General features: G+C 38.6%; 3 protein-coding genes across 3 annotated transcripts; 1 reads left to right on the top strand and 2 right to left on the bottom strand.

The window, feature by feature from the left end:
• Window positions 1–17,703: 17,703 nt before the first annotated feature.
• On the bottom strand, window positions 17,704–29,550 carry LOC146322887 (uncharacterized). The gene is made up of 8 exons (XM_084725541.1): window positions 29,502–29,550; window positions 26,016–26,366; window positions 23,975–24,235; window positions 23,735–23,848; window positions 23,485–23,535; window positions 22,454–22,525; window positions 19,954–20,232; window positions 17,704–18,403 (listed from the first exon to the last, which is right to left on the bottom strand). The coding sequence occupies exons 1-8, from the start codon at window positions 29,548–29,550 to the stop codon at window positions 17,868–17,870; spliced, it is 1,713 nt and encodes a 570-aa protein (XP_084581667.1). The 3' UTR covers window positions 17,704–17,867.
• Window positions 29,551–31,576: 2,026 nt separating this feature from the next.
• klhl6 (kelch-like family member 6) lies at window positions 31,577–44,566 on the bottom strand. Its single transcript, XM_084725004.1, has 7 exons — window positions 44,180–44,566; window positions 43,935–44,100; window positions 39,022–39,471; window positions 36,112–36,349; window positions 35,413–35,615; window positions 33,445–33,658; window positions 31,577–32,150 (listed from the first exon to the last, which is right to left on the bottom strand). The coding sequence occupies exons 1-7, from the start codon at window positions 44,434–44,436 to the stop codon at window positions 31,858–31,860; spliced, it is 1,821 nt and encodes a 606-aa protein (XP_084581130.1). The 5' UTR covers window positions 44,437–44,566; the 3' UTR covers window positions 31,577–31,857.
• A 3,493-nt stretch (window positions 44,567–48,059) lies between these two features.
• On the top strand, window positions 48,060–61,081 carry cd101 (CD101 molecule). The gene is made up of 12 exons (XM_084725003.1): window positions 48,060–48,198; window positions 48,928–49,302; window positions 49,419–49,835; window positions 49,976–50,380; window positions 51,834–52,205; window positions 53,526–53,897; window positions 54,032–54,424; window positions 56,130–56,540; window positions 56,678–57,070; window positions 57,215–57,616; window positions 59,136–59,528; window positions 59,644–61,081. The coding sequence occupies exons 1-12, from the start codon at window positions 48,132–48,134 to the stop codon at window positions 59,841–59,843; spliced, it is 4,200 nt and encodes a 1,399-aa protein (XP_084581129.1). The 5' UTR covers window positions 48,060–48,131; the 3' UTR covers window positions 59,844–61,081.
• Window positions 61,082–62,781: the final 1,700 nt, after the last annotated feature.

Below are 62,781 nucleotides of genomic sequence, written 5' to 3'. Positions count from 1 at the left end.
AATGTTCTTGGTAGAACCCATAGAGAAGGTTCTGGGTGGAGCCATTATACCATAGAACCTTTTATAGAGGATTCTGGGTGAAACCTTTCATAGATGGTTCCAGGTATAACCATTCATGTTGGGTTATAGGTAGAACTCTGTAAGGATTTCAGGTGGAACTTGTCTCCTATGGTTCTAGTTAGCACCTTTATTTCTAAGAGTGTAATGGAATCCAGATCGTGACCTATTTTTGTTTAGATTCACCTTCGTTTGCCTGTCATGTCTGCAGCAGTTTCTGCGCTGACAGTTACAAGCCTGTGATGAAAGAGAGTAGCTGTTGCAGGCTTCATCTTCTCACATGAAGCATGCTGGGAGGGCATAATGTCAGCCTGTCCAGCGTCTGCCCCGAGAACAGAGCGTCCTGACAGGTCCATGTTGTAAACGCGGTGACGTGATGTCCGGACCTCGAGCTCCAGCCGCCTTGCAGCACCACAGGGCCACTTCCTCTAATTAGTTTCTTCATTTATCAGTCAAACCCTTCGCCGCATGCCGTTGAAGTACAGTGATCCTCAGACAAAGAGATCTCCTTTGATATGGAAACAAAACGATTCGTCACCTTCTCCGCTTCCCATCACATCAGGCAGCTCGACTCGGACAAGTGACGTTGATTGTAATGGTTTGCCATGTGAAGGTGTTCACTCCAGTTACTTCTGATTTGACTTTAATCTGAATCTAAAGGTGTGATCACCCGCAGGCCAAGAATCACTAGAGCGTTTCACATGAATATCTCTGGAACTCATTTCTCTCTGTGTCTGGACCTCACTGCGAGGTGTGGATGGGAAACGAGAGACAACATTGTGGTGCTATAGCTGAGAGAAGATCTATCGCCCTGCCAACTGTCCTCGCTACATCCCTCCGCAGGCTCAGATGAGAGCTTTAACCTGCAGGGCAAGGCAGCGCCGCACATATGCAAGTAATTTGTATAGAATAAATAACAGGATGATCTTATGACAGTCAGTGCAGCTGCTCTGGGCTTTATTATTGGCTCAGAAGAGGCAGCTCTTTGGAGGAAACAGTGCCAGGCTTCTAGCTGTCACTGTGGAAATGTGGAGCCTGTTGCACCAGCTCCTTCATATAACTCAAATTTACTACATAGAAATGAATGCATCACTAAATTTAAACAGCTAACTTTAAGCTGTTACTGTTAGCTAGTAGGGATGTTCCTGCTGACTAATTTCCCTGCCTATTAAACAGAAATTTTGATTTAGACCAATTGATTAGTCTAGAGGTAAAAGAAGAAAACAGAAAACTATCAAATAATTTTTAATATTTTTTAATATAGTTATTAATTGATAAGGCTAGACACTGTCCACAACATGTTGCATGTATTATGAGTAAATTAAAGCCTTTAATCACATTCTTCAAGAACCAAATCATATTTTAAATGCTGCTGAAATGTGAGGTATTTTGCACCGAACATAAATTATGTAAAGAGTTACGTAAAGAAACACGATAAATATTCACTAAATAGGTTTTGTTTTCAGACCAAACAGGAGTCTGCAAAAACATTAGCCACACTGTTGCAGCTAACGTTAGCAGTGCTAGCAGCCTGTTCTCCATACAGGTTAACGTCCACACGTCTGTGTTGAATATGGTTATGGCTCAGCAGCCACTGAGGTAAACAGTGTTTGGCTGCTAACGTAAAAGTTCTGTTATCTGCTGCTATTAGTTTGTTCGGTTAGTGGATCTCTTGGATGACTGGGAATACTGTACTGGACTCTGACACAGCAGGCAGACGTACATCATCCAACGTGTTGACAAGTCTGCAGGTATTTGTCTTTGTTAAGTTTGAAGTTATTTATTTTGAACAAAAGATTATACTGTGTTGAAATAAATGAACAAAATGCTCAATCTCAGTTCCACCGCTGCCGTTAGCAAAATAAAGTAAAACTTGTCTTACTAAGGATAAACAGAGCTGTTTTGGAAGTCTTCCTGTTCACATAGTTGATTGCTTTTGATTATACAGCACTAAAGATGTTTCCCAACCTCTGATTTACAGATCTTTACTACCTAAGACAGTCCAATGGGGTAACCTGATTCAGATATTTAAAAAATAGCTAGTTGTTGCTAAGATCCAAAGATGTTACACACCATGTGAGAATCAGGACTTAGAGGAGGAGAGACATGAATCTCAAAGACAAGAAAGAAGAAGAACAAAAATCTACATATCAAACAGTTTTTCTATTCCTACCTCTTACATTGTTTATAATTTCACTTCTTTGGATTAGATTGGTATTCACAAAAGCACAAAAGGATGTCTAGGAAGGAGGAGAACAATATAATCCAGAGGTCCTTTATTGTACAAATGGTAAAATGTGGGCGTAAAAATACTCACACAGTTAAACATGACTTCAAATTCACACACCATCACACGTGAAGGGTGGAGAGCTCTTTGGGAAATGTCTAACAGCGTGCGAGTAACGGATCATAAACTTTTGCGTCTGCCGCAACATTTTTTTTTCTTTTAAAAAAAATGTTTGATGATTCACGATATTGGAGAGCACAGACAGCTCAGAAGCATAAACATCTTTATGAATATTTTTTTTTCCACCCAGTGATTCCACCGAGATATCTAAGCCAAACAAAAAAAATCTCCTGGAAAGATACACCCTAACACCAGATCGATCATTCTCGTCAGCTTGCCAGTGCAGGTAAAGATTATAGATCTTCTCATTTCCGCCACATGAGCCAAAGAGCAGATGGATTGCACATTAAAGGACTTCAGACGCGCCAGTGACCATTTTTAAAGGCCAGAAAAGTGGGATAGAGGCGACATCCTCTCAGGAAGGAGAAAGATTTAAAATGGCATGAAATTCCCAAGGCCTCAGTAACTAGAAGGCAGTTGGAGAGAAAACTTGGAGTGAAATATAACCATCTTGAGTTTGTGTGTGCATTCATAACTGTCAGATGAATTAATGCAGCTCAAGGTTAAGGTGCTCATTAGACAGCATGGCTAAGGAGGATCGACAAATTACACATCTGGGAAATTCAATTAGGTGCAAAAAGATGGATGCAGCTGTGTTTATTGATAAATGATCGGCCCACATGTTAAATATTGCTATAGATGTACTCTTAGTGGCACTTTATTTTACAGTACACTAATAAGACATAAAAAACTATAGTTTGTATCAAATAGACAAAACTAGAAATAATGTGTTCTTTATTAGACATTGTTAGACATTTTATTGGACCCTTATTAGACTTTATTTGAAGGTAATTAGGGACTCATTAAGCTAAAAAAGAACTGTGCTGTAAACTAAAGTCAATTGTTTCCCATTATTAGACTTTATTAGACAGTAATTTGGGAGACAAAACAGAACTGTACTGTAAACTAAAGTGAATTCATACATCTTCTACTTCGCCTAAAAACAACAGACAAAGGTGTGTCTCAAGTAGCAGACATGCAATTTCAATTTATTTTACAGTACACTTCTGTTTTAATGTTTCCGTTTACCCCTTAAAGAAAGTCTAATAAAGGTCTAATAAAGGATCTAATACTGTCTAATAAAGTAAATAGTGTGTCTAGTTTCAAGTACGTCTGGTTACAACTTATTTGTGTACTGTTAGGTGTTTGGTGTCTAATTAGGGTACAGCTGTGTTTGTTTACTAACTTATGAAGAACATATTATTTCTATTTTTGTCTATTTTGATACAAAGTAGCTTGTTACATCTTATTAGTGTAATGTAAAATAAAGTGCGACTGCAGGACCTTATTCTGGCTCAGCTATTGGAAGGAAAAGATTGCCTGCTGCTTTACAGAGATTAATAACAACCTTGGTCGCACAGTACATTTACATTAGATGGATGAGAGCAGAGCATTTTATCGGACATCTGTTCAACCCGACTAATCTCAGACAGTTGGAACTGAAGCTCACTCGCAGAACCAAATAAAGCCGTGAACTGTTGCTAACACTGCACAGTGACTCGTGGTGGACCGTCATCCAAGAATACCACATAAAACCAAATCATTCTTATAAAGCCCTGCTGTCCCCACGGCTTTGAGTTGGGGCTTCAGAGCTTATAAAGGGGATACTAAATCCCTTTAAGAGACTTTGTGGCCTCGGGGTTAAGGTAACAGTTAATTGTTTCGCTTGTGTCCTGAAGATATTCGCAGTGAGCTCATGAATCAAGCATGTGACTTATGCATCAAGCCACATCCCCTCATTCTCTTCATGCAGCACGCAGCCTGTGATTTATGGCTGGACAGTTCCCTAGCAGAGGTGTTGGATTCAATGAAATACAAGGGAAAACATCTGGAAAGCCTATTAGCTCCGAATCACAGCTTAGGCCAGTTTGATAGCGATGGCTGGAATTGACATGCCGAGGGACACTGCGTCTTTCTCATCGAAGAGACATGTGTGAACCGAGGTTGTTCATATTTTAAGTAGATCAATATTAATGGTCCTACTTAAAGCGCCAGGTGAGCTAACATGAGCCTTAAATGAGCCTCTTCCATGTGTCTCTAATGTCTCCCAGATGTACTCCAGTCCAGTTGGCGTCCTTGGTTGGAAGCAAGAGAGACTCTTAATCTGAAAAATGAAAAGGCCTTGATCGGATAAAACATCCATTCCAAAGCTGCGTGACACAGCCAGCGTTACACAAGTCATCCTAGTCAAGGATAATTGGGTAAGAAAGAGCATTGGCGGGGAGTGTCTGAACAAGGTACCCCTGCCTCCACTCATCTCAGCCTCGTAATAAGAGCGTGGGGAGGTGTGTTGAAATACAACCCCGTCACTATTCATCCTCACCCCCTTGATGCAACAATGACTAGCATGCAGTCTGCTTTTCATTTAAGGGAATTACCTTCGGGAGGCCGGCAGACATCTCCTGAGTTGCTCTGTGTGTGTTCTTCTCATCCCTGCAGAGCTGTCTCATTAACACACAGCCCAGCAGGCTCGCTTTAGCATAGCCCCGTCTCTGTCCTGCCGAAAACCCGCGGCGTGCTGCATGGAAGCTGAAAATAATGACTCACACACACACACATTTACAGCGTCCCCGTACACAGTCCCCAGTTCCAGCACCGCTCCCCAGGTCGCCGCAGCTCAGACCTCCAGCCTCTCTAACGAGTTTACTGTAACGCCGAGGCAGAGAGCGGGAGAGCCAGGAGGGAGAGCCTGGTGTTATGAGAAGTAAAAGAGGTAGCTTAATCTAATTTATGACTTTCATGAGAGCTTTTGTGACAGCTTGTGCTTACCTAATGAGGTTTTTGACATGGTACATGAGTTCTTATAGCTTTTCAGTATGAAACATGACCTGTTGTCTCATTTCAGTTTGGAGTGGAACGGCTATTAATCTTGGTGGTCTCACTTTATTTTACAGTACACTAACAAGACGTAATAAGACATACTTTGTATCAAACTATACAAAAAACTAGATAGTATTAGCCCCTTTATTAGACTTCATCAGAAGGTAATCAGGGACCCATTACAACAGAACTGTACCGTAAACTTAAGTGTATTATTTCCCACTGTTAGACCCCTATTAGACTTTATTAGGGGGTAATTAGAGACATAGTACAACAGAACAGTACTGCAAACTAAAGTAAAATCACATTTCTGCTCCTCAGAACTCACCATCTTTGGTTGGTCCCTTACAGATGACAGAGTAGCCGAGACCTACTTTTTTGATCAAATTGCATTTTCTGCCTACAGTATTACCATACGTCTGTGCAGTCATAGACAAAATATTTTTTACTTGGTAGATCTGGTTCACGTAGTAACTGATATGTGATTTTGTGCTAGTTTACGGTAGTTCTGTTGTAATATGTCCAAATTACCCTCTAATGGTGTAATAAAGTCTACTACTGTCTAATAAAGAGCATATCGTTTTCCGTTTCTGTCTAATTTGATGCCAACTACAGCTTGTTATGTCTTATTAGTGTACTACAAAATAACGTGTGACCCTCTTCTCCTCTGTAAAACATGTTTTACAGCCATTGAAAAGGCCTAATTATTCAATCATCAGGAGGGTGGCTACTTCCTTTAGAGCACTTATGAGTTCAGGCGTCATCTCACCGGGGTGTGGCTCATATCATTTACATTTCATTAAAGCATGCTGTGAGACATCATTGATTCCTCAGTAAACCAGGAGTTTCCATGATGCAAGCTAATGGGTGGGGGCAGCGTTGGACGTGTCACCCATCAGGAGCTGTCAGGAGCTGTCAGAGGACAGGATCCAGACCCTCAGCCAGGAGAGGCCAGGCCAGCCAGCTGTCACCTCTCTGACACTGGCTGAGACCATCCATCTGGCTGAGAGAGGCCCACCATGGGTGGAGAGGAACTCGCCAGATCCCAGGCTACGTGCACATGACGGCAGGAATGCACACACACTAGCAGACGTGTTTCATGCGCACGCCGACACACGAACAAACATTTATGCACGTACAAAGACATGCATGCACCCCCTCTCCACGCATGCACAATGCTGCATGCCAGGGCTATTTTGGGTAATCACAAGCACAATCTGCGGTGCTGTCCACATGAATCATTCCCTCACAGACAAATCCGGGAAACAGAAGTGACATGCTGCCATCAAGCTGAACAGACACAAATAAACAATTATAAAATCTGGCTGCAACACTCACTCACTCATACAGTAACTCTCTGTCTCACAGCCTGAGCTCAAACAGCAGGAGTTTTTTTTCCATACACCTATGCATCATTATGGAGTACATAAAACGTCCTCTGCTGGCAGTAATATATGAATCAGTGGCAAACTTCCTCTACTCCAAATTTAGACATGCCATAATCGTAGATCTATCTCTCCTTGTTAGGTTTCACTGGTGTTTTTACTGCAGCAATACTCATGTAAAGTAAAACAACATCATCATCGTCGCACATTGGCCGAGCGTGGAACACATCCACCATGGCAATGTTTAAGTAAGAGGGGTCAGTGGAGCTGCCAGACATATGGAGAGCATTTGGACATGTTCAGACTCCACATCAACCACAACAGAGCCAGTCAGAGTGTTGTACATCTTGTTTTGCTAACATCCCATTTTCATAAAAATCTTAAATAGCCACAATTCTCCGCAAAACTCTGGATCTATTTTACTAAAATAAACATATTTAGAGTGATTATTCACTTTGCTATTTTCACATTTTTTTCCACTGAAGACTGAAATTCATTAGGACTCCATTTATTGTCATTTGGACATGTGCTTTGACTGAAAAGCACATCACTCTCATAATTGCTGCTTGCACAATAGCAATTCAAAGAGGAATTTCTGTCTTTTGGATCGGATCTTAGTTTTTCAATTGGAATTAATTCAGTTGGCGAGGACTCTGATAAACCAATTAACTAAAGCACAGTTTAAATGTGGGTGATCTTCATGTCAAACCTTTAGTCTCTGCCTGCTGTGCTGTAAACAACATTGCCTTTTTCTGATTGTAATTTTTAGAACAGACAAGACACAACAAACATACAAACAATACCAACAGTGAAGCACACACAACTTTTAAACTGGAATTAAAAAGAAAAAAAGAAAAAAAAGGAGTAAGCAGTAATAAAAAAAAGCATAAGGCAGATATTCTCAAGACAGATAAAAACAGTAGACTGAAAAGAAAACGGAACAAAACAGAAATTTATCTATCACTTATCTATAGCTTGCAACTACCCATTTCCACTAAATTTTAAAGTTGGGCTGGTATTGCTGAGTGTAGGAGGTGACCCCTAATGGACACAGCAATGTACAGTGGACAGCTTGGCCTCCTTGAATAATGTAGGGATGCTACACATTGGTAAGACGCCATCCAGCGTTCAATCAAGAAAGGGCTGAATGAAATAACACCGAAATATAATATTTATATTGTATTTTGGTTATATTACATTATATTAATGTATTTGTCAATATGCATGCCTTCTCATATAGTAAACCATAATGATTGCACATATTCACAGCAGTATTTTTCCAAGGATAATAACCATGAGTAATCCAATCCAAATTTTAGATTCATCTAGAATTACTCAGAGTTAAATGTATTTTAAAGATTATAAACATGTTATTTTAACATTAATAATAAAAAAAATCCACCTGGAATCATCACAAAGACAACGAGTAATAAAATAAAACCAAGTTGGAGAAAAAAAGTTGGAAACATTTCTATTTTTAATGATTAAGGATCCTTTGTTTCAAAATTTGAGCACTTTAACACAAATATTCAGTGCGTTATAGGTGCTGGGAAAAAACGTGTTACAACTGTCCCTAATCTGCCGTATTTTTTTTTTTTTAATTGAGTCTAATTAATTAATTATTTGTATTTTATTGTTCAGGAAATTGGAAATCAAAACTTATTAAGTTTTATTGATAGAAACAATGATAGTTAAGCAACCAAGACGCATCTCCAACAGTGCAAAATGTGTATTGTTGCGTCTGCTCCTGGCAGTGAGTACACTAAGAACTGGTATCTAGTCTCATTTCAAAACATGAATAGGTGAAGCACATTCCCTGTGAATCATCTTGTGTAAGGGTTTTTAGAGGCACTGCTGAATTTGGACCATATTATTTTCTAATCTCGTACCAGACCGTCGCTGCAGAGTTCCTTGTTCCATATCTTTTTAACTGCCAGTGTTGTAAAAATTATGTTTAATGTCTTTTGAATTGATCTCAGAATTGATTTAATAATTGCTGTAAACAATGCTCCTTGCTGTCAACATGAATACAGCCATGCCATGTTTTTGGTGTGGAGACACAACAGCCATAAATACACCACCAAACTGACAACAGTAACAGAAGACTGTATGTCCTCCCATTACAGTCAAGTAAAGGTAATTAAATTAAAAACGATTAAAAAATACATCACTCAATGTTATTCTAGTGAAGGCATCATGATTTCTTATTACACTCGAGAGATGAGACGCAACAGTGAGCCATGAGAAGTGTAGTCGAAAGCGCTGGGCAGTCTGAGGAAGGCAAAGACAGACAGAGGAGAGCAGGAGACTGAGATCAATGATAATGTGATCTGATGACATAGTTGAGCGAGCTGTTCCCCTCTGGTGGTCTCACCATCGACCAACTCAGAGCTGAAGAGAGTGAATTTTGTTTGGATTGGCTTTAATCTTCCCATCAGACAATACGAGGCAGGCGGTATGCTGCAAGTGTTTTCCATTTTGCCATGAGAGAATTGTGTCAGGTTCTGCAAGTGCACAAGCACAGATACGTCAGTGTGGCACACTGACAGGCAGCTTGTTCAAATAAAGAACTGACAAAGCTCCGAACAGAGCGGCTCGACTGTTGAGAAAAGTATTTACAGAAACACATGCACATGACAACAGAAAACAAAAACAAAGTGATTCCCTTTGCTGGTTCTCAGAAACTGTCGGTCCATGGTGCTGAAAGGATATATTTCAAATTGTTGAAAAGGGGCTATGCATACTTTTTCCACCCCAGAGTTCATTACAAATGGTTACAGGGTGGTTTAAAAATGTGAACAAATGGAAAACATAAGTTTTTGTGACAGCTTTGCCTATGCAAAGTCAAGAATGTTCAATGACTTGTGGATTTTTATCTTTGACAAATAGCGTCATATGGTGCTGGTTGTTTTAGACACCAGAGTGTGAAACCAGATGATGAGTGGTGCTCATTGCAAGAGAGAACTGCTTGTACATCAAAGATACAAATGTGCCCTCCATCAAATGTATTTGTCTCCAAAGACTCCATGCCCTGCAGGATTTTCATCAATTTTAAATGACTTGACTTTCTCGACAAATAGCAGAAGAATTTTATTGCCAATAAATGCTTCACTGTAATAGACCTTTTTAATGGCAGCCATATTGATCTGAAATAGTGGGGTATACAAAGGTGTTACTAGTAATAAAGGTCCCATTCTATTTATGGTAGCAGTGCCTTACCACAGAGCCAGTATGCACAACACCCTGACTCTGACCTGAATGGAACAGAACCTTAATTGACCCTTTGCTAAGCCCTGCAATCATAGGTTAGCAGCTGTAAGTTTGGACAATGGCCTTTTTTTGTAGTCATTAAAATCATACAACACAAGAGCACGTGTGTGTGAAATGGATTAAATTTTGTCTTTATCTGCTCTAACGTAAGGTGAAAACCTTGGCATGTCCCTAGCTGACGAGCTGCAGTAACATAACCTCCAGCCAAACTTGTCGTACAACAGATTTCAAAGACAAATTTCCACCTCGATGGACAATAAACATTTGTTCTATTCTATTTGTATCTTTTCTATTCTGTTCTGCTGCATTTGCCAAAAGCGTGGCTCATTCTGAGGGGTCAAATTTGGATTTGTTATGAGGGGGGTTTCAGGTGTATAACCAGAGTGGGCCGGCAGCACATCTCTCTCTGGCTCACTAAGACGGGTTAGCTTAGCTCTTATCTCACCTCACTTCCTGGGGTGATCCCGATCTGGCTGGTCTGGTCGGTCAAAGTCTATCGCACTTCCCCAGCACTTTTCTTCCCCAATGTTAGTTGTTTTCGTGGAATCAAAGTGTTTCAAACATTACTGACAATTTCAATGTTAAATCCGCCACCGTTCTCACTGTAAACTTACAGAGGAGGACAAAGGGTAAATTAGTATCATTTGTTTCGCATATTTACCAACTTTTCTGTTCAAAATTAGCATTTTAGCATGCTAGCATTTGCTAATTGGCATTAAAGACAAAGTACGGGTGAGACTTGTGGGAATGTGAATAGTTTTAAAAGTTACATGCTCCTCAGATGGTGGGAAATTGTTATTCCAACTTCAGTGTGTTCATGACCTTTTAAGTCATATGTACAAAAAAAACATAGCTGCTACAAAGGGTAGGGTGTAGTTGTTGTTGTACTTATAGCGTCCGGATTATGAGTTGACTGAGACTAGCGATACAGCATAGATTCATGTTGCTATTCAAGTGACCACTGAATGTTTGTAGAGGTAGTGCTTTTTTTTGCATCAAGTATTATTTGTCTCTGTTTCTTGCTTTGCTATGTGCCCATGCATACTATTTAGATAAAATATAGCATTTAGACCAAGTTCCCAACCTCAAAGATGAAAGCTGTCTTCAAAGCAAATGCCCAAGAAAAACCATAATGACAACATATAAATACTCAACATTTTTTCCAGATGAAAATATTTACTTATTGACATAATTGATGTTTCAGAGAGAAGTTATTTCCAATACGTTGTGTGACAGAGAGAGTATGCTGTGACCGAATCCAGAACTCCAGCTAGGCCACATGGAGATGCCTGAAGAATCTGTAATTTGCTTTAAGCTATCCTGGTGTGAAGCAATCCACCATCAGAGTCACGCAAACATGGCTGACACTGTGTACACCTCCATGCAGCCTGGAGGTCTCATAACCTGTGTTTATATTGTGGTCACCAAATATGAAAATGGCAACAGTGGTGCATGTTAGACCCTGTGTTGTTCAAACACAACACAAACAGTGGATACCATCCTCTAATTAAGAAGTGTTATGACAGCACGATATCGAATAAATCTCAACAACGATCTGTTTAGGTTGCTTGCATTATTTCTGACTACTGAGATCATTTTTGGTTCAGGTTAAAGAAATGTTCAATATACCCTTCACCTATTTTATCTGCCCCATTTGTAGCATTTATAGGTATATAAGTAGTCTATTAATAAGTGTTTCCACTGTGTTGGTTGCCGACATGGGTGTAATAATCTTTCTGCCCGGGGCGTACTTGAATTTTACATGATGACCGAATGTTAGCAGAAAAATAAGAGCACAGAGGTTGAGTTGGAAACTGAATGAAGAGTCATAAACATCATCACCCAGGAGGGAAACTTTGTTTAATATAATATAATAATAACAATGACAAACAATGCTCTACTATCACTTCTCATAAAAGCAGGGTCCAAAGACAAATCAGGCCTTAATAGAGGTCTTTTTATAGAGATAGGAAAGGGATATTATTTCATTATAATGTCTCAGCCACACTTAACAATTTATCCACATAATTACGTTGGGCGCCCAGGTTGCACTGTCACAGTAAAGTATGGCCCAGAAGGAGCCAGGAACTTTTATTGAGCCGATATTAATTGATTTGTCCTGACCTACCCAGACCTGGCCTCCCTGGGGCTCGGCTTCCTCAGTGGAGTAGTGCCAAGGTCTGTCCTAACTCTGCATAAAAATAAATGAGAAGCTATGGGGCTAGTCTCTAAAGCCAGAGGATATTGTTCGATTTCACGTCAGCCCTCCAGGAGGCAATTTAAACAACCCAGCATGCTAATCAACCTGGTATAAAAGGCAGTTCTGGAGGGTGGCCCATTTTTCTTTTTTTTTTCAGTCTCTCCTTTTGCAACAAGGCCAGAAAGGAACTTAACAATCTTAGAGGGAAGTGTAATTGGGCCTGTATCTGAAGGAACATTACACTCCAGTGTAATGTAACGATAGGATGGAAAAGGAAACAAGTATTTTTTTAAAAAAGCACGCACTGGCTACTCAGGCTGGCGTGCTGTCGTCATGGGGTTTTTTTGCTTTTTTGAAATCCAGGAAAAACTCAGTAAAAGCCTCTTTGTTGTAACAATCATCCCAAAGGAAATATATTTACATACAAAGATGTTGGCATGGAGAAACCATCGCTCCAATGGAAGAATGTGAGTGTCCCTGCTGCCATCAACACATCAGCAATACAGGGTTCCTAATTCTTTTCCACAGTCTAATCCAAGCACTTTTTAAGTATTTTCTAGCAGAATTTTCAAGCTTTTCCAGCACCTTATGCCCGTGGTGAAATAAAAATGGTTAACAAAGGGGGTGAGTTTTGACTACCTAATGATCCTTTAGTGTAACATTGACCTAATCAAAACTTCCCTACCAGCACAGCGTACCATGATTTCATGATTTGTATCTTTTTGTTTTCAAGCCAATGCTCACAGACTTTTTTTTTTTTTTTTACAGGAGCCATTTTGAGATGAAATACCAGGATAAAAAGCAGTGTTTCCAATTACACTAATTAAAACTTCATTCAGAACAAATAGAGTCAGGGTGCGCTGCTATTGTGTATATTGGCACCCTGAAAAGGCTCTAATATACTAAAATCCAATGGGACCTTAATTAGTATCATTGGTAACACGTGTTTACGGTTGTGTCAAGAAGTGAACCCTTGATTTGCAAAACTCTCACCAGATTTGTACGCGTTGAATGTGACAATGCTGTGGCTAAAATCGAACTAAGTTTATAAACTTAATAGGGGTTCAAAAAGTGTTCTTCCTGAAGGTCTGAGGTTCCACCCAAAGCCACTGCCTCTGAAGAGCCCTTTATTGAAGAAAGGGTTTGTCAAAGGTTCTTTGTAAGATTAAGGGTTTCATTAAGAACCCTTTTCATCCAAAGAACCCTGTTTTCAAAGGAGTTCCTCAAGGATTGCTGAAATCCTTGAGGAACTCTTTTGTAGAGGATTCTTTGTACCATGATATAAAAGGGTCCTTGCTAGAACCCCCTGGTACCCTCTTAATATATAAAAAGTAGAACCTTAGAAGAACTCCCTCGCTAGGTTCTAGATAAAACCCTTGGAATATAAAGGTTTTCAGTAGAACCCCCTACCTGGGTTCTTGTTGGCACCCTTAGAAGGTGGAAAGGTTCTAGATAGAGACCCCAGAGACAGTTCTGGGTGTAACCATTACATCATAGAAGGGTTCTCTGTAGAACCTTCTGAGAGAAACCTGCCTAGGTATAATACATTATGGCAGGGTCTAAATAGAACTCTCTCAAAGGGCTCCAAGTGGAACCTTCATAAAAGCTTCTGCTAAGAACCAAAACGGGCTCTTTCTTTTTTTTCTCATAGTGTGGGGACAGAAAACACTTAAGTCAGAGTTAGGGAAAGATGATGCTTTGTGTTAAAATAATCATCATTGTGAGATCTTCTTCTCGTGGCTCCGGGATTCCTGTCTAAAGACGACCTTTGTTTACTGCACGATTTCATATATCAATATGGCTGCCTTGATAAAAGTCTATTGAAATGGCAGCCTCACAGCATGTTGTCGTCTGTTAGCCTCCCACTCACTGTTCCATCAGAGGACACACATCAACAGACAGATCACACTAAACGCTTGCAGACTCAGAGCGGTAACCATGGACTGTGTGGAGTCGTCTTTATTTTGTGCAAAAAGCAAAAGCAATTAGATTCTCTCAGGTTTATTTTATTTCTTTATCTAAAAAACTGTTCGGGCAGAGAGCGATTTATTATGAACGTAATGCAATTACAATTTCAGGCACTTTATCTATAATCCAAGTACTTTTCAACCCCTTAAACACCACATTAAAATCCAAGTGTTTTCATGGATTTCCAGCACCTGGACGGTTCCTGATGATGTCTCAGTGGAACCACATTCTGACCCTGGTCTGAGCAGGCGCAGCCACGATCCCCACAAATAATTCAATACTCTAATATCCCCTTGGTATTTGTTGCGACCACAGAAATACGATAGTCTTCATTCTCTGCTTGTGCCCTGAACCCGCAGGTCAGGTGGTAGCAGATCACAGACTTCTCTGTGACTCAGAGGTTAAACTAATCATGCATGACTTTCTCACATGGCCCAAACCAACCTTTAGAAATCTACACCAGCCTGTCATCCAGCAGAGGGTGAACCTGCTTTTCATGCTTTCACATCAATAAAGGAGCATTTCAGACAATATGACTGCTAGTTTACTGCACTCTTAGAAATAAATCTGCTAACTAGAACCATAAAGAGTTCTTTGGCTTGTCCCCCACAGAAGAGGTAAAGGTTCCACTTGGAGGCTGTTGAACTTTACAAGGTTTCATCCAGAACCACCTATGAAAAGTTCTACAGAGAACCCTTCTATGGTGTAATGGTTCTACTCAGCACCCTAACTGGGGGTTCTACCTGGAACCTTCCCACCCTCTAACAGGACTAACAAGAACTAATCTAGAGGTTCTACTAAGAACCTTTTTATATTTTAAAATTTTTATTTTAAAAGTTTTATCTAGAACCCACTCTGGAGGTTCTGTTGAGAACCTTTTCATATTTCAAGGATTTTATCTCAAATACACCCATGGGGTTCTACTGAGAACCCTTTCATATTCCAAGGATTTTATCTAGAACCCCTCTCAGAGGGTATACATTACGGTACAAAGAACCCTTGATGTAAGATTTCCTCAACGATCTCTACAATCCTTAAAGAACTCAAAAAAGTTATTTGAAAGAAAGGGGTTCTTGATGGAACAAAGAATGCTTCACAAACACTTTCATGGAAAAAAAGGGTTCTTAACGGGCAAATGATTCTGAGAACCTCAGCCCTTCAGGAAGAAGTGTTTTGGAACTTTGTGTGTGTGTGTGTGTGTGTGTGTGTGTGTGTGTGTGTGTGTGTGTGTGTGTGTGTGGTAGAGAGTATTTTTCTTGTCACTAAATTGTTGCACCTGTCCGTTACACACGTCTTTAAACTGATGTGTTTGAACCTGCAGAGTCCTTCACATTTCTAGACATCACATTTATAAAACTCCTCATCAACATCCTGCCCTGACCTCTGTATGTATTAGACTTTACATAATATTCTGCAATAAATGCCCATTTTAAGCTTGTCTCTACAGCTGAAGATGTCCTTCAACCACCTCAGTGTTAAGACACTTAAAAAACTAATTTCTAAAAGTCAGCTCATGACTAGAGGTATGAGCTTATAAACACTGCCCCCTACTGAGACAAAATACTTCCTACAGTTACGTACCAATATCATCTCATGCAATGACTGTATATTCTTCATATGTGTGTAGGTTATATTCACACTGCTGAGCTGTCAAACATGCTATCAGTTTATTAACTTATTTTTCTCTTATTTCACTGCATTTCAGTTCAACAATGATTTCCACCTCAGACACATGGCTTCTCCTCTAAATATCCTCTTCAGTTTTTTGGCTCCATCACTCAGCTTTCAAAGGAAACTAAAGGCAAGTCCTGAAACTTTCAATATATTATGGTGCAATTATTACTTAAAAAAGTGTAATCTGAGCTTTAATTATATGGCAAAACGAGAAGAAACTGCACATATTAAATTCATACTAACATTGTCTTTATTAATGATTTGAGTGTAATGAAGGTTTTCCATCATCAGACATCGAAAATCCATCAACTATCAAAAGAGAAGTGAAGAAAATGCAAATAAGATCTTGTTGTAGTGGTATGCATGAAAATCATAAATAATTTCCGAACAATCAACGACAAACATAGCCTGAGCGCCAAAAATGCTCAAACATCAACGTAACGACAAAAGAGCAGAAACAAGTGGTCTCAATAAAAATGGCACAAAACGTTTTTTACATACAAAGAAGCAAAAATGTTTGACAGAAGCCTCTTTTTGATCTCAGATTATTAAAGGTGGGTGTGATGGTTAATTTTTATCTTATTTTTCAGTCTGTTTATCCTACCACCTTCAATAACTTCTCATTGTGCATCACTGTAATCAAGATGACAGTATAACCATTACATCATGTCTGTCCTTATGAGTAAGGACGCAATATGAGATTTATAGGATTAGTGGTTATTTCTGTAACATGCGAGTGTCTCTTATATGTAAGCTTAAAGGTCATAACATGAGATTCGTAAGACTACTGCTATAGTTTGAATTAAATATTCTATTATATTAATATTATAATGTAATATTAACTTCTAATTTGAAATTACTTGATTTATTAAAAAAAAGTGCTTTTTTTGTATATTTTAAAAAAAGACAAGCAATAAAAACAATTAAAAAAAAATATCAAATATACAATTAGTCAAGCAGTAGTGTTAGTTAAAGCAATTTCTGAAATACTTTGTGTAGTGTCATTTAAGGTGTATGTCCAAGTCCATACACTAGATAAGGCTCCCATGAAGACTTATTAATACATTATCTAGTGTGCACAATCTATTTTTACTTTCTTGACATGTTTCTCTGTCCAGCACCTAGGAATCATCACATTTAGATGTCGATGCCTTTGTAAACGTTTTGCATTTCAGGTGCGTATCATCTCTCTGAGGCTGACTGTTCATACTGTGTATAAGATGTCTATCTCCGTTGTATTTCTGGTTTTAATGAGCCATTTTATATTAAGTCACTTTATAAAAGGAAACAGGCAACAGAGATACAGAGAGATACTGTAGATGAAACACTGGTCTGTTCTCACTTCACTGTGGCCTTCATCCTTAACACTAAACTTTTTCACTCAGATAAACATCTTAGTCACTCTTATTATACATCAATCAAATTATAGAGAGCATCATTTACATGCAGATACACAGTAACTATCAATATTTGTTTACATTCAGACACAGAAAGCTCTCCATTCTCTTTAGCTCAGCTTCTGATCTTAAAGGGATTGTTCACCACAAAACTATAAATAGTCTCTTTCTCTTTCCTTCTTACCTGCAGTGCTCTTTATCCATCTAGACTGTTTTGGTGTGAGCTGCAGGGTTTCATCTGTATCAGCTGTAGAGGTTTCTGCCCTCAGACTTTGTTATAAGCAGTTTTCATGTAGGAATTACTTTCTCTCTACTAGAAAGAAAACAGTTCCAGTACATCCTACTGCAGTAACTGGGTGATGATTTCTAGAAAGGGATGCTGCTGTTGAGCTTTTCAAATGTATTTTTTTTTGTGCTTTGAGCACTAAAGCAGAGTGTCATCTAGTTCCATTATTTTTGAGAGAAGGTGGCAGCTGATTTCTTTACCAAAAAACCAAAACATAGTTTAATAATAAATAGAAAAACATGTATTTTTGATTTGGAGTGAACTGCCCTTTAAGATTTTTGTCCCTTTGCCCTCTGCTATTCTGTATTTACAACTTATAAATTCACTTTCGCCGTCTACTTCCTTAGATTTTCTCTTTTCCATGTGCTTCATCTTTTTTTCTTCTTTATCCTCACCAAGGTGCTCATTGGCCTGACTTTTCTAATTCTGGACTTTCGGTTTCCTCTTCACTTTCACCAGACTCAGGCCTGGTTTTGCCCTTTTCTTCTTGATCTGGTTCTGCATCTGCTGTGTCCGCAGGCTTTTGAACGGTACTGTCGTCTGGCTTTGCTGGTGAGGGGATCTGAGGCTGCTCAGAGTCGCCTAAATACAGATTTGGTTCTTTATCTGTTAGTTCACCATCACCTTCACTATCTGATTCATTTTCACCTGCAGATGCTGATTTGTCCATCTTGTCTTTATCCTTATCTTGCTCATGTAGTGATGTTTCTAAATCTTTCTGTTCAGGAATGGTAGATGATGGTTCGGCCTCTATAGAGTCGTCTCTGACAGGTTCTACATTGGTTAAGCTGGCCTCCTCCTCGCGGTCTTCAGCTGTGTCCTCTGATAAGGCATTTGTAGAGTTTTGGGTCAATAGTTTACGTGGCTTAGCAACAGGAGGGGAACCATTTGCAGGAGGAGACACTGGTTCCTTATCCTCATCTGACTCCTTCTCTAACTCTGAAACACACAATGAAAAAAGCAAGAAAAGTGAACCTGGCAGCTAAAAATGTGCAAAAGGATCAAACTGTTCAGAGGGAGTCTTGACTGAAAATCAATCAGTCTTACTCAGTAGACAGTAAAAAGTAATTTCCCACACAAATCAAGGAAAGGACTGTATTAAAATAAGAAATAAAGTGAATCAAACACGGCACCTTGTGCTGCATTTAACATGCTTTATAAAAATTCAATTTGAACTGTCAACTTTAAGGAACACTGTGGTCATGATTAAAGGGTGAACACTGGTAAATTCTCTCCTCTGAACAAGGCAATGCTGAAATGTTTTTTTTCTTGTCTATTATGATCATTAAAGAATAATTAGTCAATAAATGAAACTGCTGCTGCATCAGGTACTACAAGGTATTCAATTCAGTTTTATTTGTATAGCACCAAATCATAACCAAGTTATCTCAGGGCACTTTTCATATAGAACAAGTAAATTGTTCCCTTTAAGAGCAAGCACTGAGGTGACTGTGGCGAGGAAAAACTTCCTTTTAACAGGCAAAATCCTTGAGCAGATTCAGACTTTTTGTTTTGTTTTGCCAATGGTTTGGGTGCTAGATAAAAAAATACCAAAAACATAAAAAAAGAAGATAAAAAAGAGCTCCTGTGTGAAAATTTGTTAATGTCAGGAAACTTTATATGGTATTTATATTACACTCTTCTAATCAAAGTGCTTTTACTGCTACTACTTGTCACATTCACCGATTGGCTCATACAATCACACACCAATGAAACAGCCATCAGAGGCAAAGTGAGGTTCAGTATCTTGGATACACTGACATTAGTGGACAAACATCACACGCTTTGTAACATACAACATTTAAGGGAGCAGTGTGCAGGATTTAGTGGTGAGCTTGCAGATTGCAAACACCTCAAATCAGTCCTTTCAAGTGGCAACGAAAACCTGCGGTGGACATAAAACATGGGCCGTGAAGGCTCTATCTAGAGACAATGTTTGGTTTGTCTGAGCTACTGTACAAACATGGCAGTGCAACTCTGTGGAAGAAGACCTGCGTCCTCTGTAGATATAAATGGCTTATTCTAAGATAACAAAAACATAATAAATCTGTTTTTCAGATGATTATTCACTTGTATTATATTCCATTTCTGCCATATTTTGCAAATAAATCCACATAATTTCTGCACACTGGATTTTCAGAATCCCACAGATGGGACAAAATGTGTGATTAGTTGTTGTTATGTTTGTGAATGTGTCCCAAAGGTGATGTTTAATTTGACTATGACAAAGGGCCTGTGACTGACCCCTGTGGAACCACAAGACCACAGGATAGAGAATATTTTAGGACAAGAAAAGAATATTTTCATATAAAAACAGAACTTCTTCTGGGAAGGTAAAATCCAAACAAAGCATGAGCTAATTATGAACTGCCAACCCATTACACTGTTGATTGATTAAAATAATGTGATTTACTTTAAGTAAGGTGTCTGAATATTTTTTTTTTCATGTGACTATTCTGAATCTAGCTCAGATAGTGTAGTGTCCAAACCTGGCTGTTCAGAAGCAGCGGAGGACTCCACACCAGCTGGATCTTCTTCTTTTCCCTCTGCAGATTCTTCAGCCTCAACTGCATCTGCATCACCTTTGTCACTTCTAACGAGATTATTCTGCTCCTGAAGAGAAGGTGACTCACTACGTTGAATGGTAGAGGGAGGCAAAACGGTCTCACGCTTGTCCTTGTCCTTTTCTAAACCAGAAACACAGAAAAAAAAGAAACTCATAAAAAAGAACGCTTCAAGAAATGAAACCATACAAACACATGACAAGACTGCAAGTCAAATAATCCAGTAAAAAGCTAAGTATGTTAGTGAAAAGTAGTACTAAATATACATTGATTAATGATTTAGTGAAAAAACTCTAATGTGAGGACCTGTTGCTTTTCTCTCTTTTTTATATTATTGTTAATTGAACCCTAAAGGCTTTTAGTAAATGAGTAGCTGATTCATTAAAGGTACAGCATGTTAGATTTACTGGGATTTATTGACAGAATATGTTAGAAATTTAATGTAATATTAAGAAGTATGTAGAGCTGCAACAATTAATAGATGATTAAACTGCCAACTATTTTGATAATCGATTAATTGATGTGTGAGATATGAAGTTATCATACATAAGACTTATATTACACCACGTAAGTTAAAAAAAAATGGATCCAAATGCATCTGAACTGTGCTGGCATGGCTGTGGTATGACTGCACATTCATGCACTTACTGTGGTCCTATCAAATGCTGGAAAAAATAGTAGAAAAAATCTGGACTGACGTAACTGATATTCTACAATAAATAATAATAAATGTCAATAAATGTTTATATTCTGTATGCATACTGGGAAAGAAGGTGGAAGAAAGAAGCACCAGAACTGCACAACATATTGTCACACTTGTCTTTCTCCCTGTGCAGAGGACAAAACTTATAACTTAACCATACTTGAAATGTACGTCTTTCAATCTGTCTTATGGTCAACCTCACTGCAACTGTCTTTCTTGTCCTTTGGAAAATTAAAAAATATTATTAAATAAATGGTGAAAAATAGGATAATGAATAATCCAATATTACTGCTAATCAAACGATACAAGCTACAGTATTTGAAGATGTCAGCGTAGGTTTTGGGAGTGTTTCGCTTTTTTAACATAAATTAAATAATTCATTTATTAATCAATTAAAGGAGAAAATAATCAACAGATTAAGGAAGATGAAAATAAGTATTAGTTGGTGCATAGTTACAGCTGTTAGTTGACAATCAATTTTCCTTTACTGACAAAAAGGTACCTCTTATCGATCTGTCAGGCCACTGTCCTTTATTGTTGGGCTCAAACTTCTCTTTAATCTTTCTGACATCAACTGAAAAGAGAGAACAGTGAAATCCAGTAACATCCATTAAGAGCATCCTCTATACTATGTGTAAGTTATAATAAAAACATTTGTGTTCTTGTAACCTGGTGCTGGCGTCTCATCCTGTTGTTGATCTGCTGCAAAAACAAAAAGAACACAGGTATTAAACAAATAATGAGTATTGTTCCATCCATTGTGATGCGTATCATTCTCTAAAATGATCTGTATTTAATCATTCTTAACTGTATACAAAATAAAAATGTAAAGACATTAGGCTTCATATTACCTTGGACAAGTGGCTGGGTAGAGGGAACTGTGGGTGCTCTGTGAAGAAGAGGCACCTTTTCACTCTTCTCATCTGACTCTGAAACAGATTGAAATACAAAATATAAACTTTGAGTAAAACAGAGCAAACTGACAAACATTTTCACATGACAGGGACAACAGAATGCTTCATCAATACTCATCATTTTGTATCATCAGTGTGCTATTTCAATTTAATTTGGTGGAAAGTAGGTTGTGAACAAAGGAACAAGAACTCAGTCGTTTCTGATTTGAACACAGACGGGACAATATGTTTCCTATGGACCTCTGCACTTACTTGAGTAAAAACAATCTGTGAGAAGTAGCCTATATTTTGCAGACTGCAGACACTTTGTCTCGCTCTCCCTTTCCAAGTTTGTAGAACCTTTGATGGCCACAAACTCACACAAAATGCAAAAGGCCCTTTCAGACGGTGCAACACTCTCTCAGAGGACCTGCACCCTTTGTACAAATACAGGGCACTTATTTTCAGGTGATTATACACTAATTAAAACATGCTTATGAATATTATATTCCAATTCTGCCATATCCTGCTAATAAATCCCCCTAAATCTTACACACTGGACCTTTTTTTTAACTTAAATGTTTGTTGGGTTTTTACTTGAATATTCAACTCCAGGCATTTTCACTTTTTCATAGAAAGAAAGAAAATAAACAGCACATTAAAGAAAGTAAAAATGTGTGTGTGGTGTGTCTCTCTATTCCCACATAACCTCCAACCTGACTGTTGTGAACCAAAATATTTGGTTAAGGAAGATGAAAATAAGTATTAGTTGTTGCATAGTTACAGCTGTTAGTTAACTATCAATTTTCCTTTACTGACAAAAAGGTACCTCTTATCGATCTGTCAGGCCACTGTCCTTTATTGTTGTGCTCAAACTCATCTATTTTCTTTTTGACACCACCTGAAAAGAGAGAACAGTGAAATCCAGTAACATCCAATAAAAGCATCCTCTATATTATGTGTAAGTTATAATAAAAACATTTGTGTTCTTGTAACCTGGTGCTGGCTTCCCATCCTGTTGTTGATCTGCTGCAAAAACAGAAAGAATACAGGTATTAAACAAATAATAAGTATTGTTCCATCCATTGTGATGCGTATCATTCTCTAAAATGATCTGTATTTAATCATTCTTTACTGTATACAACATAAAAATGTAAAGGCATTAGGCTTCATATTACCTTGGACAAGTGGCTGGGTAGAGGGAACTGTGGGTGCTCTGTGAAGAAGAGTAACTGTCTCTGAAACAGATTAAAATACACAATATAAACTTTTGAGTAAAACAGAGCAATGTGTGATGTCAATAACAAACTGACAAACGTTTTCACATGACAGGGACTACAGAATGCATCATCAATACTCATCATTTTGTATCATCAGTACTTTCTCTCCCAGTTTCTAAAATTTTGGTCATTCAGACTTGGTTTGAATCTGTCACCGTAGGCAAAACTACACTCTGGACCTTTAAAACACTGTGCAGCTGTGGAGGTGTGTGCTCTCTGGGTGCTTTCTAGCTGTTATCTGCAACACTCTGCAAACAATGAACCGTCAACACAAGCCAAATGAAAATACTACACCTTTTTAGTGGCGCTTCATCTCTTCTTCAAGCTTTTTAAATGCATGTATTTCAATACTTTAGTTCATACTGAATTATAAATATACTTACAAATTGTATATTGTAAATCAAATATTTTGGGCTTTTCTCTGTTAGCTTGACATAAGAGCAAAACTGAAATGGCTGTTTTTCCCTATATTTTGACATTCTGTAAACCAATCAATCAATTAAAAATAATCATCAGATAAACTGATGATAAAACAGAAAATAATAGTTAGTTGCAGCCTAAATCTGAGACAGTATCATACCTTCTCTTCTTACAGGCGGCTTTTCCAAATCATCGCTCTCTGCAAAACATGCTGGAACAAATAGTGAAGGGACAGAAAAAGAGGAAAAAGTATGTTTCAGTTGCCCTGTATAAAAATGTATTATTACATTTAGTTGACTTTGAGAAGCTTTGAGAATACATGGACATCAATGAACATACACTGCATGTATTAGCTAGTAGCTGCTGAAAAATAAATGATTTTGTTATCAGTTTCTCTGATTAAGGTGTATTTTTCTCAACTGTACCTTTACGTTTTAGTTTGCAGAACACCAACACCGAGACCAATACAAGAAGTATAATAAAGATGGGGACCAGGGTGGCAATCAGTGCTACAGTTGAACTTTCTGCACAGAAACACAAAAATCAAACTTACAGCAAAGTCTGTAAATCAGTGTCTGAAAGTAAATCTGCTTGAAATGTGAAATTCCACTGAACAATAACTATACAGTGCAGCCTAAGTCAAATCTTACTGGAGTAGCAATCCTTAGTGGTGAATGTAGCCGTTGCTTTACTCAGAGGGTTGCTCACACTACAACTGTACACTTCATCATCATTCTCGCCCAAAGATATTGTTAAATTTTTGCCAGGCTGCACGGTTCCATGTGAACTCCACTCATACGTCATTAAGGATTCAGCTTGTCTGGGTTCTGCAGAGCACATCAGCGTCCCAGATCTTTTAGAGTCGCTGCCTTCGTCCATCTGACAGGATATGGTGACCTTGCCAACCCGGTCTACATGAAGACATAAATAAAAATCAATATATGAATACAAACTCAAATGAGTAAATAAATGATTCCTTTATGAAACACAGATTAAACATTACATGCATGCATTAACACTGTAAATGTGGTAAAGATCATACAGTGCTTATTAGAGAGAAAGGGATCTTGTATGCATTATAGCTATATATAACAAATTCCAATGTGTAAAAAGCTTCAAAATATGCGCTCCTCTGTCACTATATCTGAAGTTAAATTAAGTTTAGGCAATTTACTTGCTCACTTGGAATAAGATTAGGGCAACATGACGGCCATGACAAATAAATTATTCTCACAGCATGAATGATTAAGGCTTGACTAAAACACTTTTACAAAAACAATACTGATATGGACAAAGGAGACAAACACTGACTATAAGACACGACATTGTCACCATCCTGACTTTGTACTGCAGTGTAAGAAAGTTACTATTCGCAGTAATTCCTGTATGTCGTCGACTGTTTCAGTACTAGAGAGCAAAGGTTAGTGATTCAATCCAAGACCATCATAAGAAGCAAATAATCTAAATTATATCATGCATTTTATAGGTAACATATTAAGAGATAAACTGGTTTTGATAATGATCTCCTCAGTGTACTGTTGGGTGTGGAAGAGCAGGCCTGGTTGAATGTCTCTCCCACAGTGACTGGAGGCCAATATGTAAAAGCTCTATAGTGCTTCCACACCGACAAACTGGGAATCTCACTAAATTGAGGTTGAATGGGATTAATGTAGCAGAGGACCTGAACACAGAAAATGGACCTCAACACAGTACATCTGTCTTAAAGACAAAATTTAGTGCTTTTCATATCCAGTCAATTAAATGTAGTCAACTGAAGCAGGTTCCTTTCGGCAGTTGGATGGCATATGTATATGTTAAATTATTTAACATGTTAAATAAAATCTAGCATATTCTACAATTAATAAGTTATTTGTTTAAGAAAACAACCTTCTGAGTTGCTTTGCATAGTCATAGTGGTGCAAAATCGGTGCACAATCCACTTAGAAGAGGTCTATTTTCACTCCAGCTCAAAAATTCACTATCAGCCACCATATCAGTAATCACTGAATTTTTCCCCTCTAAAACATGTATCAGTCTCAAAATTTTCGTATCAGTTGGGCTCTAATCAGCACTGATTGAACATTCACATTAACAGTTTCCCATAACGTGAGTTAAATGAAACATTTCAGGGGAGAAGAAGTCTCTGACCACAAAGTGAAAGTGAAAGTAACAGAATGCAGCCTGAAAAGGCCATGTTTTTGTTACTGCTACTCTGTTTACAGCAGAGGATGATTCATTATGTTCTTTAAAAAAAAACACAAATACCAGCAATTCCCTTGGTCGTAGGGTTAGGCAGTATATCAGTATTGTGGTACACGTCCAGGTATCATCTTAGATTTTGGATGTTGTCATATTCTGATAGAAGCGTTGTCTAAAGGCTGCATCACAATACAGTGATTTCATTTTCTGAACTTACCCGACTGTTCCAGCTGTTCTATTACATGTCTTTACCCACTCAGTCGTTATATCAGCATTACTTATGATTATTTAAAAAAAAATCTCATTGTGTTAATGTTTTGTGAAAGCACCAACAGTCACCCCTACAATACTGTCTGACACTAAAGAGTGTTATGTTTTCATCCATGACTTTAAGAGCATGGAGTTGCTATAGCAACAAATGAACTTCCAGCTATAGAGTGCATGTTGACTGATTAACTGTATATAACCAATCAAAGTTAGGAAAAAACTTACCTATGACTTCCAGTTTATACTGTAATTTAATAGTCCCTTTGTTTTCCTTATATACTTCTAAATCATAGACTCCACTGTCTTCATATCTGAGGTCAATGATATTGAGTTCTGCAGAGTGCCAGTCAAGAATGATCCTGTTTTGATGTTGGCCGAACTCTTGTTGCTCCTGGCCATTAAACTCCACCACTTTGTTGCCGTTATGTTTCCACAGAATGTCATCAGGTTGTTCAGGGATGTCTGTTTTCCAGCGGACCTCCTGTCCCTTCAGTCGATACGTTGTCGACTGCCCAGCAACTAAACACAAAGTTAAGTATATATCAAAGATTAAAAGGTGTGATGATAACTCACCACCTAATCCAATACAAAGAAAATCTGCAATAAATCCTGTTCACATGAAACAATGTTAATGATGTAGAGTCTTTGCTAACATTGTATCAAAGAGCTGTGGATTTAAATCTGTGATCATTTAGTCGGGTGGGTGGGTAAAGAACTGTTTCTAATATTTTGTACCCCGAGTGTTCAATATGCTGTGATAGTGTGAGAGTTCGGTCTTGACCTCGTACGGTAAATAATTAGTAGTTTGCCAATATTATCTCGACTCAAAGTTTACTCACTGGCTTTTTATGGGACTTTCAACTGCATTTCACAGTATTCAACAGCGGATGGCTTTTCCTCAGTTGTCATGGAAACAGCAGTTATCACATTACAAAAAAAAAAAAAAAAAAGAGGTCATATCTGAACAATAGACAGAAGTTGTGTTAAAGTCTGTTTCCTCTGCCTGGAATGCCACGTTAACAAAATTATGTTTGAGAAGATATTTAAAGATTACTAGCTACTTTAGGTAGTTGAACTACATCTAAATGAGCCTAAAGCTAAAACTATTTTCAAAAAGTAGTTCAACTACTTCCAGACTACATCACAAAAAATGATCACAATGTGAGTCTGGAATTTAATGCAGCGGTACAACTGAACTGACAGTAAAGTGCAGTGGTGTTTGATTTATGGACTAGGGAAACCCAATCTTTACTTTGACCACTGACGAAATGTTTCAAGGGGAGAATCTGGAGCAATTGTTGAAGTAGAACTAACTTTCTGGGGAAGTTGGCCACAAACCACAAGAGATGTTCCTGGCAACTAATTTCCCTGTTGACTAAATGCAAATTTTAATTTAGATTAATTGATTAGTCTAAAAGCAAGCAAACACTAGGAAAGCAGTTAACATTATCAACTGATAATGTTAAACACTGTATTGTGCGTGTATTTTGTGCCATTTGAAGCTGAAATTGTATTTAAATGCCACAGTAAATTCTGTGTGGCACAAGTGACAACAACTTGCTAACTTTACCTTTTCAGACTGAAAAGGATCACACTGTGCTTCCCCATACTATCTTACTATTTAGTATGGCAGACAAAGATTTACTATGTCCAAATATATAGTATGTCAAATGCACTATGTCAAAAATACCAGGATGTCATACTGCATCCAGTCCCATTTTACACTGTGCAAGCCAGCATGTCTTTCTGGCTATTCTGACCCACAATCCTTTGTGATGGGTGTCTGAACAAGGGGGTCAAAGTTCAGGGTGGCTAACAGTAGCAGTGCTAGCTGCAGCAGCCTGCTCTGCTTGCAGATCAATGTCTGTGTCTGTGCTAAATGTAGTTAAACTTTGCTCCAGTCAAGTAGTTATATATTAGTTTATTCTGACACAGCCCACATTCAATCTTGTTTTCATTTTCTAGATAAAAACACTGCCAAGATGCACTTTTTTATGAGCTGTGTTCTGTCCAACTTGATTTACGCATTCACGCTGAGCGAGAGGGGCTGCAGCCCCGACTAGTGGCAAGCAGCTGCATGACAGCTTAGAGACAACAGTTAACTGGCACTGACTAATATTTCTGTCGACTAGCAAGTGTGGCGACGTTTAATCTTATGGTCGACTAAACATGTATATCCCTATGAACCGCAGGTGATTTTTATCAAATAGCAGGAGACTGTAATTAAATGACAACCATGGCCAATGAGCTGTGGCATTGTGCCATAGTGTACAGCATAAGAAAGTATCTGTCGTTAGTAGTAGTTAACAACTGAAAAACTACAAAAATTTAAATGTAGATCAAATACTGTAGTAAAACCATTAATTTAACAACATGTAGCAGCAGCCTATTTTTTTTACAGTTCTACTTAATTATGTTAAAGAACGACATAAAAATAAAAATATTTGCATGTCAAGACAGAATACCCATAACATACATACACACATCAAGAGAGTGTGTTTCACTTTAAGCACTGATTATGGAAATATTTTTACATCACAATAGTAAAGCTACTACAAGGCCTTCCTAGCTGGTTATGAAAAAGTCTCAGTTTAGTACTGCTGTGTGCATAAGTTAATCAGACCACCTGCAAGATTGGGTATTTCTGTGTAGTTTTTCTTAATGTCTGCCACCGGCTCAGAGTCTTCTCAAAATCAAATGATATGAGCCAGTGTTTACATTTTCCCAGGAAACTGTACACTGGTACATTAGCCAGGAGGAGATTTTTATTCAGATAATTTTATTTTTTATATCATATTTTGTGGTTATGGCGGTGGAAACACTCCCACTCTAAAATCAACACAATACGAAAGCTCCTTGTAGCAGCTTTAAACAAATAAATCTGAAAACTTTTCATGGAACCATTAGTCAATTAACATAAAAATAATGTGCAACTTTTTTCAAGCAACACTGCCGAATATTAATTTATTCCGTCTTCTCAGTTGTGAGAATTTCCTGTTTTTCTTTGTGTTAGGTGATATTAAACTGGATATCTTTTAGAGTGCTGATGTCCAGCCAATATGATGACATCACAGCGGGCTTTGTTTTTACTGAACTGACCCACCCATTAGCTGAGAAAACTCCATGAAAACAAGTGATGAAAACCACAAGATGCATTTGAAAACTCCAGATAAAGCTAATGAACGTATCAAAAGTCTGTCTCCTTTATTTATTTTATTAAACATTTCAATATACTTAAATTCAACAGGACAGGCTGACATCTCTGTCTGGTGTCAAGATGATAAAATCAAAATAATACCAGCTTGGCGAAGACGCAGTGGGATAAATTGCGAGGCTGTTGTATTATTACATTATACAGGTGTAATTACAGGTGTAAAGTCAATGTGAATAATTTGCATGTGTGTGTGTGTGTGTGTGTGTGTGTGTGTGTGTGTGTGTGTGTGTGTGTACATAATTATTATCAGATGGTGTTCCTTTGTATCCCTGTGTTCCTACAATAAGTTAGGCTTATTTACTGAGTTGTTCTTCTTCTTGTTATTCACACCACAGACACACTTTTTCAAACACCGCTGTGACAATATGAACTTCTGAACCGAACGTATTTATTAATCATTACCTTGCCTGTGAAGACGTGTCGTCTGCGCCTCATGTTGACATTAAAGTGCCATTTAAAAAAAACACAGCATAACCATAAACCGCAGACAAACTCACCTTGACATGAGGTGAAGATGAAACAGGTCAGGAGGATCCGATGATCCATTTTAGAAAAGCAGAAAAATCACGAATTCAGCTGAGGGCTCACAGTTACTTTCACTTTGTCTTGCAGTTAACAGTAAACCTCCGTCCTCCCAAATATAGAAGGTCGAAAAGCTGTTTTCCTCAAACAAGTTTCAACAGGCGGAAGACCAGAGTACCTGCGAAGGTAGACCGAGGGGAGTGTCCGCGTAATGTAGTATAAATGTTAACTTCCCTTAACCGAAAGTACTCTGTTCACAGGGTGCGCGACACTTGTTCCGGTCTCTGGCCTTCATAATAATTGTTTTATTCATTTATTTATTTATTTACTTATTTATTTTCGTTTTGCTGGTTTGTTTCTTGTTGCCTTCACAATAAGCTCAATATATATCCGAAAGGCTTAATTGCTCATAGTTTTGCGTTCAATCACCATTTTCTTCACATTTCCACAACTTCACCATGTGCTCATACGTAAAAGCAATGTCACACTAAAATAGACTACTCTGTTGCGAGGAAAAAGTCCTGAATTTAAAATGTTGTTTAAGTAAAAGACAAAAGTATTTGCATAGAAATATAGGCCGTACAGTGCCAGAAGTGAAAGTATTCTAGCATTATATAGAATATGATTCTAAGTTTTGATACAATAATATGACTATATAATAATAATATCACTTTATAACATTGCAACTGATAATTCTAATTAATGAATTGCATTACTTTTTAAATTTTTCTGTCTGGGATCAATATTTATTATTTATATAGTAGTATTTATTGTTGATATTTTGTCATCTGAATCTGCAAAGTAACAAGTAACAAGAGTTATCGAATAAATACTGAGTGCGCTGCTCGTTTTGTTACTTTCCACTGGTGTTTTTCTACTGTTCTTCAGTACATTTCTGCACATAAACAGCGCTTTTTAATGAGTTTTATTAGTGGACATGTCGCCTTATGTCAGTAGATACGTTTTACTTTGAAAATACGCCGGAAGCTCGTATGTTTCGTTTGAGATTTGATGGTATCGGTGCCAAATTCTTGTCTCTTCACGGTTGCTGAAGATACAAGTGAAATGTAGGATATGAAGACGGCAAAACCAGTTGCAAGTATTTACAGTAGTCGAGTCTCTCACATATAAAAACGGTATTTTCAACGATTAGTTTGACTCTCAGGGTTGTAGTTTTTTCTGCACGTCTACAGTGCGCAGGAAGGACAAACTAATGTTTATTATAGACGTTATTTGTTATAGACGAACTCAAGCCAGGTTGTTTAAGACTACATATTTGTTTGAATTAAACAAAACTCATTTGTATGTTCACCACTAGATGGCAGTGATCACAGAGACAAAGACATCACAAAGACATGCGCGCTGTGTGTGTGTGTGTGTGTGTGTGTGTGTGTGTGTGTGTGTGTGTGTGTGTGTGTGTGGTGAGAATAATAAACAAGAGGTGCTGCAGGGCTTTGGTTTGGTTCCTCCACGAAAGTCACACCTAGTGCTGATGCGCATATTTTTAGTCATTAATATGCATATTTATCTCATTCTGTCAGCGACATCTTTTTGCTTAGCGTGTTTTGTAATCTTTTAACAGTTAAATGTTGTAGACGAACTTAAGACAGGTTGTTTGAAAGGTTAGGTCTAATATGTTAATTCTCTGTCCATCTTTTATTACCATTGTGATTTTCAATTAAAACTTTTTTTATCAGGAGAAAATCAAGGGATAATGTGAGTGGGTCATTATTGAGAAATCAAAGGGTTTAATGACCCATTCACTGTACATTATTCTGCTTATTACTCACTTAATTACTTTTTAAAAATTAATCATTTAACATAATATATTAATTTGAACATGATCTTAATGTTTTATAAAAACAGTTGTATTGCTCCACCAGACTATGATCAAAACTTACTTTAAAAAATGTCAAAAAATGTGACATAAAATATTAATTTAAAAATGATTTTATTGATCTAAGAATTATTTTATTTTATTTTGCATCTATAGCAACATCGTTTTATTAATCCTGTTTATTACAGAGCTATAAAAAACAATACTTTGACATAAGTTATTAATTTGTTTATTTAAATTCTGCCTGTTATTCATAGCCACGGTCTGCTATACAGAAATAACAAACTTTAGAGTTTGACCAATCAGAATCAAGCATTTAACAAAGCCATGTAATAAACATAGTGATTGACTTCAGTATTTGAAAGTAGCATGAAGTAACATAAAATGAACGCAGTAATGCAAACATTTTCCTTTTGTCATTGCTTTCTTTCCTTTTTCCTTTTCAGCCGTTTTCTCCACAAACTGAATGTCCAGTTCACACACAGCAGCCTGTGTCATTGGCACTCAGGTGTTACTCTGTGTATGTGTGTGTAGGATTTCATCAGTGTCACACTGCCATGGTGAGACACTCCCATAGGTAAAACACACTCCTCTGTCAACACCCCTCGGCCAACGTCCCAGCACATCACCGTGGAGATGACTTGGTTCTTGTTATCCCGTCCCCCAGTGATGAAGAGTTTGTTGTTACAGGCAGCGATGGCGCAGCTCGCCCTCTCCCCCAGACGCGTCACAAGGGACCAGGAGTCTGACAGAGGTGAGTAGCAGTACATGGCATGCATGGCGCCACCTGGGAGCAGACAGAGAGTTGAACAGTGACCAAAATAAGGTTAAAATATACACGCATATATACGCATCTATATCACACACAATACACCAGGAACAAGTGACCACTTTCTTGAAAAACAAGAATTATTTGAGCAAGTTTTCAGCTGTAATTAATTCATATGTGCTTATTTAATGCTAAACTACTTTGTCCACACTGGTGTCGTCTTATCTGGGAATAGAATTCTTCATATGTCGATGACAAACATAGACTCACAGATACGCCAGTGTACAGTTGTAGAGGAAGTATTTAAGATATCATTGTATGACTAAGGCCGATGACAAAATGGTGGGGAAAAAACAGGTTTCATAAAATGGAAAAATACAATTCAAGAAGTGCAAGCCGAGAAAGTGACTCATAAAGTAAGAAATATGGAAGATGTGCTTGAAAAAAACTAATTTTAGTTTAAGAAATGATCAAAATGTACTCAGTGCAAGTCTAAGTATGCAATATCCAATGTATCTAACCTGTTAGTCTTATCTCTGCCTTTGTTTTCTTTCTTTTGTGTTTTTTTTTTTTGTCTTTTTTTTCTCCTCTTCATTGGCTGTTGTTGTTCATGTTTACTTGTTTGGTATAAAATTTTTATCAACCATTTCTGGAAATTTGGAAGCAGATACGCTGCATGTATGAAATTAGTCATGAGATAAGATAAGGACATAAGAAGAGGAAGTAAATGCAAGATATGAGACAGATTAGGTAAAAAAAATAACCACAAATAAACTTAAGTAGAAGAGTAGCATTGGCAATGATGTTAAAAGTGATTACTTCATAAAAGGTCATTTAGATCTTTAATTTAAGCAAAGTTAACATTAAAGACCTCTGATATAAAAAAAAAACAAAACACTCCATTACAAATAAAAATCCTGCATTTAAAATGTAATTTAAGAAAAAGCACACAATTATTATTCGCAAAATGTACTTAAAATATCAAGAACAACTAAAATACTAAAGTACTCATAATGCATTAGAATATGCTCGCTGATATATTATTGTATTCTTATTAATTATGGATTCATTTAGTTGGTTGGCATAAGGCTAATTTAAACTATTTTATGTACTTCTGCATATTTTTTTTCTATAACAATTCATCATATTGTAAAAGCTTGTGTGTTTTGTTTGAAAAAAATCTGATGTAATTTGGAGTGGAGTAAAAAGTGCAATATTTATAAGTATAAAGTATAAATACCTGAAATTTGCCCTGAAATATAATCCTTAAGTACTAAATGAACTTAGTTACCAAACACCACTGGCAACTTACCAACTATATAGATGCAGTTCTTGTGTGTGACGGCATTTGTGCATTTGGTTTCGATGGGGATGGGCGCCCGCAGCTCCCAGCAGTCTGCCCCTGGTTCCCAGCACTGCACCTGATCAGTTGCCAGCTTTCCATTCGGTCCACCGCCGATCACATAGATCCATCTGTCAAAGCTTGCAGCAGCGAAGGAGCTCACACCTATTGCGAGAGGTGTCACCTGCAAAGACAGCCACAAGAGTATCCAGGTCAGTGGAAGTAATGAAGTACAGCCAAACAGGCATAGAAGTAAATAAAAATAAGTAAGTAAAAATAGCTTTTTACTGCTGGTGACGGCACTTACGCTTCAAAAATCATAAAAGTTGTATTCATTTATGAAGATTCTCTTATCTTCCTGAACAAAAGGTGTATTTAGTATCAGAAATTTGTTTGTCAAAGACCTAATTGTCAGCACCAATCAAAAATCTAGTGGAAAAATCCCATTGGCTTTGAGTTGAGGGAACCAAAGCGAGTTTAACTTCTGGGTTGGCAAAAAATACATTAACAAGGTTGTTAGAGCTCCAAAGTGTTCAATATTAAATAAATAAATTGACATTTTTACTTCAAAATGCCCCTTTTCATTCTTTAATAATAAACTAAAACATGTATTTCATGCTACTTTTTATTTCATCATGTCACTTTTCATGACAGAAAAAGTCATCACCTCATCACATCCTCGACTCAACAACTGCTACCAGAAACAAAAATAATGTCAAAGTAATTCTGGTGTTGCAAATAGTAAATATAGACATAAAATACACAGACAAAGAAACTAACTTGATATGCCTTCCTGGGAAAATACCGTAGTGTAAAAAAGACTGAAAACGGGCATTTTAAAATGTGTGTCAGTAATGAAATGTATATTATATTCACTACAATTCAGTTATTATAAAAATGAACAGCAGACATGGACTAACATTACTATATATATACTAATGCCAGCATATTCATTCTCCTCATGGTGTTCAGCAGCTTCTCAGGGAAGCATCTGGCTGCTGAATGTTTCACTGTTGTTCACCAGCTAGTCGACAGCTTTGTGTGTCTCATGTGTGACGCTGGGCAGGTAGCTTACGGTGTGTTTTTAGAGATTCTTAGCTGAAAATAACCAGGTAACAAAATGTGGTTCCCAAAATGTTTTTTTTTTTTAATACTGAAGTCAACCAACCTTAATGTTATGTTCCTAGAATGTTCTGGGAGGATAGCTGAATGTTCCACAAAGGTTAACTGAATGTTATCACTCCTTGGATGGTAAAATATTAAGTTTTTCTTACTTGAAAATAATGTTATTATTATGTTTCCAGAATGTTAACCCCCCAAAAACCAAGGTTTTGGTAACATTTCCAGGATGTTTTGGGAAGGTTAGCTGAACTTTCATTTTTATCAAGGTTTCAATGTTACCTTGATAAAAATGAAAGTTTTTCCGATGTTAAAATTAACATGGTTATGCTTCCCTAATGATCCTCAAATAATATAGCAGCAAGTTTTTCTACTGTAAAGCTAATGTAACAATCTGCATTCATTAGAAAGTTGTGGGAAGGTTCCTTAAAGTGTTTCAGGGAACCTCCGGGGAACATTACTTCATGTGGTCATAAGAAATTTTTGGGAATGTTATGTTGTTGTTGCACCAAAACACCTGCGCTGCATTTTTAGAACATTGTGGAAGGGGTTACCAAACAGAAAACCTAAGGAACGTTCCAGTAATATTATGGGAACCGTAGCTGGCTGGCTGTTCGCTGAGAGTGGAAGCGATGCTGGTGAGACCATTGAGAAGTCGGGAGCTGTCAAACTGAAACAAAGAACTGAAAAATACTTGACACCTTTCACATGCCTGCAGTCATTGTTATTCTAACAACATTCGTTACAGCTGCTTTAAGGAACATTTGGTGCAACGCTACACAAAAGCATCATGTTTCCATAGAATTCCTTTACGTTTACCTGTGTCCAGCGATTGTGAAAGGGATCATAGGCCTCTACGCTAGAAAGTCTCTGAACTCCATCAAATCCGCCCAGTGCGTACACCTTCCCCCCATGAACTGCCATCTTGTGTCTCCAGCGCCCAGCTGTGAGGGGCTCCACCTGGATCCACTTGTCCAGGGCGCCGTTATATTTCCAGACATCATGCTGTGTCTCTTTACCTCCTGCAACAACAACAACAACAGGAGCGTTGGAGAAAACTGTTACCAGCTTTACAGACTGGCTTTCATCCCAAAACATCACTTAATCTGTATTTGTGCTCCGTATGCTGACTGAAGAGGTGAAACTCCATGACCCCTCTGAACTTTCACAATGTAGCTGAACAGTTAAAGTAACTGTAGCTGGCTGAAGTGTCAGTTCCTGAGTTGGGAAACACCTAAAACCACAACAACTGTTACTGCAGATGACGTCACATCTTCCTGTTTTGTTCAGTTGTAGAGCATGGATTCACTGCTTAAAACTACATAAAATACAAATAAAAGAAGCCTGGAGACGTTTGCAACAGCCTGTTCACGTGATAAAGCTGCAAGAAAAACTAATACTCAGTGAGAGGATATGTAGGAACCGTAAATTGTCAGATACATAATCACTACAAGGTGAATAATTTCTGCACTGTAGAGGGTGAGCCTTTAAAAAGCTTGAATACGTGGCTTCTCTCACCTGATATATACACTTCATTGCGGAAGGTGATACAGGCGAACTCCACCCATTTTCTGTTTTGGGATTCGTCCTCCATCTCTGTCATCGGCAGCCTGGCGACTTCCAGCCTGCTGCGTCTGAGGGGGTCCAAACAGGTGACAGTGGAGATGAAGCGTTCATCTTTAGTGCAGCCGCCAATTATGAGGAACACCTCTGACAGGAAGTGCCGTACGCGGGGTTTGGTTCGTTCGGAGACCACCTGTAAACGTGTCATAAAGGAACTCATTAAACTATAAAACAATGAAATACAGCAGCAACATCATCATAAAAGTTAGCCTAAAAAAATAGACCCTTTTACAGTTGCTGTGCGCATATATTGGCAATGGAACCACAACAGCTTCTCAATGGGCGCTGCAAAGACGAGCAGTTTTGATCACGTCCTCAGTCCAGTCGACATGTTTTTAATAGCTTGCAGCCGTAGACACTGCAGATTGCTCTGAAACAGTTGTGATCTTGTTGGAACTGTGTACAACTTAACTCAACCAGTGGAATATCAATTCTGACATATCACAACAGCGAAATAAGACTTTTTTTTGTGATTTTGATACTGGAAAAACATTTTATTCAACATTTGCACCTGTGATAATGCATCTGGATGATTGGGGGAGACCGCTAGTTTGCAGTGACATCGGCTGTAAAAGGGTCTAGACATTTTGCTTACAAATTGGCTATTTGTACACTAAAAATGTGGAACATTTTAAAGTGGCCATATTATGCTCATCTTCAAGCTCATACTTTTAAGTTTACATGCTTTTAGGTTAAAAAAACATTTCCTTGTGCTGGCCATAAGTGCTCACTCTCTGTCTGAAATGCTTCATTTTAGCTCCAGTCATCTAAAGCCTCGTTTGTGTTTGCACGAGACACCATGACGTGGACCCCCTCATGCGTGACCTACAAACGGGGACAAAGACATTAATGCCAAACGTGTCGTTCATTGCAGTATTCCCCAAAACACCAGAGGGCGTGCAAAAAAAAATCCAACATGGCTGCTACCGCTCACCCGAGAGCTTGTAACTGCTGAGGAAGAATTTATCTGTTCATGAGTGTTAAAATAGCACAGGCAGTGCTAGATCAGATGTTCTCTCCATTGCTTGAGGCCAATGCATGCTATCAACAAGGAAATGTTGCTACAGCTACAACTAAAAAGCCAGATATTTTTCAGTTCAGAGTTGGTGAAGACCCATTACGTGTAAGAGAGTGAGTGTATGATGTGAACGTATAAATATTAAATCTCTTCCAAACATGTCAAATCAAGCTGTACTGTTTGCACACATCAATCAAAAATAAAAACTGAACTATATACAAAAGAGCAGCTGTGACATCTGATACTTTAACCCTGGTGTTTAACATTTTTCCTTGTTGGGGAATTTTAATTAACTTCCCAAAATACACAATCACTCATGTAAACTGAATTTTAATGTTTCAATTGAATCACATTTGTTATTCATAGCTACAAAAGTCCTCTGTTGGTCCCTTATTCATGATCAAAGCAAACAATCAAAGTTAATATGAACAGCTGGTAAAATAAAAGTGACATTATTAATGTGGGTATAAAGGATTTTATGATAGCATTTCTAATTATTTAGATGTTATGATAAAAGCTTGGAGAGGCTGGAAATTTTTGGTTGAGGTATGCTAAAAGTGCTTAAATTTTATTCTTAAAAAGCTGTAAGAACCCTGAGGAGAGAGAGATATTTCATCATAATGATTTTTAAGGAGGGAATTAAATAAAGACTATATCACAGACATTTTGTGATCTGTCTTGCTTGAACACTTGCAGTTTTCACACTCTATGCAGTGTAGGAGTGCAGGCATCCTCACATCTTTCTGTTTGACAGCGTCCAGCCACTTACACAGAGGTTTTACATGATGTTTGTACATGCAATCCTGCTCGCCCAGTTTTCTTTTATGTTGAAATCAGCAGCGCAGCCCACACCAGGGCTGTCTGTTTAAAAAAATTCAGAGGTGCATGACCAAGCGCCAGTTTTTGGAGCCTTCACACTTGAAATGGCATCATTTTTGTTGCGTGCTGGGCACACTACAGCAAGCATAAATCCCCCTTTAGGCACTGTGCCCGCCAAAGTCTTTTTTTCCCCGCTGAAAATGCCAGAAGCTCGTCTAAAAACACACGAAAGTGCTTTGGAGGTGCAAAGTTATTTCAGCTGCGAAGCTCTGGTTGCTATGATACAGAATATCTGAATAAGTAAAGATTAATCTATGTTTTGCAAGTATTTAAATCCCGCTGGTCTAAGTGCATTCATGAGATTCTGAGGGCAAGGAAACATCTTGGTGAGTATGAGGAGTATCATAAGGAGTACGAGGAGGACACAGTTTGTGGTAGCCTAATTGTACTGCCCCTGCTCTGCTGTGATTGGACGGCTGAGTTAAAAGTGACAACAAGAAGTTTACTGTTTTAACCAAAGGTGAACATTTTTCAACTTTAGCTTCATCACACTGCAGCCAGTTTTAGCAGAGTGCAAAGTAAATACAGGCAAAATACGCTGCCTCAGGAAAAACGCTTTGGTAAACACAGCTCCTTAAGGTCCCAAGCCCAGTCCAAACCAGCTGTGCGTGATGCACACAGTGATGTCATCAAGTAATGGAGCAAAGGCTGGTTTACAAACGCTGCGTTCAAGGCAGTTCAGGATAAGTAGTGTAGTAGTGAGTGAGAACTCCCTGGACTTAGGTGTTTGTGAATTGCAGTAAAGGAAAGGGGGAAACCCAAAAAGCATAATATGGCCACTTTAAAAAGTAGTAAAATTTGCCTATATTGTACAAAGTGATGTTTCTAAAACAGTGTACCAGAATTTTATAAAATAACTTTTCTAATGTCACATGACAGCACAGTTTTGGTCTTTCCTGTATACTGACCTCCCTGCCAGACAGGTGATAGATGCGAGCCTCTTGCAACAGAGGAAAGGCCTCACTGCAGCGGCGAATCAGTTCATCTGCCTCCACTTTTTCTACAAAGTAGGCCGGTTCCAGCAGCGGCAGCCGGACATGCGAAAGCAGCCTGGCCAGTAAAGGACAGCGTTCATCCTGTCGGGCTCTCACCCACCGCATGAGCGCCTCAAAAACACACTCTTCACATTTCACGTCCAGGTCGTCCCTCTGCAGGACAGTCTCCAGCGACTCTGCTGGCAGTTCCAGGAAGTCCGGCTGCTGGACCACCTGAGAGAACTGGGTGGTGATGTACTCCTGAGCCCCGGTCTTCAGGGCCGACAGGGCGTGGCTCTCAGCCAGATTCAAGATCCCAATGCAGCTCTCAAGGTGCAGAGACTTGCTCAGAAAGCCAGAACAGGCGTCCACCACACGCAGAAACTACAAGACAGGAAGGCAAACATGGGCATTACTGTCACTTTAAAGCTGAATATTAAGTAGGTAGCACAACAAATGCAGGCTGTCAGATAAAGTGAGAAGATGTTTCTAACACTCATGTGGTTCGCTAGAATTTCAAAAGTGTGATAAACATCACCAACAGTTTTATATGGTCCTGATTGTTTTACAGTTTTACTCTGTGTTCTACTTTTAAGTGGTTTCTTATGATCTATTTAGGCCATTCCACCAAATTCCTGCCATTTGCAAATTGTAGTTTTTCAAAATTAAGCTTTTTTTTAGCCCTGTATCTAATAACACACGCTTAACTATTCAGTATAATAATGTGATATAATGTAATGTTCAATCTCCGGCCATTTTATTTATTTTTTACAGCATTTCTAAATGGAAGATTGTTGCTTCTTGTAACACAACTTAAACTAACAGGACTGTGTTTTTAACATGTCATTAGCAAATACATGTGGCCACATGCAAAGATGACTCAGCATCGTCAAGTGGAGTTAAATTATTTACTTTCAGTTTTCCCATCAAATGACTCTACTTTTTGTTGATCATGTGACTCATAGAGTGTCATCTTATGAACTTTCGATGAGAAAATGTCTTTAAATGTCTAAATTGGAAATAGTCACACAACAATATAACAATACAATTTTTTCACCCATGTTCTAGGTAGATTTCATTAAGGTTTTTACATAATGTATTTTCAAATGACAGTATGGACAAAATGCAGGAAACTTGAACACAATGTATTATACAGATACCTTACATTTATGCATGTAATGTCTTGGTGAAGGAAAATGCACAATCTTGTTTACAGAGTTAAATGATTTTTTTTTACATGCATAATCTCAAAACTTTACTGTTATCATAACCTGAATTCTAACCTCAACCCTAAACTAAATCCTAACTAAACAGCCTGTTGAAAAACACCAACCAGAATTACTCATCTTCAAAATCTAAAAATCAAGCTGCTTGACACAAAAATAGAGGTATAGGAACACAAACATCTGTCTCTGTTATGAGGCACAGCTGTGCAGTTAATTTAAGACCATATGGAAAACTGATCCTGAGTGTAAACAACTGGGCAACTTTCACTTCCCCTTCAGAGCAACGTGTCTCTTACCAGTAAAATATTTGTTCCACTGAATGGGGGAAGAAGAACTGTTTACATTAGCTGTTGTAGTTCTGTGCACTCTATGGTGGGGTCATTACACTGATAAGAATCATCACTGTCGACGGCTTTTTATTTGTTTTGTTTTGTTTTGGGGGTTTTTTGTTGCTGCCAGTTCTGATTTTATGTGTGTAGACCCCAAAATTATACTTTTTATCATATCTCACAGGTGCTATCCTTCCACTTTTTCATGATTTTATCAATGTTATTGAAAAACTCACAGTAAATATTGTCCAGTATCAAACAAAGTTAGCAACAGTCTTCAGATGAAGGCACAGTATGCAGTGTAGCTTTGTTTTGTGCAAATTGTTCAGAGATTTTCAATACGGTCAAATGAATGTTCGTCACTATAAATGTTTGTGATATGAAATTTTCATACCGTGTCTTCCAGACTAAAGTATTTTCATTTAAACTAATGTGCAAATTAACTGTAACTTTCCTAAAAATAATAATTAATAATAATGCTTATAATAATATATGTTTTTAATTACGTTAATTACATAACAAATAATGTTTTGTGATTGTGATGGTTGGTTCAGGCCACCTTGAATGTTATTGTTGGTGATTAAAATGCCAAGAATATCGACTATATTGTATAAACAGTTAAGTGTTGCTGTTGGGGTAAGAACTTCATGACTAATAATAATTCTGGTAGTTAGTGCTACGTGCTCCCAGTAGCTCAGATTATGCAAAACAACTAAATATGCTACCATGAGTATGCAGATGACATGCAAATGTACCACCAAGGGACTATAATCCCATACAAGTATTTGTATTAAACAAATCAGCAAATAGATGCACCAGAACTTTCTTTAATTAATTTGAAATAAAATTGAAGTAATTGTTCTGAAGCCAAGGAATAGTGACTGAAAATCAGCTTGGTTGTGTAAAAAACCACAGACCAAGCATGTGGTCATGGACTTGAATTTCAACAGCCACCAAGACAGCGATTAAGCCATTAAGATAGTTACAAAATCTGCATATTACCACATGAAGAATATGTCAAGAATTAAAGGACTTATGTCATAGCAGGATTTGGGAAAACCTGTCTACGATGGAGAATCGATCAGATGGCCGCGGCTGATTCAGAACGCTGCTGCTCGTGTTCTCACTAAGACCAGAAAAGTGGATCTCATCACTCCAGTTCTGAGGTCTTTACACTGGCTTCCTGTCTGCCAAAGAATTTATTTTACTGCTTTTTATTTATTTTACTGTTGATTTATAAAATACTGAATGGTTTAGGCTCGAAATGTATTTATTATGTTTTAAATGATGAACCATCCAGATGTGTCGGGTCTTCTAGGACGGGTTTGTCTCCAAGATCAAAACTAAACATGAACAAGCAGCTTTCAGTTTTTATCCGCCACATATCTAGAACAAACTCCCAAAAATGTATCACTTATTTTAAATCAAGGCTATTCCTGTCATTAAACCACATCTGAGACTTTGAAAATATCTGAAACTGCAGTTTGATGTTTACCTTCCTCTTATTATTTATTCTCTGTTTCACTCTGTTTATTGCAGTGAAATGTCCTTTTGTATTACTTTATGATATTTTTACATTTTGGCTTGATACCTTTTATGTTTTATGTAAAGGACTTTGAATTCCCTTGTTGTTTAAATGTGCTATACTGATAAACTTGCCTTTTTCTTCCACTGAAGAATCACATGATTGTTGACGTGCAAACACTCACACAGAATGTGAAAGTGCACATCTGATTAAAAACAAAAAAAAAAGACTGATCAGCTTCACTAGAATTTCAAAAGTTATGCAAATCTAAAACTGACCAGATAGTATGAAAAAGCTGCCACGGGAAAGAAGTTGGAAATCCCTGGCCTAACCCTTGTTTTACTCTGTTTTCTACTTCTAAATCGTTTCTTTTGATCTAATTAGACGAAATCTGTACCATTTGCATGTTGTAAATTTTTAACTTTCATGCTTCTTTCATGCACTGTGACTTTTCCGTTTGCCTCTGCCTTTCATTAAACCACATCTGAGGCTTTTGATTAATCTTATTTATATATTTACTTATTTATTTGTCAGCGACAATACAGGTAGGCATTGTAACATTTAAGTAAAGAAATGCAACTGACGCAATGTGCATAGGACTTCTAGCCATGGCTTATTTGCAGTCCTTGTCCTTGGTTAGGCTTTTAAGGAATAAAACACGAGATACAGCACTCTAAAACAGACATGAAAACTAACAATAAAACAGACATAGACCAACAAACACTACAAATAGTAATAAAAACTTAATAATAATAATAATAATAATAATAATAATAATAATAATTTAGACAACAGTGACTGAGAACAATCGCCCACTAAACAACAACAGAACAACAGCCCCTACAAACGTTGCAACAGCGACTGGACTCAGACTGACAACCAGAACAAACAAAAAGACCATAATGACTAAAATAAAGTTAAGAACAACAAGGGCGTAAACAATCTATCTAGACTCATATCTTATTCTTGATTTTGTATTTAACTTTTTTAATCGTATTGTCTTTTATTTTACTGTATGTACTTTATGTTCCCTTTACATTTTGTGGTGATGCCTTTTAAGTTTCACGTTTCATGTGAAACGTTTTGAATTGACTTGTTCTTGAAATGTTCCATTGAAGAATCACATGATTATAAACGTAGGGAAACTCGCATAGAATGTGAAAGTGCTACGAATCTGATAAAAATCCCCCTTTCACCGACTCAAACCTGTATCAAGCTGAAAATAAAATCGCCTTCTTTCTTGGTTGGCTTATTTTTTGACAAAATTAGGATTTAATGCACTTTTTAGTGATGACTTTTTCAGTAACCTTATGCAAGTTGTAAGCTCCTTTCTTAATCATAATTACAAAAATTCCAAAAAAAGTTTGCATATACCAAACAATAACAAATGCACTTCCCTCAATTAAAGCACAGAAACATATTGTATATGACAGCAAGACATAAACATATAAAGATGTAAAGGGTTACATATTAAACACATATACGTGAATATCTGATAACAGAGTGCATTCATAAAAATAATCTGTTACATTCTGTATTCAATATTAGATAGAAGATCGATTCAATTTTACATGATTAATCAAATAATAATTGATCAAAAATTAATTATCCCTACCAGCAATCGATTTATAATGCAAAAAAATGTGATTGCTGCTTATAATGTGCTCGAGATTTATAAGGAACTGAGTGTGTATCAGATAACAGTTGTGCAAAGCAAACTAATCTAGTATCTTCTTTAACTTTTATTGTAAGTTAAAGCCATTTTACCTGAAACTGGCTGGCAGCTTCTAGTATTCCCTGTACATTTGAGTGTGTAAGGAAGGCTCGGCTGGTGTAGGTATACTCCAGGAGTGAGGACATCGTCCCACTGTCCAGCCCCTTTATTTCCACACGCTCCTCGTGACTCTCCCTCAGACCACTGCAGAACATGGCCCTATGCAGAACAACATTAATTCAGTCAAACCAGCACTGCCATCACGATGAAATTAGATAAAACCAGCTTTATTTTTTACCTGAAGTACTGACTGGCAGCAGCGAGAATGGCTCTATGGCAGGGGAAGTCATGTCCCTGAACACACAGCACCACATCGGTCAGCTCTCTGTTCACTCGTAGGGTCTCCATCCCTCTCTGAAGCTCCAATGGGAGACCCCCATCCTCCCAATGTAGCTCGCTCGAGCCTGTCAGCGTCTCCCTGTCCTCGTCTGGACTGGAGTCCTCTCCAAGAACCGGCAAGGGACAGTCTGTAGTCCTTTCCAATGAGGCACTCATCTTTCACACCAGCAGCTCTTCAGATGCTCGCTCTCCTCTGAACAACAGCGTGCAGCTGCTTCAGGTGCACCTGCACCAGTAAAAAGGCGTCTGTGGTTTAAACGCTTGCAGCAGCTCTGTCGCGTTGAAATGTGGATTTGTTTTTTCCTGTCCTTTCATACTTCCTATTCCTGTTCTGAAAGGAACATGCGTATGTAGCAATGCTTGTTTCGAGACACTTCCTCTTCTTGTGTCATGCCGTCTTGTTCCCCAAAGTTACTCAATTTTTCTCTTTCCTCAGAACCACAGGTCAGCTCTACCAGACCACACCACACAGAGAATAAAGCAAACACAACCATCTCATCTGTTTGGGATGAAAGTGTTTCATCTTGAATTAACCTTACATTTTAAAATAACGTTTGTGGTTGTGAGTCTAGACATTTGCCATCAGCTTGATCAAGTGGGTTAGACCTGATCGTAATCATGAGAAACTGGCTGTTTGATCTCCAAACCACCCAGACAAATTTGAGTGGGAGAGTGAGAGAGCAGCTTTTGCCCGTCCCTTGTTAACACAACTGAGGTGCCCTGAGCAACTGATTCTTTATCCCCTAATTTGGTGATTACCAATGTTTTTGGCCTGTGAATATGGTTGTTGGACAAGGAGGGAAAAGGAGAGTGATTATATGGTGCTCATGTGAGGAAGATGACTAGAATACTCAAATGAAAGATTTGGGGAGGGGCCCATATGCTCATGTGTAAGGCCCAGAATTTTGTGTTATTTCCCTGCCTTGTGACCCTGTAGAGCAGTTGCTTTCAAACTGTGGGGCAGGTACCACTGGTGAGGCACAGAACTACTGCAGGTGAAGGAATGAATGACTGGAGAAAAATATGAAGTGAAACAAGATTGTACTGACCTTTATTTCACCAAAATTCAACCTGGATCATTTTTACTCCTCCTATCATTATTAATTATTTAACTTTTTTCAGCTTCTAAAGTGAAGCATGCCAGAAAAAGTTTGAGAACCAAAGTGACGCAGTGTTTACTTGTGACCCCTTTGCACAGGTGTGAACAGGTAAAAGCATCTAAGCAAACATTTTGGAAAAAATTAAACATGTTTTGTAGAAAATTTTGGTTCTTAATTGCTGTGTACAAAATAAATGATTAATTACATAGTATTCCATAATTATTTTTAGGATTACAATGCCAGTAGAAGCAGTAACATACCATTATATGGCTTAATATTACTTTATATCACTATATGGCAACATTATATTATTACTATATTGTTATTGTCGTATTTACAAATCACATTTTACTGTAAATAATATCATCCTCTTACAATGATAAGCTGTAAAATACTTGATTACAACATTTAAAGGTTCATTATTTCTGTATAACAGACAATTACTGTGTATAACAGACTGTTGCTATAAAGACCAGACTGGTGCTACGGCTGCAGTTCTGATCATAGACTCTGGAGGCGCAATAAAACCATTTACTTTTGGGTAAGTAACCATGTAATAAGCAGCGTGATGAGAGTAAAAGACCCTTTTGCTTTGCATCAGGGTTCAGCACTGCCCTGTTAGGGGTATATTTCACAATAATGACCTGCTCACTGTACATTATTCCTTATATATCATTTTCAATTATCATTATTATTGTTTAGCATTACATAGTCTCTATTATCCTTAACAGACCTTTTTCTCAGCAGCCATTCTGACATGACATAGTAAACACACGTTACCAATGATACTAATTAATAAGGTTTTGTTCCATTCAGGTCAAACAGAGGGAGGCTGCTGCTACTGTGCACACTGGCTTCCTGGAAAGCCCCTGCTACACTAAATGGAGCAGGACCTTAATTAGTATCTTTGGTAATACCTGTGTTTACCACACACTTTTATATTAATATGGCTGTCAAGATTAACATGATTTCTTATTTTTATTTAGATTTATTTCATCGAAATGATTCCTTATCTGTTTTTCTGACCTCTGGGATGAATCTTATCCTTTTCTAAATGTGAAGATGAGTTCATAGGACAAGAAGTTCATAAATACCCCCATATTTTATTTAATGTAAATGCCATTTAATTTCATTTAATTATAATTTCATTTCAATATAGCAGTATAAAACATACAATGTTCCAAAGGTAAAATGTCCTGCCTGCCAAAATCCTTGCATATGAAACAGTGCATACGAAAATAGGTGTTGTTGCCTCTTTTCGACACAAGAGGGAGTATCCCCTAAAATGCGCATCTATGCCAGATGTAAATAAAGTGTTGTATAGGGGTGTGTCAAAATGTGATGTACTGTTTCATCTGTGTACTCTCAGGTAAGCAAACTGGGTAATAAGTGGACAGAAGTGTGCAGGGAGTTATAGAGAGTTGGGAAAGTTGGCTGTTTATTCTCACTGTGTATTTGAAGTGTAACTGGAGCTGTTTTATGTAAAGTTAGCGGCTAAGTTATTTTTCTGTGCAGATGCAGCAGCTCTGCTAACTTTGACTGTAATGTGTAGGAACTCCAGCATGTATTAAAATAAGTGTTTATCGCTTGTACCCATTGGAAAACTAATTTTGAAGGAGGGAGCCACGGTGACATTTTGTGTACTTGTGTGTGTGTATTGTATTTGTTGGAAACTAATTTTTATATAACTCGAGATGTAAATAAAGGCACTTCGTGAGCTGTGTTTAAATGTGATGTACTGTTTCATCTGTGTATTTTCAGCAAACAAGCTGGAATGAAAGTAAAGTAAGAAAATCAAAATTCACACTGACTGTTTATTCAAGTGTGCAACATAAGACATCCTTGGAAGAACAAAATAAAAAAAGACAAGAGGTTCACTGTTAGACTCATGTCTGTTTGTCCAGCACCACTAAAATATTCTTCTCTGTACTTCCTCAAACTTCCCAGCATTTATCTCCACAGTCAAAGCAACAGCTCATGTTGACATGTGAATATGAAAGCTGCAGTAGACGTGTATGCTTTCATCGTCTCCACTGAGTGGCACTATTGCCTCATTGTCAACAACACTATTCAAACACAATCTACATGAGCCCAAACTTGATTCCTGTTTCAGTGTTTGTTGAACGGGTCAAACTTGGATGCAAGCTGTTTCCCAGCAACACAACATAACCACAGTCACTGTCCGACTGGCTTGCGGAAGTGTATTGTCATGTTTATTATGTTTTAATGTTCGTATTCTGCCAACAGTTTTAATTCTGCAGGAAAAGTAAATGAAAAGTGTTTGGTGCTGCTGAGACATGGATGAGGTATTGATCCGTGAAGATTCTGATCGGTGGGAGACTAGAACAACACTTCACATTATTTCAGGTAACTTGTGGTTGAGCAAACACATGATGCACATGAGCACCAAAGGTTTTTTCCACAGATACTGTATATAACTAAACCACAACCACACTGAGCATGAATCTAGGACAAAGCCATTAACCTGCTGGTTTGTGCTTTTTTTATTTCAAAACTCCACCACAAGACACCTGCACATGCACATTATTGAAACATGTAAGTGATTACAATAGATTACAGCTGTGCCTGTGAGTGCAGTATGCAGAAAATATTTCAGACTTCCTCTCCATGTACGTACAGGAAGTATTAACCACTTCACTGTCTGTGTAAGAGCACAGATAGACTTCCACATAGTGAAGGGCTTGATCACAACTCGTGTGAGTGCAGTGTTGCTACTCAATCAGGTTCAGGATGAGCTGCTCCCGGCAGTCCTGTTGGAGAGCCAGTTTCTTCTGTCTGTGGCTGTTTCTGCACTGTGGTGAGTAGAAAGTTATGTTTACATCCTACAGTTGGATTAGATTCTGATAAGTGACCATGCTGAGTAAAAATATGGTAGTATAGCTACTTAAATCTATCTATCTATCTATCTATCTATCTATATTTCTATATTTCTATATTTGTATATACATAACACATACATACATCTTGTTAAAAACCACTGAGCATAGCTAACAGTGTTTAAGAATGGTAGGTAATATAGGTATGTTGCTTATAGCAGGCAGTCAACCAGAGAGTCTTCAAACAGCCTAATTTAACTGGACAGTTTGTTGAGAATGAGAATGTTGTGAGATTTTAAACTGTGCAGACTTAGGCATGTATCACAAATTGTTATTCCTTATTTAAATGTGGTGAGAACAGTTGATTAGTGACTACTCTAATAACCACTGCAGATTTGCATGCACAGTTGTTGGCTCAATTATTTGTAAAAAAAAAAAAAAAATGCATGAGACATCGATCAAGAGAGGAAGGGGGCCACAGAAACTAGGGCCTATAACTTTGTTTTTCATTATGCTTACAGCTTACAGCATAATGAAAATATGCTTCACACTATATAAATGTATATTCTGTAATGTGCAAAGCAGCTTAATATTGAAGCAAAGGTTAGACCCTGGAGTAGGCTGTAGCACCCTTATAAACCATGACTGACACTTTACAGGGCAGTATTCAACTGACTTCAACGTGTGTGTTTTGTCTGTGCTTCACTCAGGAGAGGCCAGAGTGCACACTGAAGCACAGTCTGGACCTCTGTATCGTGTGGTGGGCTCTACACTCTCCATCTCCTGCAACGTGAGTGGCTTTGCCAGAGCCGACAGTAAACAAGAATTTGAATTCCGTGTTAGGAAGCCTTCAAAACCATTATTCGACATCAACATCATCAGCACCAGTGACAGTGATTTCGGCTATGCCGTGTATTCACCCCGTGTGAGCAGTGGGGAAATCACTCTGACACACAAGTCTCCAACCTCAGTCATCTTTCAGATAAAAAGCTTACGGAAAGATGATGAAGGTGAATTTGAGTGCTCTGTAATCAACTCACAAGCTGTTTATGATGGAACCTACAGTGCTAAGACGACAGTGAAAGGTAATCTGTGTACTTTGATTTTGAAGACTTTTAAATGTAACTGCATTGCTGTTTTGTAAGATGGCAACAGTGTATGACTGACATGTCTTGGTGTTTGTTTCTGATGTGCACCACAGTGATTGACGACTCCCTAAGTGTTTCCTCACCTGCCTCCACCTCACTGAGCTATAATGAGGGCGATGCTCTCACTTTAACATGCCAAGCCTCCAGCAACACCATCCAGCACACCCACCTGTCTCTTGTCTGGTATCTCCATAAGAATGGTGAGGACAACGCTCAGCCCATCATTTCCCTGGACAGAGATTTCACTCTGAGCCCAGGCCAAGGGTTTAAAGACCGCTACCAAGCCGGACTCATACGGTTAGATAAGATTGGAGAGGCCACGTACAAGCTAAAGATGTCTCAGCTGGAGGTGTCAGACCAAGGCAGGATCTACTGCAAGGGTCAGGAGTGGATCCAAGATCCTGATCGCTCCTGGTACTCTATCGCACAGAAGGATGCAGAGGAAACTGTACTGAACGTCAGAGCCAGAGGTGAGACGCAGCTTTTTTCAATTGATTTTATCTATGAAAAGAGTTGACACATTCATCCTCATGCTTCCTCTATACCGTTGTTGTGGCCTCTTGACAGGATGTGTTTTTTTCTCACTGTGCTTATTTTTTACCACAAGCAGCAGTGGTGCCAGACACGTCGTCTCTGATGGTGAGAATTGCAGCACAGCCGACAACCCTGCAGGAGGGGCAGGAGCTTTCCCTGTCCTGCAGCATAGACACACAGAACCTGCAGGAAAAGTTCATCTCTGTGGCCTGGCTCAGGGAAAATACTGAGCTGGCCCGCATCGGCCCTACAGGCATCCTGTCCGTGGGGCCCGACTACAGTGTGAGAGCGAAAGAAGGAGAGCTCAGGGCAGCTCGAACAGGTGACAAAGATTATCGTCTCATATTGCAGCCTGTCAGAATCGAGGAACAAGGAGCGTATATCTGTAGAGCATGGCCTCAGAACAGAGGCCAGGATGGTGCCTTTACACAGGGAGCACCACAGGACTCCAGGCCACAGATAGTCACCATCTCAGCCACAGGTCAGCAAGAGAATCATTCATTTTAATTTTCTTACCTGTTTGATTTACTCATATCATTCTTTAATGTTACTATACTGAATTATTGTCAGTGTTAGCTAGCTTAGCTAAAAGTTATGCTGCATCCAAATTTCCATACCACTACATGTATGTTAGTATGACCAAAACCTTAAATGAAACCAATCATACATGAGGTGCATATTATTTCTGGGGAAAGATTACAGTATGAAAGACCTGGACACTAAACCAGCATAAATTTCCAACAATGCCATGGAGTCGTGATGACAGCAACAACATAACAGACAAAGACAGACAGCAACCAAGGTAGCTCTGGCGTAACTTCAATAATCCTTCATTTTAACTGTAAATATGATTTCACTTTGCCAAGTGGAATTTATTTTTTAAATTAGTTTGTTGTTGGTACGGGTTGCCATGGTTTCCCATCTCCAACCAGCAAGGAGGCTCTGAGGAAGTGACCAGATACGAGATGAGCAGAGCATCTGAAAAGATACATACTGTTTATTTATGTATATATTTTGAACAATGGTACACATTTTTGGTATGTAGTGCAGAGGATATGATGTCAGATGCAGGGTAAAGTCTTCACGGTAGTTACTGTCATAATACACCATACATCTACGCTTCAGTTGCATCACATAGACAGCATTATTGTGTTGGTAGCTAGTTTGCCTAACACACTTATTTAGCCTGTGTTAACTCACTCCTTGGAAATAAGATGAGAATGTTGTTTTCCTCTTATAATATGGACAGAACCAAGCACATAATCCAAAGTAAGTTGAACCCAGCTGTGACAAATATGTACAAGCAGATGATGTGGTAAGAAGTAAGCTAACTGATAAAAATCAATGTGAGAAATCTTGCTGTGAAACAAACTGTAGATGAATTAATGAAGAATTATATAACAATATTACTGTGAGCAAGAAAGGACATTGCCAAACAGTGACGGGAATCAAAAACTGTACAATAAATCGATAGAGCTAATGTAAATATATGTGTCTCGGTATCTCCTCCTCTTCTTCAGTCATTATAAATTCAGCCATTGTCCTATGGTCAGCAAATTATTTCACTTCTAAGCAACCTGGTGTGTGTCCTTTAAGATTTCTGAGGAAAATAGTTGCTAAGGACCTTCTAGCAACACATAAGGGAATACTTAAGTTGCTAAGGGCAAACTCTAACAACATCCTATGGAAATCCTTTGGGTACATTTCATTTGAACTTTCATTTTTTCCTTCGGCATCCTCAGAAACAAATTTGATGGAAATCTCAACCTAAGTGGTTTTATGCAACTGGCACTGGATCTTAAGTTTAAAGCAGGGTTGTGAATGTTGATTGTGAAAGACTTGATGTTAATATTAATGCCAATAAGATTATTAATACATTTTCTGTCCTCTCAAACACACTTACATCTCCTGTCTGTTCCCTTGTCTTTTCATAGCAAGTGGGCTCTCGCTTGAAATGCAAAACAGTGTGAGCGTTAATGAAGGCGACAGGCTGAAGCTCACCTGTAAAGTGCAGGGGGTCACAGGTCAGCTCTCCGTCACCTGGCAACACAAATCAGCGTCCACATCAGCGGCCACTTTCACCACTGTCATCAGTCTCACTCCGGAGGGTGTTATGGAGAAAGCGGAGGAGTTTGCGAGTCGCAAAGTAAAGGCGACGCGTCCAGCAGCTGACACCTTCACCTTTGAGATTGACGAGATCACACCTTCTGATGCAGGTGTCTACGAGTGCGTTGTGTCCGAATGGAAAACCAATAGCAAGACCAGCAGCCAGTCACAGACGGCCACTGTGACAGTGTCTCCTGCAGGTAAGACATGTCTCCGTATGTCTGTGTAGCACAAACAGGGTTGGGAGGGTCACTATAAAAGTTTATTCTGATAAATTCACTGATTATGTGTTGAAAATGTAATCAGTAAGATAACCCAAATATCCCAGGTTTAAGGTAACTTGATTACTTTCCATTACACACTTTGAATACTCTGAGGCTGAATATTCTGGTTTTCAGAAGATTCTTCCCAACAGCTACCTTTACATGGACCTGAATATTCCATTCATCCGAATAATAGCCCAATTAGAATTAAAATGCCTCATGTCACCACCTCAGTCAGAAGGCCTGATTTGAAGGAATCAGGTTGATAGGGGAGATTTAAATCTTTGAAAATCCATTCAGTAGAAACATATTAGTGCATAATAACAGGTGGAATATCAGGTGGAATCACTTCTTCTTCTGTTACATATCAAAAAAGTTATATTAAATCATTTGGACGTGTAAATTTGCATCTTAATGGAACACTTTACCATGTAAGCAGTTAAGCTGAATCTCTAATGAGAATGATTTCATTTGGGTCAAATAAATATTGTCCATGTAACGTCAGCTAATGTTTTGATGATCCCTGATCTTTCCCGTGGTACCACCAGCAAAACATGCACGCAAGAAATATCAAAGAAGAATACATTTTCCGAGTCCATTCCTGTCTTACAGAGGATGAACCTTTTCCATTTCAGCACTGCAGGACCGCCTCAGAGTTTTTAAGTTTTTTGCACTTGAGACATTTCAAAACCCAGCAGACAGATTGGCATGACATTTGCACGATCATGCTTCCAAGAGAAAATTGTTCTTGACTTTAATCATCACAAACTTTGCACTTTGAGCCAAACTATGGGTAAAGCTCTTAGAAAAGACTTGAATCTTCAAGAGGTTTCTTGTTCTGTCCAATACTTAAGTGTTAAGTAGAGTGTAATGAATATTGCAGGGGTCACTTCCAAGGCTGTAGACATTTGGTAAAAGCTATAGACTCGCTGCATATATTTGCATATAATGAGGAAAAACTGATTTTCTCAAATGTGTTAAGACAGCTTATCCCTTACCTTATACGTTTCATGTGAAGACAAGTAGGTTGAGACACAGATACATGATATTTAATGCATGAATGGACCTTTTTCTTGTTTTAAAGAAGGAAATGATATTGAGAGATGACGTGCAAGTGTGAGAATAAGTGCAGGATGACTAAGACAGTACTGTGGAAATATCAGTTCTTACTTTAAACACTCATGATTGCATGATGCTTGTATAATTACCAACTTCTCCTTTCTTACTTGCCTCAGCGGTTTTAAATTTTTGTTACAGATTCGTTTATGAAAGTGAATCTTATAAGTCGGAATAACAGAGTGAATTTTGGAGAGAATTTGGAGCTGATGTGCCGGGTCAGAGGGCCACGTATACCGATAACACTGATTTGGAGCCTGCAGCGTGATGCCTCAACCCTCGATAACATCCTGACACTGCACTCTGACGGTGGCATCAGTTGGTCTGGTGATCAGCACCGCTATCAGCTGAAAATACAGAAAAGAGGAAATGAAGTAATTTACTATCTCCTCATCAACGGTGCGAGCCAGAGGGAGGCAGGAAACTACCAGTGTGATGTGTCTGTCTTCCTGGAGAATGCGAACAAGAAGCTGCGTCCATCCAATCAGCTGGCTGTGAGTGTGCAGAACCCAGGTACCGCTGGAATGTTTTAAAGCTACATGCCTTTGCCATGTCTTTGGAGCAATTTGGATAAAAAAACTGCACAGTGTGTTCTATTTCTCTTTCTTTCTCACCATATGCAACTTAATTTTGTCTCCTCCTCCTAGTGAGCAAGCTCGTTCTGACCCCATCTCCCGCCCTGACAAGAAATATCAGCTCTGACATAGAAATAAAATGCTCAGTTACCTCAGAGCCCTCTGCATCGTCTCGCTATGCTGTCACCTGGCTGCTCCAGCAACAGGCAGAAAATAAGACCATTGTAAGTTCGGACCGGGATGCCCTCGTAACATTTGGATCCCAGGTAGAGCTGAGCCAAAGGCAGCGAATCAGCATGAAGCGCAGCAAAGGCCCCAGTTTTGAGTTGAGTATTCGTCAGGCTCAGATCTCGGACGAAGGATCTTACATCTGTGAGGTGGTGGAGTGGCAACAAGATCCTAGTGGTGATTGGTATCAGTTCTCGCCAGTGTCCAAAACTATAAGGATAACTGTTACTGAGCCCGGTAAGTTTGTATATCTTTAATTTGCAAACTGAAAATTTCATTTAACCCTTAAAATATGTCATCAACAACATGTATCATAGCCCATATCATCTTAAAGGCCCTGAAAACCTATTTTCTGCTTACTATAAGCGAGATGCTACGAGCAAATAACTGTAAGCCAAGTTCGAACAGTGCTTATTAAAAATGAGAGATTTCAGTATTTATCTTTTTCATTTCCTTTTTTACTTTAAGTGTTTGTGACTCCTTTTCTATGCACTAATCAGAGTTAAGCAACATTTTAATCATTTTCAGCACCATCAATTAATTGACCTGCCCACCCGTTTTTGCTCTGTGCTCCAATAACAGTTGAGCAGGTAATGGTGTCTCAATTTCAATATTAAATCCAAAATCGATCAAAATGAACTTTTGATTTTAAGAACTGAATCAAAAGGCAGTGATTCATTCTTTTTTTCTCTCTCTCTACCCTGCCTGCTTGGGACATTCAGCACAAAAAACCAACTTCAAAGATGACGCAGCGTAGCTCATCAGCCAATATATCACACTTGACACCGTACTGACTATTTTTTCAGAAGAATTTGAAAATGTAGGTGACAGTTGCCTGGGCATAAAACATTTTTTTTTCTTTATTATTGGTCTTTACAAATCAAGGCTCAATAGCCTCACAATAGTGTTCCCATCATTGCAACAAAAGGTTAAAATTGATCTCAAATTGAATCGTGACCCTAAAATCAAAAGTCATATCAATTTTTGGAATTGGAGAATCATGACACCATTATGAGCCAGCTTTGTTACCAGTAGAACATCAGTCAACTTTTTCCCTTCCTGTCTCGTGTATTTAGATATGTTATGTGGTAGGTCCTCTGAATATCAGATGTAACATCAATGATTGATGTAGATTAGATAGCTAGTTAGCTAGTGTTTTGCTAACATTAACTAACTTAAGACATGATTATATTGTTGATATTATTTTTATAGGTCCCCCTGCAACATCTTTTGACTCAAAATTTGTTTTTCTTTTTGATATAGAGCTTAACACATAGCTTCAGTAAAGAGAAACAGAAAACAGGAACAAGAAAGTGTGATTTTAGACCAATTCAGAAAAAGACCAATTCAGAAAAATGCTGAGAGGACTCCTAAACTAAGATAAAGCTGAACCCATTTATACAGATCATGTCATGTTTCATGACTGAACTGTGATTGGTTGACCGGGGACCAGTCTGTGTTAGCAAAACTTAACTATTTATCAGTACAAAGGAGCCATCTATTTTGTTATTAGATTGCTTTGACTTGTTAGTACACCAACTGAATGCTTATGAACTGGCTGACATTAAAACAGGGTTTTAAAAGTTCATTATCATTCTGTTTTTACAAAACACCGACACAATGAGACACATTACCTGCAGCGCATTACTGACTATGTGGTATTAGGGACTAGCAGTATGCTTAATTTTCTGACAATTTTCTATTTTCAGTGCTAAAAGCCTCTGAGACTTGCTATTTGACCAAAATCTTGAAGAGTCACGAAGTTAGGACTGTTCTTTGAATGTGGCCCCTGAACTTTTACTTTGATGTTTGCTTATTTTATCAGTATATAGAAATATATAGAAATACTTCAGATGTGAAAGTTTTCAGGGGCTTTGAACTAAAATAATTTGAGCTATCGATTGACTTTGCTTTGCTTTCTCTGCCCACTCTCCTCCTCCAGCCAGTGACCTTCATTTAGAAAAGACAGAGCGGTCGGTGTCTGCCACGCAGGGGGACGAGGTGGAGCTAAAGTGTAACATCATCTCAGGTGCATCCAGTCCTTCTGTTTTCTTAAAAGTCACTTGGCTGTACACAAGGAAAGATTCTTCCATCACGAATACCCTGGTGGAGCTTGATCACATGGGCCTGCTGAGTTACCCAGAGAACCAGGGGCTCAGTGACCTGCAGGGGCGCCTTCGTCTCTCCAGACCCACCCAGAACAGCTTCTACCTAGGGATTCAGAGGGCCCATGAGGGGGATAGCGGGACCTACCAGTGCCAGGTGGAGCAATACCAGCTGGATCAGGAAAGTCACTGGCAGCAAAAGGCCTCAGAAAGTACTGACCCCATCACACTGACTGTAAACCTTCCAGGTACGATCACATCTTTTAGAGTACTCTGCAGGCAGCTTTATGAATGTTGAAAATGTTTCCATAGATGTTTAGAGGAAAAGTTTGACATTTTGGGAACTCCTCACCATGTATGACTTATCGTTTTCTCCTCCTCCTAGAGAGCAAGCTCGTTCTGACCTCGTCTCCCGCCTTGACAAGTAATATCAACACTGACATTGAAATAAAATGCTCGGTTACCTCTGATGCCTCCACATCCTCTCGCTATGCTGTCACCTGGCTGCTCCAGCAACAGGCAGAAAATAAGACCATTGTAAGTTCCGACCGCGATGCCCTCATAACATTTGGACCCCATGTAGAGCTGAGCCAAAGACAGCGAATCAGCATGAAGCGCACTCAAGGCCCCAGTTTTGAGCTGAGTATTCGGCAAGCTCGGCTCTCAGACAAAGGATCTTACATCTGTGAGGTGGTGGAGTGGCAACAAGATCCGAGTGGTGACTGGTATCAGCTCTCATCAGTGTCCAAAACTATAGAGTTAACACTTAATGAGCCTGGTAAGTTCCTGTATCTTTAATTAGCTCACTGAAAATTTCTACATATGTTATTAAGCATTTTACCTAACATATGTCATGAAACTAAAATAATTTAAGTTCTCAATTTACTTAATTTTCTTTTCTCTGCTCACTCTTCTCCACCAGACAATGACCTTCGTTTAAATAAGACAGAGCAGTTGTTGAATGCCTCAGAGGGAGATGAAGTGAAGCTCAAGTGTAACATCATCTCAGGTGCATCCAGTCCCTCTTTTTCTTACAAAGTCACTTGGCTCTACACGAACGGCGTCACACGTGCCCTGGTGGAGCTTGATCACATGGGCCTGCTGAGTTACCCAAAGAACCAGGGGCTCAGTGACCTGCAGGGGCGCCTTCGTCTCTCCAGACCCACTCAGAACAGCTTCTGCCTAGGGATTCAGAGGGCCCATGAGGGGGATAGCGGGACCTACCAGTGCCGTGTGGAGCAATACCAGCTGGATCAGGAAAATGATTGGCAGCAAAAGGCCTCAGAAAGCACTGGTCCCATCATACTGACTGTAAACGCTCCAGGTATGATCACATTATTTAGAGTACTCAGTAGGCAGCTTTATCTTTATTACACTTCCTTACTAAGAGTCTGACAGGAAGGGTGATACCACTTTCATGTCTGTATGGCACATGTGAAGCTACCATTAGCTGGTTACCTTACTGTATCTGAGCTTTTAACTTGGCACAGTGACTGGAAACAGTGAAACAGCTAGCCTGGCTTTGTCCAAACATACAGATTGCTGCACAGTCATTGTGCATGCTTATTCACTGACCTGGCTTCCTGAGATGCTTAATGGAGCCATCATTAATGTTATTATTTAGACCTGTGCTTCTCCTGGTTTTACAAGTCAAAATATTTGCGTGTGTTGTTTGTTTGATTTTGTGCTAAGGAAGGCTAACCAGCTCCTTGCTTTTGTCTTATACATAGACAGTAGAATTAGTGGAGTCGAGTCTGAAAAGTGAAACCATTGCACAAGTGACTTAAACCTGGGCTCAACCTTCTTATTTTTTTGTATGACCTCAGTAAATAATACGTTTATGGTTTCAATCGCTAGTTTCAAGTCTTCTTCTGTACAGCATGATGCTCATTTAGTAAACTATGGTCCCATTTAGAGTAAACTAGATGAAAAAGCAGGGTATGCCTTAGGCAGGGGGTCATTTTCAGTGAGCCATCCAGTGCAACACGCACACAAAACTCAGATCGAATTGTCAAACTATACAGCATTGATGAAATACAGATAAAGATTCGGTTACAACATTGCTTATTTTTTGCTTAAAATGTTGTGACCATGCAGCCACCATTGTCCTTCCTGTTTTCAACGAAGTTTAGAAACGTATTTTGTTGACTGTTTAGTTGTAAATTGCATAAGAAATTATAAATTGTGACAAGGCAGGCCACCATTACATTTTCTAATGAACAGACAAGCCAAAATCTAAACCAAGCTTAAGTTGCAGTGAGTCACCCACCAGCTCCACGCTCTCATCGGTTTAAGTACATACTCTGGTTGCAAAAAGACAAAATGGCAACCCCCACTGTCCCAATAGCCAAGCTTCAAAATGGTGCTCCATAAACCAATGGGTTACGTCATGGTGGCTACAGCTACTAATCCTACTGTCAGTGGTCTCTCTCAGTAAGAAAGATAATAAGCACATTTACCAAAATGTTGTAAAATTCCCTTAAGTCTTGCAACAGTCATACTCTAATACCAGAATCATATGATGGTGTTTGTACTGTATGTTTGCATGTAGTCTTCTGGTTTCAACCACACGGCTGTTTACCAGCAAAATAACCACTTCTCTAATTGAGTTGTCAATTTTTTTTGTTCTAGTGGTGTTGTTGACGGTTTTATGCAGTTTGTTATTTATACTTGTACATCTGTCCAATTTGTTCTGCTCTTTTGCTTTACTGAATTATTTTCTCGTGTTGTCTGTTTCTGCCTTTTGTGCTGTACCTAGGAATTAAATTAACGTATTGATTGGCTTGCCTTGTTAAACTGAAGTTAAATAAAATGTGTCTTTTTACTTGTGTGCTTTTTCACAGAGAAAAAACTGTCCATTGTAACGAAAGAAGGGGAGTTTAACGTGAGCACATCCCAGGAGTTCACCATCCCCTGTAATATCACCAAACAATCCAGCAATGAATCCAAGTTCCAGGTCATGTGGTTTTGGCAGAAAGAGGCAAAAAGTGAGCAGCTCCCCGTATTTGCAGCTTACAGAGACTCCACCCTACAAGACACATTTGGGAAGGGTGATCGGCTAAGATTTAGCCACCCTATGCCCAACCAATTCAGCCTTACAGTGTTGAAGCCACGTCCTGAGGATAGTGGTCTATATTTCTGTGAGGTAGAAGAGTGGATCCCATCTCTGTCTCACGGGGAGAGGAAGGTTGGAGCGGAAAAGTCTGGATATTTGACTGTTAATATCTACGGAGGGGGTAAGCACATCTTAATGTGATTAGCAGTATCTCTCAGTTAAGATCAGTTGAAGATCTTGTTACAACATGTGCATGTGGACACAAGTAATACATCTCTTAATCTTTGTCTTTGCAGGAGATGTCGGAGCCGTCTCTGAGTCAGAATGCAAATCGGGTATCTTGATAGGGATTATTGCAGTTCTTGTCATCGTCATACTGGTGGTCCTGATCATACTGGGGCTGAAGGTGTGTGCGAGCAAGGGAGGAAAGAAGTCGGAACCATCTCTGTGGACAGAGCAACACCCCCTGAACGCCAAACCCAGTGCAGAGACCTGAAACTCATAGACCAGGAGAGGAGAGGAGAGGAGAGGAGGAATGCTCTCATGTTTTTTTATGTGCCATGTAATATATGCAATAATTTTTTATATTACAAAACATTCCACTGTAGCCTTTTTTTTCATTTTTATTAAAAGTTTAATAATTCTTGTTTAAATGAATCTGTTGATAATGTTCCATAAAATAATTGTTTAAATGTTTTACTGTGCAGCTGGGAATAATTTTGCCTTTATGAATTAATGAAATTCATTAAACCCTTAAAATTAAACAGGCACTTTTCATTTTACAGCTAAAACTTCTTTGCATAATCACCAGCGTCTTACTGCCTGCAGTGGACAGTTGAGGTAGGCAGCAGATCAACTTTGTGGCTTTACACCTACAAAGAAACATCCTCGCAGTGACAGATTCCTTTTTATGTTGCAACATACCAGGCAGCTCAGTACCATCTTTGATTAGGAGAAGCATAGCATGTCTCAGGGAGCAGCTACGCACGAAATGTGGTGAGATTTGAAACTTTTCTCCGTAAGTAACACAGCGATGAATCAACCAGGAAATGCTCTGTGGTTCGGCAAGAGCACAGGATGGCTGTGTGGTCTGCAAATCTGCTGAAATGTGAATATGACATGCAGGCAGAGGCACAGTATTCTGTAAGAAGTTACTTTAGTTCAAGTAGAAATCAGCCAGTGCAAACGTTATGTCTGTTGTCAAAACTTACTTGTCTTGCTAAGGGTTGCCCATTGTTTTTGACGATTAGATCAAAGATACAGAGCCAGAGCTTTTTGGTCTGGAGGAATGTTCTTGATTAGCCAAAATCAGCTGAGCATGTCTTTCAATTCGTGAAAAACCAGACCGAAGGTAAAACCCACATAAACAAGCAAAAAGTTGAGATGACAGCAGCACAGGCCCGGTAGAGCATCACTAAATATGAGTTGCAGACTTCAGGCAGTCATTTCCTGTAAGTTACAAATGATTCCAGTTCTATCAGCAACTTGATTGCTTGTCTGTCTTGACATAAGTTTGTTTATTACTCAAACTTCTTACACCACTTTCTAACTGGAAGCGATGTGAAGGAGCGAGTGAGCAGACATCACGTCATTTCAGTTCTTATCAGTGAGGATTTCCTAATCAGCACCATGCATTAGCAAACAGGCAAAGTGATTTGTCACTTGTTTTAAAAAAGCTTCCCCTATTTCCATTTTTGCAACATTTTTGTGCACTTGCTTCACCTCCAACCTATTTTTTTTTTGGGGGGGGTCAAAATTGACACAGGTCCTTGACATTTCCATTTACACTCATCAAATTAGTCAACAGGAACAATGAGAGACTAATTGGCCCATCCTAAATCCTGCCCTTTTCCCTCTGTGCTCCAATAACAGTTGAGCAAGCTTGGTACCCGGCAGAACCTCAGTCAACTCCCTTCTTTCCCTTTTCCTGTACTTAGATAAGCTTGTCTATGATAAAAAGAAAACAAACTTTGAAGATGGTTAAAAAGATGTTGCTGGGAGACCTGTAAAAATGACATATAATCACATCTTAAGTTAGCTGTTAACAAATGGCTAGCTAACTAGGTAATCTAAATCAATCGTTGGCCAGGTAGTTACATCTGACAGCTAATATTAGAAATCTTTCTATCTTCAAAATTTGTACAGGAAACAGCAAATGAGAAAGCTGAGTGAGGTTCATTCAGGTGCAATGCTTGCGCAACTGTTATTGGAGCTCAGAGCAAACAAAGCAAGAATTAGGAAAAAAGTGTCAGCTTTTATATGAGTCACAGTACCTTTTTTATAGTGATGTCCTCAAAAAAGATGTGTTTGGATGGAAAACAGGGAGCTGTTAGGAGTTACGAGTAAGTAAACTGTCCTCCAGTTACATAGAAAAGTTGGTAATGAATACATAAAACTTAACTTACTCGTCTGCAGAGGGAAGAATCACAACTGGTGCCACTGCGACTCCACTCAGGGTATATTTGGACAATTTTTTGGATTCCATCAAGGTCAAAAACCTTCATGTTATGACTGATCCTGACCTAAACTTTGAATGCCACATTAGAAACATGATTAAAGTGCCCTTGTATGAGAAATATTGCCAGAGTAAGACAGTTTCTCTCCTAGGCAGACACAGAGGAGTTAAAACACACTTTTATCTCCAGCAGGATAGACTATTATAGCACCGTTCTGTCTGGCGTGTCTAAGAAAACTATTGGTCAGTTTAAGTTTGCACAGAATGCAACAGCATGTGTTCTGACAAAAACCAGACAGTAAAATCTTCACAGCGGTTACCTCTCAGTCAGATAATTAATTTTAAAATTCTTTTTCTGGTTGTTAATTTGCTGAATGGCCTTGTGCCATCTTATCTGTCTGACATTGCAGACAAGATATATATGTCCTTAGATCCTCTGACTCAAATCTCTTGATCGTTCCAGGGGTCAGAACTAAAAGGCGCGGAGAGGCAGTCTTTGGTAATTACACCCCAAAACTCTGGAACAGTCTGCCTGTGGCCTTTAGGGGCTCTAAATCTGCTGACACTTTCTAACAAAAAACACACATCTTTTTACCATTGCTTTCTCCTTGCTCTTGTTTTTTCTTAACCATTGGTTGTTTTGTCTTTCCTCATACTGCAGTTTTGATTAAATTTCATTATATATTTTTTTATTTTCCTAATTTTTATTGTTTTATCACCTGCCTTTATGGTAAGCACTTTGCATTGTGTATATGAATCGTGCTATATAAATAAAGTTAAACTTGAAACCAATCTTTTAAATTGTCCTATTTTATTTTGGTCCCGTAAAGTTAGGAGACCGTTCAGGCTATACATCCCACATAGTCTGTCTGATTAATGTATAAGCGCTTTCAAAGTATCGACACAGGTGGCACTGTACCTGTGCAGTAAGCTGTATGTTTTCACATGAATGCATGTGAGATTCTGAATCTCTGCCATA

The sequence above is a fragment of the Lutjanus erythropterus genome, chromosome 8 (genome assembly GCF_056507025.1).
Source record: "Lutjanus erythropterus isolate fLutEry1 chromosome 8, fLutEry1.hap2, whole genome shotgun sequence".
NCBI classification, from domain to species: domain Eukaryota; kingdom Metazoa; phylum Chordata; class Actinopteri; order Lutjaniformes; family Lutjanidae; genus Lutjanus; species Lutjanus erythropterus.
This window is presented reverse-complemented; position numbering and strand designations above follow the sequence as displayed.

Coding starts and splice junctions, on each gene's coding strand:
- LOC146322887 (XM_084725541.1), bottom strand. CDS start 29,550: ATGGATCATCGGATCCTCCTGACCTGTTTCATCTTCACCTCATGTCAA. Junction 23,536..23,734: donor TAAAGGTACAGTTGAGAAAA/ATACACCTTAAT, acceptor TATTTGTTCCAG/CATGTTTTGCAGAGAGCGAT. Junction 22,526..23,484: donor GCCGCCTGTAAGAAGAGAAG/GTATGATACTGT, acceptor CTCTCTTTTCAG/GTGGTGTCAAAAAGAAAATA.
- klhl6 (XM_084725004.1), bottom strand. CDS start 44,436: ATGAGTGCCTCATTGGAAAGGACTACAGACTGTCCCTTGCCGGTTCTT. Junction 44,101..44,179: donor GCTGCCAGTCAGTACTTCAG/GTAAAAAATAAA, acceptor TGTTCTGCATAG/GGCCATGTTCTGCAGTGGTC. Junction 32,151..33,444: donor GAACTGCATCTATATAGTTG/GTAAGTTGCCAG, acceptor GTCTGCTCCCAG/GTGGCGCCATGCATGCCATG.
- cd101 (XM_084725003.1), top strand. CDS start 48,132: ATGAGCTGCTCCCGGCAGTCCTGTTGGAGAGCCAGTTTCTTCTGTCTG. Junction 50,381..51,833: donor AGTCACCATCTCAGCCACAG/GTCAGCAAGAGA, acceptor GTCTTTTCATAG/CAAGTGGGCTCTCGCTTGAA. Junction 56,541..56,677: donor ACTGACTGTAAACCTTCCAG/GTACGATCACAT, acceptor TCCTCCTCCTAG/AGAGCAAGCTCGTTCTGACC.